The sequence below is a fragment of the Ranitomeya imitator genome, chromosome 7, assembly GCF_032444005.1.
Source record: "Ranitomeya imitator isolate aRanImi1 chromosome 7, aRanImi1.pri, whole genome shotgun sequence".
Lineage (NCBI taxonomy): Eukaryota > Metazoa > Chordata > Amphibia > Anura > Dendrobatidae > Ranitomeya > Ranitomeya imitator.
Window position 1 is genome coordinate 25,832,839 of NC_091288.1, and position 72,089 is coordinate 25,904,927.

At 42.8% G+C, this 72,089-nt stretch overlaps 1 protein-coding gene across 3 annotated transcripts; it reads left to right on the forward strand.

Annotated features, from left to right (window-relative positions):
- Positions 1-3,852: 3,852 nt before the first annotated feature.
- LYPD6B (LY6/PLAUR domain containing 6B) lies at positions 3,853-57,283 on the forward strand. 3 transcript variants are annotated; one of them, XM_069732896.1, is made up of 6 exons: positions 19,787-19,805; positions 20,683-20,932; positions 46,291-46,435; positions 46,782-46,880; positions 51,078-51,208; positions 51,786-57,283. In XM_069732896.1, exons 2-6 carry the CDS (start codon positions 20,921-20,923, stop codon positions 51,951-51,953), a joined length of 555 nt encoding a protein of 184 aa, XP_069588997.1. In that variant the 5' UTR covers positions 19,787-19,805; positions 20,683-20,920; the 3' UTR covers positions 51,954-57,283. The 3 variants fall into 3 exon arrangements, with proteins under 3 accessions (XP_069588998.1, XP_069588997.1, XP_069588995.1); XM_069732897.1 differs by lacking the exons at positions 19,787-19,805; positions 20,683-20,932 and adding an exon at positions 3,853-3,932; XM_069732894.1 differs by lacking the exon at positions 19,787-19,805 and having other exon boundaries at positions 20,553-20,932.
- The last annotated feature ends 14,806 nt before the right edge of the window (positions 57,284-72,089 follow it).

Sequence of the window (72,089 nt, forward strand, 5' to 3'; positions counted from 1 at the left end):
TGTGTATCTCAGCTCTGTATTCCTGTGTATCTCAGCTCTGTTGTCCTGTGTATCTCAGCTGTGTATTCCTGTGTATCTCAGCTCTGTATTCCTGTGTATCTCAGCTCTGTTGTCCTGTGTAGTCCTGTGTATCTCAGCTGTGTAGTCCTGTGTATCTCAGCTCTGTTGTCCTGTGTATCTCAGCTGTGTAGTCCTGTGCATCTCAGCTCTGTTGTCCTGTGTATCTCAGCTGTGTATTCCTGTGTATCTCAGCTCTGTATTCCTGTGTATCTCAGCTCTGTTGTCCTGTGTATCTCAGCTCTGTATCTCAGCTGTGTATTCCTGTGTGTCTCAGCTCTGTAGTCCTGTGTATCTAAGCTGTGTATTCCTGTGTATCTCAGCTCTGTTGTCCTGTGTATCTCAGCTCTGTTGTCCTGTGTAGTCCTGTGTATCTCAGCTGTGTATCTCAGCTGTGTATTCCTGTGTATCTCAGCTCTGTTGTCCTGTGTATCTCAGCTCTGTAGTCCTGTGCATCTCAGCTCTGTTGTCCTGTGTATCTCAGCTGTGTAGTCCTGTGTATCTCAGCTCTGTATTTCTGTGTATCTCAGCTCTGTTGTCCTGTGTAGTCCTGTGTATCTCAGCTGTGTATCTCAGCTGTGTATTCCTGTGTATCTCAGCTGTGTAGTCCTGTGTATCTCAGCTGTGTAGTCCTGTGTATCTCAGCTGTGTATTCCTGTGTATCTCAGCTCTGTTGTCCTGTGTAATCCTGTGTATCTCAGCTCTGTTGTCCTGTGTATCTCAGCTGTGTATCTCAGCTGTGTATTCCTGTGTATCTCAGCTCTGTTGTCCTGTGTATCTCAGCTCTGTAGTCCTGTGCATCTCAGCTCTGTTGTCCTGTGTATCTCAGCTCTGTATTCCTGTGTATCTCAGCTCTGTTGTCCTGTGTATCTCAGCTCTGTATCTCAGCTGTGTATTCCTGTGTGTCTCAGCTCTGTAGTCCTGTGCATCTCAGCTCTGTTGTCCTGTGTATCTCAGCTGTGTAGTCCTGTGTATCTCAGCTCTGTATTCCTGTGTATCTCAGCTCTGTTGTCCTGTGTATCTCAGCTGTGTATTCCTGTGTGTCTCAGCTCTGTAGTCCTGTGTATCTCAGCTCTGTAGTCCTGTGTATCTCAGCTCTGTAGTCCTGTGCATCTCAGCTGTGTATTCCTGTGTATCTCAGCTCTGTTGTCCTGTGTAGTCCTGTGTATCTCAGCTGTGTATCTCAGCTCTGTTGTCCTGTGTATCTCAGCTCTGTATTCCTGTGTATCTCAGCTCTGTTGTCCTGTGTATCTCAGCTGTGTATTCCTGTGTATCTCAGCTCTGTATTCCTGTGTATCTCAGCTCTGTTGTCCTGTGTATCTCAGCTCTGTATTCCTGTGTATCTCAGCTCTGTTGTCCTGTGTATCTCAGCTGTGTATTCCTGTGTATCTCAGCTCTGTTGTCCTGTGTATCTCAGCTGTGTATTCCTGTGTATCTCAGCTCTGTATTCCTGTGTATCTCAGCTCTGTTGTCCTGTGTATCTCAGCTGTGTAGTCCTGTGTATCTCAGCTCTGTATTCCTGTGTATCTCAGCTCTGTTGTCCTGTGTATCTCAGCTGTGTATTCCTGTGTGTCTCAGCTCTGTAGTCCTGTGTATCTCAGCTCTGTTGTCCTGTGTATCTCAGCTCTGTAGTCCTGTGCATCTCAGCTCTGTTGTCCTGTGTATCTCAGCTCTGTTGTCCTGTGTAGTCCTGTGTATCTCAGCTGTGTATCTCAGCTCTGTTGTCCTGTGTATCTCAGCTCTGTATTCCTGTGTATCTCAGCTCTGTTGTCCTGTGTATCTCAGCTGTGTATTCCTGTGTATCTCAGCTCTGTTGTCCTGTGTATCTCAGCTGTGTATTCCTGTGTATCTCAGCTCTGTTGTCCTGTGTAGTCCTGTGTATCTCAGCTGTGTATCTCAGCTCTGTTGTCCTGTGTATCTCAGCTGTGTATTCCTGTGTATCTCAGCTGTGTATTCCTGTGTATCTCAGCTGTGTATTCCTGTGTATCTCAGCTCTGTATTCCTGTGTATCTCAGCTCTGTATTCCTGTGTATCTCAGCTCTGTTGTCCTGTGTATCTCAGCTCTGTTGTCCTGTGTATCTCAGCTGTGTATTCCTGTGTATCTCAGCTCTGTTGTCCTGTGTATCTCAGCTGTGTATTCCTGTGTGTCTCAGCTCTGTAGTCCTGTGTATCTCAGCTCTGTAGTCCTGTGTATCTCAGCTCTGTAGTCCTGTGTATCTCAGCTGTGTATTCCTGTGTATCTCAGCTGTGTAGTCCTGTGTATCTCAGCTCTGTATTTCTGTGTATCTCAGCTGTGTATTCCTGTGTATCTCAGCTCTGTTGTCCTGTGTATCTCAGCTCTGTATCTCAGCTGTGTATTCCTGTGTGTCTCAGCTCTGTAGTCCTGTGTATCTCAGCTCTGTAGTCCTGTGCATCTCAGCTCTGTTGTCCTGTGTATCTCAGCTCTGTTGTCCTGTGTAGTCCTGTGTATCTCAGCTGTGTATCTCAGCTGTGTATTCCTGTGTATCTCAGCTCTGTATTCCTGTGTATCTCAGCTCTGTTGTCCTGTGTATCTCAGCTCTGTATTCCTGTGTATCTCAGCTGTGTATTCCTGTGTATCTCAGCTCTGTAGTCCTGTGTATCTCAGCTCTGTAGTCCTGTGCATCTCAGCTCTGTTGTCCTGTGTATCTCAGCTCTGTTGTCCTGTGTAGTCCTGTGTATCTCAGCTCTGTATTCCTGTGTATCTCAGCTCTGTAGTCCTGTGCATCTCAGCTCTGTTGTCCTGTGTATCTCAGCTGTGTAGTCCTGTGTATCTCAGCTCTGTTGTCCTGTGTATCTCAGCTATGTATTCCTGTGTATCTCAGCTCTGTATTCCTGTGTATCTCAGCTCTGTATCTCAGCTGTGTATTCCTGTGTGTCTCAGCTCTGTATTCCTGTGTATCTCAGCTCTGTATCTCAGCTGTGTATTCCTGTGTATCTCAGCTCTGTTGTCCTGTGTATCTCAGCTCTGTTGTCCTGTGTATCTCAGCTGTGTATTCCTGTGTATCTCAGCTCTGTATTCCTGTGTATCTCAGCTGTGTATCTCAGCTCTGTTGTCCTGTGTATCTCAGCTCTGTTGTCCTGTGTATCTCAGCTCTGTATTCCTGTGTAGTCCTGTGTATCTCAGCTCTGTTGTCCTGTGTATCTCAGCTGTGTATTCCTGTGTATCTCAGCTCTGTTGTCCTGTGTATCTCAGCTCTGTAGTCCTGTGTATCTCAGCTCTGTAGTCCTGTGCATCTCAGCTCTGTTGTCCTGTGTATCTCAGCTCTGTTGTCCTGTGTAGTCCTGTGTATCTCAGCTGTGTATCTCAGCTCTGTATTCCTGTGTATCTCAGCTGTGTATCTCAGCTCTGTATTCCTGTGTATCTCAGCTCTGTTGTCCTGTGTATCTCAGCTGTGTATTCCTGTGTATCTCAGCTCTGTTGTCCTGTGTATCTCAGCTCTGTATTCCTGTGTATCTCAGCTCTGTTGTCCTGTGTATCTCAGCTGTGTATTCCTGTGTATCTCAGCTCTGTAGTCCTGTGTATCTCAGCTCTGTATCTCAGCTGTGTATTCCTGTGTATCTCAGCTCTGTTGTCCTGTGTATCTCAGCTCTGTATTCCTGTGTATCTCAGCTCTGTTGTCCTGTGTATCTCAGCTGTGTATTCCTGTGTATCTTAGCTCTGTATTCCTGTGTATCTCATGTATCTCAGCTCTGACCTCTATCACCAGCAGTGCCTCCGCTCTGGCCACGCCCATGTGTGGGTGTGTCCCCCGGACTCCTCCCCCCGCTGGCAGAGGCGACGCTCCCGGGGACCGCTCGTTACTCGGAGGAGCAGGAGGTGGTCGGTGCCGGAGCCGCGGACCCTCATTACCGGGGTGAGTGCTCCCGGGCCCCGTCCTCTGGGGTCTGCAGCCCCCGGTCCTGGCGCAGGTGGTTGAGCCGCTGTCATCGCTCTGGGGTCATTCCTGCTCCCTGGTTGTCAGGTGCATTATACTGGGAGGCCGGAGACCCGGGGAGCCCGCACCCTGCACCCGCATTACCGGCACCCGGTACATGGGCGGGGGGTCAGGACTGCCCTCCGGGCCCCTCACACCCATAGCCGGGGGCCCCGCTTCATGAGGCTGGAGACTGTGCCTGTCAGTATGGTGCAGATCACCCTGTGCAAGGGGGGACCCCAAAAATCAGTGTTTATATTAGGGAGGAGGGGGGGACACTTTATAACTTTCCCTCTTTTGCTCTCTGTTGTCAGCCCGGGGAGACTGGAGCTGCTGACTCTGATTGGAGCCTGAGTCTCAGAAGTGAGGGGTTAAAGGGCACAGAACAGAAATATTCTTATTTAGATGTAATGTCATCTATTGTTACTCCAGATCCATCAGTGCGGATCAGGAATAACTGAGCTCCAGCAGAACTACAACTCCCAGCATGCCCTGACAGCGGCTGGAGATTGTTGGATCCCACAGCGCAAATCAACTGGAAGCCGGATCTGATCAGATATCGGTTATGTTATATGTTATATATCGGTTCTTCTTGTGCCGAAGTCAGAGGCTGATCCACTGTTTGTTAGAACTCATTGGAATGACGAATACAAAAAAATAAATAAAACTCTGAAAAATTAATCAACTTAAAACAAACAAAAAAGACGGTGAAATCACCCTTAAGTTTAGGTTAGGTTTTTTTTTCTATTTTTTTCCAGTTTGTTGCAAAAAAAATCTTTTCATAACAACATTTTTTTTGCTGTTTTCTTTCACCATAGAGAAGACTATAAGAAAAAAAATATAAAAATGGCTTATTAAAAATAATAAAAAAGAGAATGATGCATATGAGAGTTGTCAAGTAACCCAAAATTGCCACACATTGATACGGATTCTAAAATGCATGTTTTTGTGCTGCTTTAGTTTTCATTTTTAAAGACGTTTGGGTTTTTAGTATGTCCCCGTTTAATTGTAAAGTGCTGCGGAATATGTTGGCGCTATATAAATAAAAATTATTATTATGATGTCGTCAAGAAAACGTTGATGTTCTCTAAGGCCATCCGGCATCAGTGTCATCCAGGTGTCTATTTTTGCCGCCAGTGTCATCTGGGTGTCCGTTTTTTTTTTTGCCGCTAGTGTCATTCCGGTGTCTGTTTTTTGCCGCCAGTGTGTCATCTGGGTGTCCATATTTACCGCCAGTGTCTTATCCCAGTGTCCGTTTTCTTGCCAACAGTGTGTCATCCCGATGTCCGTTTTTGCTGCCAGTGTGTCATCCAGGTGTTCTTATTTGCCGCCAGTGTGTCATCCTGGTGTCCGTTTTTTCTGCCAGTGTGTCATCCTGGTGTCCGTATTTGCTGCCAGTGTGTCATCCTGGTGTCCGTTTTTTCTGCCACTGTGTCATCCTGGTGTCCGTTTTTTCTGCCAGTGTGTCATCCGGGTGTCCGTATTTGCCGCCAGTGTGTCATCCGGGTGTTCGTTTTTTCTGCCAGTGTGTCATCCTGGTGTCCGTATTTGCTGCCAGTGTGTCATCCTGGTGTCCGTATTTGCTGCCAGTGTGTCATCCAGGTGTCCGTATTTGCTGCCAGTGTGTCATCCGGGTATCTGTATTTGCCGCCAGTGTGTCATCCGGGTGTCCATTTTTTCTGCCAGTGTGTCATCCTGGTGTCCGTATTTGCTGCCAGTGTGTCATCCGGGTGTCCGTATTTGCCGCCAGTGTGTCATCCGGGTGTCGGGTGTCCGTATTTGCTGCCAGTGTGTCATCCGGGTGTCCGTATTTGCTGCCAGTGTGTCATCCGGGTGTCCGTATTTGCCGCCAGTGTGTCATCCGGGTGTCCGTATTTGCCGCCAGTGTGTCATCCGGGTGTCCGTATTTGCTGCCAGTGTGTCATCCGGGTGTCCGTATTTGCTGCCAGTGTGTCATCCGGGTGTCCGTATTTGCTGCCAGTGTGTCATCCGGGTGTCCGTATTTGCCGCCAGTGTGTCATCCGGGTGTCGGGTGTCCGTATTTGCTGCCAGTGTGTCATCCGGGTGTCCGTATTTGCTGCCAGTGTGTCATCCTGGTGTCCGTATTTGCTGCCAGTGTGTCATCCGGGTGTCCGTATTTGCTGCCAGTGCGTCATCTGGGTGTCCGTATTTGCCGCCAGTGTGTCATCCGGGTGTCCGTATTTGCTGCCAGTGTGTCATCCGGGTGTCCGTATTTGCTGCCAGTGTGTCATCCGGGTGTCCGTATTTGCTGCCAGTGTGTCATCCGGGTGTCCGTATTTGCTGCCAGTGTGTCATCCGGGTGTCCGTATTTGCTGCCAGTGTGTCATCCGGGTGTCCGTATTTGCTGCCAGTGTGTCATCCGGGTGTCCGTATTTGCTGCCAGTGTGTCATCCGGGTGTCCGTATTTGCCGCCAGTGTGTCATCCGTGTGTCCGTATTTGCCGCCAGTGTGTCATCCGGGTGTCCGTATTTGCTGCCAGTGTGTCATCCGGGTGTCCGTATTTGCTGCCAGTGTGTCATCCGGGTGTCCGTATTTGCCGCCAGTGTGTCATCCGGGTGTCGGGTGTCCGAATTTGCTGCCAGTGTGTCATCTGGGTGTCCGTATTTGCTGCCAGTGTGTCATCCGGGTGTCCGTATTTGCCGCCAGTGTGTCATCCGTGTGTCCGTATTTGCCGCCAGTGTGTCATCCGGGTGTCCGTATTTGCTGCCAGTGTGTCATCCGGGTGTCCGTATTTGCTGCCAGTGTGTCATCCGGGTGTCCGTATTTGCTGCCAGTGTGTCATCCGGGTGTCCGTATTTGCCGCCAGTGTGTCATCCGGGTGTCCGTATTTGCCGCCAGTGTGTCATCCGGGTGTCGGGTGTCCGTATTTGCTGCCAGTGTGTCATCCGGGTGTCCGTATTTGCTGCCAGTGTGTCATCCGGGTGTCGGGTGTCCGTATTTGCTGCCAGTGTGTCATCCGGGTGTCCGTATTTGCTGCCAGTGTGTCATCCGGGTGTCCGTATTTGCCCAGTTTGTCATCCGGGTGTCCGTATTTGCTGCCAGTGTGTCATCCGGGTGTCCGTATTTGCTGCCAGTGTGTCATCCGGGTGTCCGTATTTGCTGCCAGTGTGTCATCTGGGTGTCCGTATTTGCTGCCAGTGTGTCATCCGGGTGTCCGTATTTGCCGCCAGTGTGTCATCCGGGTGTCCGTATTTGCTGCCAGTGTGTCATCCGGGTGTCCGTATTTGCCGCCAGTGTGTCATCCGGGTGTCCGTATTTGCTGCCAGTGTGTCATCTGGGTGTCCGTATTTGCCGCCAGTGTGTCATCCGTGTGTCCGTATTTGCCGCCAGTGTGTCATCCGGGTGTCCGTATTTGCTGCCAGTGTGTCATCCGGGTGTCCGTATTTGCTGCCAGTGTGTCATCCGGGTGTCCGTATTTGCTGCCAGTGTGTCATCCGGGTGTCCGTATTTGCCGCCAGTGTGTCATCCGGGTGTCCGTATTTGCCGCCAGTGTGTCATCCGGGTGTCCGTATTTGCCTCCAGTGTGTCATCCGGGTGTCCGTATTTGCCGCCAGTGTGTCATCCGGGTGTCCGTATTTGCCGCCAGTGTGTCATCCGGGTGTCCGTATTTGCCTCCAGTGTGTCATCATAGAGGGAGCTTCACACGCCACTGCAAAGTTATGTGCTGCATCAGTGCTTGCCAGTGGATTGCTTCAAGTACAGATGAAGCATGTGATATTTATGTGGGACTTTTGGAAAAATGTGGCAGATCACAGGTGGGAACCATGCAACATACAAAGTTTTTTTTTTTTTTTTTATCCAAGTCTAGGAGTGGAGACAAAACAATAGAAACCTCCCTATACACTTCTATTTCCTTTACTATCCAGGCTTTTCACTGATTTCAAACCAATTGACTGGGAATAGAGGCGCACTTGAGTCCATCATCTATTTCATAGGGATTGTGTTGGTACATTTAATCGCCTCTAGGTGGCAGCGACATGTTTCCTAGAAATCTTCCCTGCATGGGTTAACTGTGGCTTTCCTGGGAATCCTACAGTAGGGTTTCCTTGAGCAAGTGGCATAAACTACTGTGAACTGTTTTGGTTTTATTGGATTTATTGCCTGCATCTGGCAGATATGGTTGCAATGGGGGATGGGGTGGATTTACAGTAAATTGCCACTTGCTTTCGGTAGAGTAGAAGACAAAAAAAACCTCTTTCCGCCTTCAGAATTTCGGGATCAAACGCTATATCACTTACGAGTTGGTAAATTTGGTATATCATTTGCAGAGGCAGTCAAGGATTTTGACACCTTTTTATGTCTATGCACCAAGTTTTATCAGAAATCCTTTCCCTTCTGTCTTCTCTTGGTTCAAAATCCTTGTGATACCCCCTTTTTTTTCTCACTTCTATGGGCGATTTTTAGTCCATGAATCACATAACCTTAGACATTTAAGAGAAACGCGTTATGTTCACACTTGCTAGTGGCTTCATAAGGTGTTATCTGAGCATGCTCGTGTCTTAATAGAGTATTTTTTGCGTTCTGGAAAAAAAAATGCTTGAGTCGTAGTGGCTGCATGTCTCGCCGCTGTTCGACAGCGGCAACACGTGCAGGGATTGTCTGCTTGTTAGGCAATCCTTGCATGTGCAAGACATGCAGCTGCGGCGACTTGAGCATTTTTTGGGGAGCATGCCGAAAATACTCTATTAAGACACGAGCGCGTTCAATAACATCTTATCCGAGCACGCTCGCTCATCACTAATCAGGATGTGAAAAAAACATTTAAACAGGGCAGTTGCTGCCAAGAACAATTCTATTTTATGCGCACAGAACGATCCCATTAACAATTGTTCTGTGCACATGAAAATGCGGTTAACCTGTGCAAACAGGATGTTAAAATGGTCACCTTTCGGCTTACATGTAGGTGATCTACAGTTGTTTAATAGCTGCGGTTGGCCATTGTACAGTAAATGCACCCTCTGGGTATGTGCACACATTGTCTTTTTCAGGTGGACTCTGCCCCCAATACCTGCCTGAAAAAGCTCTAACAAAATGCTAAAAAGCACGAGCGTGTGAGTCTGCATGTGAAAACGATTTGCTGTGCATATATTCTGGCTTTCTAGTAACATTGTTCAGGCATTTTCAGCTTGATAGAAGCTTCATACTGTACAATAAATCAGTCCATGAGAACGATCAAAAGACACCTGGGTGCGTTTTTTGAGCACTTTTTTAAGTGTTTTTATTAAGAAAAAAAAAAACATAGCTCTTTCTTCAGTGTGAAGGTAAAAGAAAAAGTCAGGAAAACATCAGTAGAAATGATGCTCCATGAGAAACTCCTAGCCCAACAGAAACCTTCAAAAGGTGTACTAACCCAAATCTACCAAATAATCATTATCAACTCAACCCCAATCAAACGAGCCTTCATTTCTAGTTGGGGGAAAAAGACCTAGGTATTGATCTACAAGACTGGGAAGTAGACCAAATCTATAAAAACTCACATGGCCCATCAAGCTGCATCTGAGTACAGGAAAATTCATACAAAATTGTCACCAGATGGTACGGCACCCCAATCCTATCCCACCTTTGGTATCCTAACCCCACAGTCACCTGCTGGAGATGTTCTAAGGATATAGGGACTTTTTTACATATGTGGTGGTCATGCGATAGCATACAAGCCTTCTGGAAGGTAATTTTGACATACATAACTTAGATTTGCAAAGTATTAGGCCCTCCATCTCTGTCACTTATCTTCCTGAATTGGCCAGGGGATAACGCCAAATATAGAAATAAATCTTTACTTGCATTTTTGCTTGCAGCAGCCGAACTTCTTATCCCCTCCCACTGGCTATCCAGGGGCTGTCCAAGCCTTTCAGATTGGGTACATAAGGCCTCTTTCACCACTTCAGTCTTTTGGGGTCAGTCTGAAACCGCCATTTTCCTCAAATAGCGGATCCGCCATTTTTTTTTTTTTTTTGCGGATCCGCTATTTTCCCATAGACATACATTAGCGACGGATTGTGGCGGATGGTCGTCCGTTCCATCTGCCATGTGACGGATCCGTCGAGATTTGGCGGACGTCATCTAGACATTGATGGACATTATAACGTTTTTTGTCTGCGCCGAAATGGCGGTTCGCGACGGATCCGTCACGTCCGCCATTCCATAGAATGGCCGCCTATGGGCGACGGATCCGTCGCGACCGTCATTTGGCGGATCCGTCGCCCCAATCCGCTTTTTCAATTGCGCATGCTCCAAAAAGTAGATGCTTTTCCCAGACAACCCCCAAGTAACAGATCCATCAAAAAAACGGATCCGTTAGAACCGTTTTCTCATGTCGGAGCAGACTGATGCCAAACAACTGAAGTGTGAAAGAAGCCTAAGGTAGACCAACTCTACTACATAGAGGAAATCACTGCATATACCTATTTCTCACAAAATAAATTCTTCAAAACCTGGGCCCCCTGGAGAGCTAAGAGTGAGTGATGAGTACCTGACAATCACAAATGACCAATGAAATTCTTAAGATTTCAAATATTTAAAGACCTAACTACAAACATCCTGATTGGACTCTTGATATTATCCGTATTTTCTTCACAAATCGGCGGACATCACCCCAACTTGAGGTGAAAATTCCCTACCACGTTATTTCCCTACCCTTCTCTTATCCTTTCCCCACTTTACCCTTCATGGAACGCAACAGGCGTCACATCCTTGATGCTCTATCATCTTGCCAAATGTAATCATTTGCTTATCCTAATCTGTTTCGGATGAGCTGCATTCCAAATATTTTAAGAATATTCATGTTAAATGTTAGTTTTTACTGGTTTTGCCTCAAAAAATGAGTCACCGATTACATTAAGAATTCACTTGTTTCTGAAAAGAACTGTATTTATGTCATGTTTCTTATACCAAGCCTAATAAAAAGATGTTTAAAACTAAAGAAATGATGCTCCAAAAACACTGGGAAAACGTTGAAAAAAAATCCCGCAAACACCAGCAGTCAAAAACATTGAAAAAGTTCTCAAGAAACAACTAAAAAAAAAAATTTGCGCTTGAAAAACGGACATTTTTGGCCATTTGAAAACGACATTGTGTGCACATGCCCTTACGTAGAGGCTTCACACACTTTTTTTTCTTTTTCTTGCTGATTAGCTTCAAAAACCTTTTCCAAAAAAGAAAAAAAAAAAACATTGGCGGCAAAGGCACCGCAAAAACATCACCAGACACAACAAAAAGATACTTCAGGAAAACCGCTGTCGCTGTGTCTTTTGCAGGATAAACCCAGCGGGTACATCAGAGGTCGTCTCATGTGCACATGCCCTAAAGGAGGGTTATCCAGGGGATCTTGAAGAGATTTTCGGAATCTGCTTCAAGATTGATGTAACCCTCTCCCCCCCCAAAAAAAAACTTGTTTAAATAACCTTTTAGGTAGAAATTTACAAAGACGGCACAAGGGTTAATTGTAATTTTTCGGAATGCACACAACTCTCTAGTATGATGAAACCTCTTTGTGCCTGACCCTCCCTATTACTAAACAGTCTCGGGCGGCTCTGTGACCTTACATTGTGCTGTGGGGAGGATTGTGTTTGTTTTTTCTCTATGTATTACTGTGTGTTTTCTTTTGTTTTTTTTTTTATGCTGTTTAGTACATATTTAACTTCTCTGTTCACACTGGCGCCACAGAACGTCTACAACAACGGTTCTCACATTCGTCATGTGTTGTTAGGCCAAACTCAATAGAAATGACCATTTCTCCGGCCTTCAGACTAGGCCTCATGTGTGAGTAGTCATGGCTTTCATAGCAACCAATCAGATCTCTTCTTTCATCTCATAACCTGCTGTACAAAAATAAAAGCTGATGTACGATTGGTTGTTATGGGCAACGCCTCACCTTTCTATGGCTGCTCTTGTTTTGTGTTTTTTTTATATACGGTACATATGGAAAGGCTTTTGGGGCAAATGGCAAATTTCTAAAGCTTTTTTGGTGAATGGGAGTATTCTGAAAACCGTTTAATGGAGGGTAACATAGTAAAGGCGCCCTAAAGGTTGAGGAACTCTTTACTATATGTCACTTTCTGGTCTGATTTCACAGAAAGAAAAAACAAATTGGACAGTGTGTACAGAGGTATAAAAACATGGAAACAACAAATTACAGGTCGGATGAAATGGTGGGATAAAAAAAATTCCAATCTGCTTTTTTTTTTTTATTATTATTTATTTATTTTCATTTTATTTTATTGTTTTTAACATTTATTCTGCTGTGAAAATGGCTTGGTAATTTTCCAGGTCAGTACAACTATGGCGGCACCAATCCTTTAAGCTTTTGTTTTTTCTTTTTAAAAATATCTGTATCCCATGGGTTTCAGGCTATGTGCCCACGTTGCTGATTCGTGTGCGGATTTTTCCGCGCAGTTTTTGAAAAATCCGCAGGTAAAACGCAGTGCGTATTTACTGCGGGTTTACTGCTGAATTCCGGCGGTTTTACACCCGCGGATTCCTATTATGGAGCAGGTGTAAAACGCTGCGGAATCAGCACAAAGAATTGACATGCTGCGGAAAATACAAAGCGGTGTTTCCACGCTGTATTTTCCGCAGCATGTACACTGCGGATTTGGTTTTCGATTCGCAGGCAAATCTGCAACGTGTGCACATACCCTCAAACTCAGAACTTTTTTTCTCCCATTTGTGTGTATTATGTATTACCACCATTTTTTTCATTGATCGAGCGGTGTAAGGTGTTTTTTGTTTGTTTTTTTTTGTCTGCGAGCTGTAATTTTATCGATATAAATTTGACATACGTGTGAAGTTTTGATCGCCGTTTATTGCATTTTTTTAAAAAAAGTACAGATACTGAAAAAATAAAATTCTCATATTTTTAATATTCTATTTAGCACTTAACGTACGATTGAAATAATTTTATATTTGGATAGATTAGACTTTTACAGACCCAACAATGACAAATGTTTTTTTTATTTATTTTTACAGTGGAAAGGAAGATTATTTAAACTATTATTTTTTACTTTATTTTTTAGACTCCCCCCTTCTTCGGGGACCTTGAACCTGCGATTGATTGCTTGTACCATATACTGCAATGCTACAGTATTGCTGCATATAGCAAAATGAAGGTTCTCCTATGAATTTTCTAGGAAAGACCAACCAGTAAAGTGACGGGGACCTTCAGATGGACGCTTGCCTTCTATGGCAACCCATTGACTCTCTGCAATTGCCGATGTGCTTTGGTAGTCAGTCCTTTAAAATGCCCGTCAGTGATTGACGGCCCATTTATATGGTTAAACAGTGATTGGTGCTTGCTCCGGTTGCTGCTGGTAGTAGCAGGTGGCACCTGTGTTACACAGCTTGCACCTGATCACTCTCCTTACACCCACCACTGTCTAAGGACTTCATTACGTCTAGAGTTGAGCACATTTTTCAAAGTTCAGTTCCGATTACGATCGTCGGCGATTATTGTTTTTGCACTATTCGCTGAATGTCATTGAAGGCAATGGGAGTAGAAATTACCAAATCTGTTCGGAACTGATCATCAAACATAAATTTGTCACGAATAGGGTACCAAAATGGCAAATTCATATTCGGCCACCGAATACGAACATATTCGCTCAACTCTAATTACGTCCTTCTTAGGGAAGGGGTCAAGCGAATAATTGAATTACGGTATCTATAATAGATCAATGCTGGAGCATCTTTTTATTTTTTTAATTTTTTTTTTTTTTTTTAAGAAAAGGATTTAGCATTGTGCTGTTCCTCTGTTACTCCTCTTGGAAATAAATGACAACTGGGTGTGTCCCGTTTGTTAGCCATTTTAAATATCCCAGCACCTTAAGGTCGTCTTGCGTGTATACAGCAATCAGGAGCACCCAACCAAAATGATTTGTGTTGGTTGTAACCTCAGCCATGATAATGATGACAGACACGCTTTTGTGCTCCGTAGTGACCGTCGCTGACCCACACCGACCTTCCTGTCACTGCGGTCTTCATCAACAAACTTATAATGACAAGTGACTAATAAATAACACATTGTATAAATATGCCGACAGGCCTCATCAGGGGTTAATATGCCAATACACACCGCACCATTGTCCTACACCCAAAAAAAAGTGTTGAAAAAATTCTGTTCGAAATTTTACAAAAATAATGCATCAGATGTGACAGATTTAGGCTTCAGACACTTTTTTAATCCAAATTTAAGAATCAAAAAGTGGGTTTAAAGGCCAGGAAGAAACTTTCATCATACAAGTAATATAAAATCCAATATGTCTTTCACACGTTCAGCAACTAGACATAGATACTAATAAGGCTCTCGGACAAGGTGCGCAGTCTTTTTCTCCCACTCGCATATCGCTGCCGCTGGTTTTGGGAAGTGACGACTAAGCAGTTGCCCGAGGCTCCCTAATGACTCTGGAACAACTCGAATTTATCATTGGCCTCTTCTCCACTCTAGGCCACCAGGGAGTTTTACAGTTGGTTTAACCCACAGGGAAAAAAAAAAGTGACATGTCGCTTCCTTGAGGCGGGTTCCTCTTGGAATCTGCTCCAAGTTTGACAGTTAAGTCAAAAGACTACAAACACCATGAGGGGGGGAAAAGGCTTAAAAACCTCTTCAAGGGTATGTTCAGATGGAGTTTCTGTTGGTTTTGAAGTCGATGCAATAAAAAATATCAGCATCAGAGTATTCAAAAAGGAAACATACTGCAACATCCCTTTTAAAAATGCTTTGGGTGTGTGCACACATTGCGGATTTGTCAGGTTGTTTTCTGCGCAGATTTTTCACAACCTGAAGGGTTTCCTGATGAAAGCGAAGTGAATGAGAATCCTGATGTCTCATGCACACGTTGCTTATTTTTGTCTTTCAAATCTAAGGCTGCCGTCACACTAGCAGTATTTGGTCAGTATTTTACATCAGTATTTGTAAGCCAAAACCAGGAGTGGAACAATTAGAGGAAAAGTATAATAAAAACATATGCACCACTTCTGTATTTATTACCCACACCTGGTTTTGGTTTACAGATACTGATGTAAAATACTGACCAAATACTGATAGTGTGACGGCAGCCTAAGTCTGTGGAATGTCAATTCTTTCAGCGTTTTTGCTGCGCATTTCCCTCATACTAAGTGGGGGAAAATATGCGCAAAAACGCATTTATTTTACACAGCAGTTATCGTGCCAAGAGATGCAGAAATGGTTCACCAAAACATGTGCACATATCCTTAGGGTGTATACACACTTAGGGTACGTTCCCGCGGTCAGGAACGGGCAGCGCTTTGAATGCAGCACATGTCCGCTCCGTCCAAAGTGCTTCCGTCTTTTGAGCTCAGGTGATTCCGCATGTGTTCATTGAACCGTGCGGAATCACCACACCCAATACATTGGACAGGAAATTTATCTTGCGGAGACTGAGCCTCTCCGCAAGATAAATTGACATGCTGCGGTCTTGAAAGACACGCCGCATGTCCGTCTCCGCAAGGAAGACAGAGGCGTCTGTGCACTCATAGTGGAGATGGGATTTCATGAAATCCCCTCCACAATGCTGTAACATCTGGCCGCTGCGAGTTGGACGCTGCGGCTGTGCGCAGTGTCCAACCCACAGCGTTTCCTGACCGTGGGAACATACCCTTAGGCTGCCGTCACACGTTCAGTATTTGGTCAGTATTTTACCTCCGTATTTGTAAGCCAAAACCAGGAGTGGAACAAATAGAGGCAAAGTATAATAGAAACATATGCACCACTTCTGCATTTATCACCCACTCCTGGTTTTGGCTTACAAATACTGATGTAAAATACTGACCAAATACTGAACGTGTGACGGAAGCCTTAGGGTATGTGTCCACATGCCGTAAACGCTGTGTGTTTGACGCTGCATAGAGACGCAGCGTCAAACACGCAGCGTCAAACACGCAGCGTCCAGATGTTACAGCATAGTGGAGGGGATTTAATGAAATCCCGTCTCCACTATGCGTGGTAACACGCACGCGGCGGCCCTGCGACTCCGGACATGCGGCACGTCTTTTCAGATCGCAGCATGTCCGTATATCTTGCGGCGCCGCTGCGCCACCGCAAGATATAACACAGGGCCCTATGCGTAGGGTGCGATGATCCCGGATGTGTGCTATGAACACATCTGGCATCATCGCGTCCCAGAGGGGGGCGGAGCTTAGCGCACCGCCGGCCATCCTGATCGTGGACACATACCCTTAAGGTGTATACAGACTACGGAGCTGATTGATCACTGTTTTTACTCCATTTTTGTATAGGTTTGAGTATTTAGCTTTTCATTCGCCTCATTTTTAAAGTCACTTACGGTATGTTTCTACTGTTGTGGTTTGGTTTTTTTTTGGCTTTTTTTCTTTAGTTCACCACTATAGGCCGGGTTTAGAGTTTCCAGATATTTTTGCCTAAGTCATAGTTTGTGAAATTCTGAGTTTTCTGTCTAACTCCATCCCACCCCCTCTTGTATGCTATAATTTCTTTTCACAATTATACAAAATGTGTGCAACTTTTGCACTAAAGTCATCAAAATAATTAAAGACAAAATCAAAGATGATTTTTGTGGGTTTTGTCCAAAATTCATAAACCGAATGAGTCATTTTGAAGAAGTAGCCGCAAAAAAAGAAAAACAGCAGATGTCAAAGAAGAAAGGTGACTTAAAAAAAAAACCAAAAAACGTGCATGATGAATTGAGGTCTGAGTCATTTTGCTAATTTTTTTTTGTGTGGCAGAAACGTGGAGTTTTTGAGGATGATTTTGCAGAGTATCGTGAGATTTTTTTTACTTCAGTATTTGTAAGCCAGAAACAGAAATGCATGAAAAATTCAGAATTGGTGACCTGTTTCTATTATACTTCTCCTCTGATTTGTTCCACTCTTGGTTTTGGCTTACAAATACTGAGGTAAAAAATTGACCAAATCCTCAATGTGTGCACATGTGCATTATGTTGATTTTATGAGGGGCTTTTTCTGGTGCTTCTATTCTAGGCAGAATCCGCGAGAAAAGATGTCATGTGCACATAGCCCAAAGAGAAGAAGAAAAAACTTGATTCAAAATGAGAATTTTCTAGGATTTTTCCACCTTTATACTTTGTGTGAACCAAGTCTTACATTCCGATAAAAACTGATGAGATAAAATTTTATATTGTATTTTTATGATGCCTTAGATAACCCCGCTACTAGTTGACAGGTTTACTTCCACCACTCCGCCATGTTAGACGGCCGGATTATGCTCTAATTGGTTGCTTGTGTCAGACTTGGCCAATTATCGTATTTACGGCGGAGCATTTTCCCGCTTACTGTACTCATGAAGGCCATTTAGTGACGGGAGGATTTACCATTACAGACACGAACAATCTAGACACGCCTGATGTCAAAAGCTAGTGTGAGATTAGGCAGCCATTACAATCGGCGCACATTCACTGTCACACTTGTGATTACGCTCATTGTGGATGCATTATGTATGCTCATTTCTGCCCTGATGTCGGGAGTGACTGGAATAAGAAGAAGCCGCTTTTTGTACATTTTTCTATGAGCTTTGCGGGGCCTGTAATTAGCCTTTCTGTAAAAAAAAACAAAACAAACAAACTATTAAACCGAGCCTCATAGATCCACTTTTCCCATGCATTTATTGAGGTCTCCGCGGTTCATAGGGATAATGTTGACATTATCATAGCTGAGAAATGACCCCGGCGGCGCTACGTGATCTATGTTAATTCATGATAGTTTAGGTCACTTTTTTATTTTTGCTTGGTCAGAGCCAACATTAATATGTAGGGTGCTACACATAATTTAATCTAGTGTAGCAAAAATTAAAAAAATTGAAATCGGTACAACCTCTCACTCTGATAAATTTTCGGCATACAGAGCCGCCACCTGAGATTCTTATTATTCCAAAACTCTTGCAAATAATCCGTAGATGGTGTACTCTTGCCACTATTGCTCCCATGATTCTGCGTCAGTCTGAGTTTTTTCAGAGTTGGAGAGGGAAAAAAAGTTTGTTTTTTACCTTCTCTATTATGTAAGTCTCTAAAAATCAGACCACACTCATCCGAATGCGGTCCGATTTTTTTTTTTTTTTGCACTGACCCATAGATTTGAATGTGAGTGCCATCCAAATTTCGGAGGCACGGCCCCATAGAATAACATGGATACAAGTACTATCTGTGAAAACCACAGCTTGCGCTTGTCTGATTTAAATATACCTTATTATAAATTGAATAGTGTATTTTCGGCAACTATACTAGCAGCAATATTTTATGATACCTATTATACTACTAGATTGTGGCCCGATTCTAACGCATCGGGTATTCTAGAATATGCATGTCCCCGTAGTATATGGACAATGATGATTCCAGAATTCGCGGCAGACTGTGCCCGTCGCTGATTGTTCGAGGCAACCTATGACATCATCGTCGCCATGGCAACCATTATGACATCTATGTCGATACTGTGCCCGTCGCTGAATCAGAAACGTGAGATGTCTACGTCCTTTATGACATCATCGTCGCTGTGCCCGTTGCTGATTGGTCGAGGCCTGGCGGCCTCGACCAATCAGAGACGCGGGATTTCTACGTCGATGCCGTGCCGGTCTCTGATTGGTCGAGGCCTGGCGGCCTCGACCAATCAGAGAGCCGGGATTTCCAGGACAGACAGACAGACAGACAGACGGAAAAACCCTTAGGCAATTATATATATAGATATGTCCAGGTGGAGGCTCCTTATTAGGAACCTTTGATGTCTTATTTTGTTTTTAAATGTTTTTAAAGTGTGGTGTGCTGTTTTGTGTTTTTTTGGCTGACAAAATAAAGAATTTAAAAAGTGATTTATATACTATTTGCTGGGTGGTCCCCATTATATATAGTGTGACGTCTTTTTCTTGTTCCTGTTGAAGCTATTACAGGTCACACTTTGGGTTGATCCCTTTACTATTGCTATTTTGCTTGATGGTGCCCTCCATTCTTTCATTATACAATTTATAAATGCTTTGATGGTATATTCAGTGTCATTTGTAGAACTGCAGAAATTGACATATTATATATTAAATCTTGCAACATGTGGTTCATACCACTCCGTAAATGAGCGTCCCGTGCTGGACAGCGGGGCAAAGGCTCAAAACCGGGACAGTCCCGCACAATGAGGGACGGTTGGGAGCTATGAAATGGAGTCTAAAAGTTCACCGGATTCTCATCTGTGACGCGTCATGTCATTTCCCTTTTACTTCTATATCTATGGAACCTGACATTAGATTCATGCCGCCTGAACCACGGGCAGCACAAATCAGGCATTTGCCGCACAATTGCATCCAGGTTTCTTTTATGTGGAAATGCTGAGGCGTATGAAAAACAAACTCCGATGCCCTTGATATTCTGGAGTTTTGTCCTTTCAAGACCAAGGCCCACTGTAATGTGAGACGTTCGCAGGCTGAGCTTACACACTGCTCATTTTCTGCATGCTTCCTTGTATATGGTGTGGAAGCCGTGTGGAAATTGACCTTCGTTGCGTTTTGTTTTTTTTTAAATCACAGCATGTCATTTTCTGTTGCGGAAAAGCATCATTTTGGTGCAGATTTTACCTAATTATTCCAGTGGGGCCCCTTAATTTGCAGGTTAAACCATACCTCCCAACCATCCCGGATCCAGCGGGACTGTCCTGATTTTGACAGTCAGCCCCGCGATCCCGAGCGGGACATTAAACTGCTGGCCTTGCATTTTTTTGTTACATGTCTTTTTTTGTGCTTTCCCGCAGCAAAAAATGCCCGAATAAATGCAGATTTTGCATACAGAAACGCTGCAGATTTCAGTATTGAATGTAAGATCTTCACCAAATATCCAACCTAGCCAGTGGGCGCTTGTTTGTTTTTATTCTAAAGTTTATACTTACCGTAAATATTTTTTTTTTTTGTAATGCAAAACCAGTATAATTATTTAAACAGGTCATAACATTTCTGATTGATTTTTTTTGTTTTGTCTATTAATTACGTTTTAACCAATAAAATGTTTCATTCCCTTACAATCTTTTGCTCTCCTGTCCATTACACTAGGAAATATGTGTGGGTTGCCCCACATGCAAATGATGCTGTAACACTAGGGGTCCTTGAAGTAGATTGGAGGCAGGAACAGGTTAAATAAAAAGAAATTGGATTGAAAAAATAAAAACATTTTTCAGCCATTTTTATAGGAGCAGGATTTCTTGGTTGTTTCCAGAGGACTGTTGTAATCGTGCTGGCCCAATTTCGTGCTTCGAGAATCTGATTCATAACTTTAGTGATGACCAGTCCTGCACAAATGTTCTAGTCATTATGCAGCCGTCATGTCGCACCCTGCCCCCGCCACGATCTCCCCCAGCTGCCGAATGTACAGTGACCGATGATTAATGTATCTTAATGAGGCCCACTTGTCACAAAGCATCTGGTCTCTGAATCTGGAATCAAAAAATGACAATGTTGCCTGATTACTGGTGATCTACGCCTTGTGCGGAAGCTATTGTTTTCTGTTATCAAGCATGGGTTTAATGATGACTGATTAGTAACATTTTTTGGTCGGTGGGTGGGGGGGGACAGATTGACTTTGAATTAATTCTAGTTTTCCTCTTTTTCTATTATGGAAAAGAAAGGTAATAGTGCAGATATTTACAAAGAATTATTTCTTTATTATGTTCGCTTACATAGTGTCGTCATATTCTGCAGCTCTTTGCAGATATCATCATCGCTGTCCCCATTGGGGCTCATAATCTACATTCTCTCTTCGTATGTCTTTGGAGTGTGGGAAGAAACCCACGGAGAAGATACAAACTCCTTGCAGATGTTGTCCTTGGCGGGATCTGAACCCAAGACCCCCAGAGCTGCAAAGCAACAGTGCTAACCACTGAGCCACCATACAGTGCTACCCACTGAGCCACCATACAGTGCTACCCACTGAGCCACCATGCTGATTGGGGTAAGTTCAGAAAGAGGGGTTTTGTTGTGTCTAATATATGACTTGGATAATGACAAAAATGGGGTTAATTATGCTCTCGAGGCTATCCATACACCGCCACTGCTAAATATCCAATATTGGACCATTTTAAGCTGTTCCTTCTGGGACGGTCCATAAGTGACCCCAGAACGCTCCAAACTATCTACTAATGGGTTGGATTATCAGAAGCACCACCTCGTTTCTGGATTGGATGGCGGGATTGTCCTTGCAATATTGTGGCAGATAGCCTCGTATAGACGTTCTACTGTGCATGTCATGTGCACAGGGTTGGCTCAGTGATCCTAAACACTAATGACACCGGTACCAGGTTTTCCGGTACTGGTATTATACGGACATGTGAAGGTGGCCTCACTGTGTGTTTGAAAGCTACTAATTGAGTATCGCTATTCTCAATACTGGGGGTTGAATTTCTCATCAGTTATCCGTGGTTTACATTGGCTTTGTCCTTTTCATGCCAGGCTTGTTGGGGCAGGCGTAAGGCTATGTTCACACAGATGTTTTTTTTTTTAGATGTTGTTGATACATGAGTTATTCAGGCAGAAACCTTTTTTTTTTTTTTGCAGAGGGGTTTTTTTCCCAAAAAAATATTCTTATTTTGCAGCCTTTTGATTTGACAATGTCTAGTTTGGAGCAACTTCTATAAAAAGACATTTTACAAACAAAACAAACATTTATTTTCTGTTTTTTTTTTTTTTTGTTTTTGTTTTTTTTAAGTCAATTCTTTAACATTTTCAAGGAGAAAATGGAAAAATATAAATTCTAAACCAAATCTCATAAACGCAGAAAAAATGGATGTGCCATAGAAATGATTGGGGATAATTTTGCCAGCTGTTTTGAAGCCATTTCTGAGAAGGATTTTATGGCGGATACTCAAAGAAAAAAAGAAAAAAAAAATCTTAAAAAAAAAAAAGTGAGAACAGTATTCGATTTCACCGATGTATGGGTTTGTTCACAGTGAGGTTTTGGTGTGGAAACTTTCCAAAATCCTCCTGAAAAACCGGACCCTTGGCAGCCTTTAGCAGGTCTTTCCTTGCTTACTGCCTTAGTTTTGTAGGGGTATGTGCACATGACGTCTTTTTTTCAGGCAAAGCCAGTGGTGAAAATGATTGCCAACGTTTTCCTGAAGCGTCTTCGTTTGGGAAAATTCAGGGGCTGCGCTGTCATTCAGACGCCGTGTGCACATAATCGGTGAATTTCTTCCACTATGAGATGATGGAGCAGAGGAGATCGATCATTCTAGAGGTTCCTATTCTCGAGGGTCTGACCCATTTCATCTTGAAGGAAGCGATTCATTGGGATGTGTACAGACTTGCCGGTCGGTGAGACATTGTGTGGATGAGGTCTCGGGCTTTCAGCTTTTTCCCGCTTTTCTGAAAGAAATGAAAATCGCCCTATATAATGGGAAAGTGCTCCGCAGTTACGTGCCTCCTTCAATACCTTTTTGTTGGGGTCCTTTTGTGGTCTGATTTCTGGTAATAAAATCCCCTCTCTTTTGTCCTGCCGGAGATGATGGACACGCCTTGTTATTCTAGACGTTTTCGACCTTTCTTTAGAGGGTAAGAGTCAATTACTGGGGGTCTAGAAATTCTTACATTGTACCCCGGGAATGTACAAAATTCATAGATTTTCCTCCCATTTCTTATAAAGAAGTCAAAAAGCTTCTGTCCTTGGAGGCAAATACATGAAAATCCTGGTAGCTGCTTATTATAGGCCAAGGGGGCATTTAGCTTGGGGCAAGCATCCATTGTTATGGCTGGCAATCAGGCAACACAGCGTGCAGTAATCAGCGCACACACAGAGATCTGGCAATACCCCAAAACAATAGGACGAGCTCTGAGACGTGGAATCTCTGTAGACTGCAATACCTGATCTATCCTCACAACAACTATAAGCAGCAGTGGATTGCGCCTATCACTACCTATGCAACTCGGCACTGCCTGAGGAGCTGACTAGCCTGAAGATAGAAATACAAGCCTGACTTACCTCAGAGAAATACCCCAAAGGAATAGGCAGCCCCCACATATAATGACTGTTAGCAAGATGAAAAGACAAACGTAGGAATGAAATAGATTCAGCAAAGTGAGGCCCGATATTCTAGACAGAGCGAGGATAGCAAAGAGAACTATGCAGTCTACAAAAAACCCTAAACGAAAACCACGCAAAGGGGCAAAAAGACCCACCGTGCCGAACTAACAGCACGGCGGTGCACTCCTTTGCTTCTCAGAGCTTCCAGCAAAAGTTAATAGCAAGCTGGACAGAAAAAACAGAAAACAAACTAGAAGCACTTATCTAGCAGAGCAGCAGGCCCAAGGAAAGATGCAGTAGCTCAGATCCAACACTGGAACATTGACAAGGAGCAAGGAAGACAGACTCAGGTGGAGCTAAATAGCAAGGCAGCCAACGAGCTCACCAAAACACCTGAGGGAGGAAGCCCAGAGACTGCAATACCACTTGTGACCACAGAAGTGAACTCAGCCACAGAATTCACAACAATCCATATGCCAGCCTTACACAGGCTGCACATGGCCGTACAATTTTTAGACAGCTGTCTGCCAAACATACTTCCCCAAAACACATGCGTACTTATTTTGGCTGAGTGTGCATGTGTTATGTTTGAGAAGTGGTGAGTAGAGATGAGCGAACCCGAACTTAAAAGTTTCTCGTTCCTTCCAGACAGTTAGTGTCCTGTGCTAAACACCGAACACGGATTTCTCCCGGAAGTCCAGTACGATGTTCGGAGTTCCAAGCGAAGTCTGTTGGGGGGGGGGAATTTTCCAGCTCAAGAATTCAGATTCCCATTGGTTTCAATAGGGTTCTGGTTCAAGTTCGGGTACAGTTCTGGTACCCAAACCGAATTTTGGAACAAAGTTCAGGCACCAGAACCTGAACTTCTATGGATCTGCTCATCCCTAGTGGTGAGTAAAGACTCCCATACTCATTAGATAAGTCTGCTAAACTTTCTAGTTTTCGATGCGATCATCCGACCATCTAATAGGTATGGGGGTCGCGTGACTCCTCCCCATACAGATACTGTGGATGGAGAGAAGGATCTCTCACATTGGCGGGATGATGGTGAAAACACAAGATCTCTCTGCCCAGCAGACTGTACTTGTATATAGGGGATCCGGTAGAGATACACATGCACACTCCACTCGGTTGAGCATGCATATGTTTCCGAATGGGGAGTGAGGAGTTAAGCTGATCATTCATGTTAGCTAACTATCTCTTTCAACCTCCCATCTATGGGAACTCTCAACTCAACCAAGAGCTCCAGTGCTCTCTAAGTAAGCCGCAGTCAGAATTATCTTGCCTGAAAGCAAAAATGGTGAGTTGTCATCCGATCCTTCTCTTCCCCTGACAACTTTTGGAAAGAGTCAGCGCTTCCATGCGCATTATATGGTAATTTTGGGCGACTTTCCCCATTTTTAAACGTGTATGTATAGGAGGGTCCTAAAGCTGCTACTCTTCTCCTCTGGTGGTGGCTTATCATTCCTGAGAATAGAAGGATAAGGCATATTAACATAAAACAGCCCAATCCTTCTTTCCCTCTTCCATTGGTAGGTGCGGTCTGACGATATAAATCTGATATGTGTGGCCCTTTTTTCTTTTTTTTGCCTTTTTATACCCGATTCAGCCATATGAGTGGAGGCTGGAAGATGTCTGTGTAGCTATACAGGCTTAGTCAGGTGCCATATATGCAGAACTATTCCCTGGAAACAATGCTGTTACACTGTATACTGTACATATAGTATATGCTCTCGGTGTGCTGGTTTTGTAGTTTTTTTTCTTAATTGACTTTTTAAATTTATTTAATTTATTTTTTTGTTGTTTTTTTTTAACGTGTTATTGGCTTTATCCTCCTACATGAACTTTATTACTTGGATAAGGATCTGCATGTCTTTCCCTGCTCATCGGCTCTCAAGAACTCAACCTTTTTTTTCTTTTTGGAATTTTCCAAAGAGTAACAATAGAGTGCAATTAGGGTATGCGATACTCCTCGGATTTTAATTCTGATGATTCCAACATGTTATTAAGGTATAAAATATCCGTAAGAAAAAAGTCTCATTAGGTGTTCTGTTGTCCGTGTAATGAGGGCGGGAGGGGGATAAAACAAAGATCTGCAGTGTTTCTCCAAGACAATATATTCCCCGTCAAACAACTCTCACTAGAACAAAGTCCGTCTGGCGTAATTATGGTGGAATATTCTGCAGGTATACGCAGGGGGCTGTGAAAAATGTGGTCACTTAATAATTTTATATATTCATGACTATATTGTATGTTATGACAGTTATAAAGGAAATGTCATCCTTTTAGAAAAAAATATTAGAATTTGTATTCATTTACCTATAGGCGTTATCCAGAGCTTCAAAGTTAGATGTCTTGTCCTCAAGATCCTCGAAACCACCGACTTTCGTGGGTCTGGTCAACCATCCGATGTGTGTGGGGTACAAGAAGATAATTTGCACTATCCGGAACCAACGGACAGGTCGGTACCCCGTGTCTGCCGGACCAGAGTCCTGAGAACATCCTACTACTCCTAATTAGTAGGTCCTTGCGCACGTCATGATGTGCTTTCCACCATGACATAGTGGAATAGTGGAAGCTTACTAATCAGAGGCGGTGCTCAGAATGACAGTAATAGGAAGTTCGACTTGGTCGGTGGTCCTGGGTCTTGCAAAACATTTTGCTCAAGTCTACCTCTACCCCCCCATTATACAGTATGTCGAGCAGTAATGTTTTTCAAGGCTTTTTTACCGACTGAAAACCATGTGTGCACGAGCCCTGAGGGTGAGAATATTGGGAAGGGAATCTGCTGGCTTTATGTGAGTGTTACGTGTTCATAGCCACTACGCACGGCCTCCGGATTAGTTTTCTTACAAAAGCTGGAATTCTAGCGCAGGTATTAATCAGCGTAGAAATATAATACACGAGGGCTTGGTTAAGTGTGACTGCTTCATTCAGCATGAAATTCTGGCACAGATCCGTACACCACAAATAATACAAGGGGTCAAAAATTCACTCGGCGCTGCATCTGTAAATATAGGCGATTTGTGCCGAACGGCAAGTGTGTTCCTAAGCCCGTAATCCGTCTCCTATTGTGCGAGGGATCGGTCACCTCTCGGGGAACATTCCTTATAGAATGAATTATTCATCGTGTATGCAAATGCACCATTTAATCCCTCTCAGGTGCGCTCTCCGTGAACGAGGGCCTGTTCCTGCGCTGTGCCGTTCTCTTCACAAAGTCTAATGTTTGCATCTAACGGCTGTTGGGTCTGAATTTCTAGAAGGTATTGCAGGGGTTTATTTAAACTTTTTTTTTTTTTTTTTTGGGAAAACTGGTGAATTCCTGTACTTCAAGGCCAGGATTTTTTAAAAAACAAAAAATGGCGGATATCTTCAAAACACATCACACTTGTCATTCGGTTATGTCCACATCTTGGAAATCGGCCCCATTTACTATTTTTGGAGCCATGTTTTTTTTACAATGCCTGAAAGAGGTTTTTTTCATTCTCAAGGAGAAATGTATTAAATGTTATATTGTGGACTCCAATGTTGTCTGAGCATTATTACTGGAATGCCTTGCCTAAGGAAGCCCATCTCGTCACTTTTGGCCTAACCCCTCCACCAGTGGACAAATGGACTTTTTTTTTTTTTTTTTTTATAGCCAGTTTGTGGCCACAGGTTACAGAAAAATCATTCCCCAAATCTGACCAAACGTGGAACGAGACGCTTCTTTCCAGGCATGATCCTGTCCAACTAAAAAGTTCATTTTATAAAACTTCTTATATGTCTTAGTAACAGACCTTGATCAACGGAGGGTCAAGGCACCGAGACCTCATCAATTTATAAAAGGAAGGGTCAGAAGCGCTTGGGTGGAGAAAGGTTCAAGTTGATGGACCTAGGTCTTTTTTTTCAACCTATGTAAGTGCTGCTCAACGCAAACTTTCTTTTGAGCCTGTCTAAAGTTTTGGAAAGTAAAATAACGGAGTCCTTCTGCCTATTTTATTTTTTAAGCGATGGATGAGGCTCTTGCCACCTAGACACGCACCAAGCAAAGGCTCAAGTTATTTTTTCTCTGAAAACCTCTTCTCTTTTAAATGACTTGACTATCTTGCAGGAACCAGCCTTTAAACTGGTTTCAGAAGGACAGTATTATGTACCCATATTACAGATGCAAGTCTCGGCCTGATAATGGGTCTAAGTAGCCAGATTGACAGTTTCATAAGAAGCTATTTGTTTGGGTCCTTAAACTAACTATTGCACAAATCTAAACCTGCAATAGCCCCATTTGAAACCGGCTTAAAATTGGTTTTGGATGGGCGTAATGTAGCTGCATATTTGGACAAATCCTAGCCCGAATGGTTCCATTCTTCTTGATGTGTTGACTTCTTCTAGAATGACTAGATTTCTGTGACCGCATTTGGAAGTATCCTAATGAACCCAAGATCCTTGAGTATGACATATTTTCCGTGGCCCATTTTTGATGGCCATAACCTGGGCACAACATTGGGCAAATATTCAGTGACGTAATTAGAGTGCGATGGGCCCCGGTGCAAGACTTCCGAGAACGCATATCCAGTACCACATGGGCTCGGTCATGACCTCTGCGACCACGTTCGTTACGCCCCTACATGTATTATTACAATTAACCAACATTTTGACTTTTCGCTCCTCGGTGGCTCCATGGAATCAAATCCACTTTCCGGCAATCGTGTCAGATGGCATCCAGTCTCAATGACTTATTAGGAAAACTCATTCGGGATGGTTGGGAAACCCAGAAAAATAGATATAGTTCTTCCTACCCAAAAACTTGACGTTGAAATGCACTGGTGTTTTGTGTTTTTCCTCTGAGACTCTTCAACTGTAAATGGATAGAAAGTGGCTCTATCTGAGCTGTCGATTGTGCTTAGTTAGCATGGATGTCAATAGAAACAAGCTCTGCTGCGTTGGACGAGTGCCACCGCCGTCAGCTAACCTTACTGTTGCACAAGGAATGCTGCCGGGGTCGACACCCGACACTTTTTCTTCCAGGCATATTAGCAAGAGACTGAAAGCATCTCGCTTACTGTCAGGTGCGCACAATGACGGTCTTGTTGGAAGAAAGGTAGGAAATGGTCACTTTATGGTTGGTGGCTTAACTAATTTTCCAGTGGAGGGCATGAGATGTAATCAGGCTTCACATTAGGGTGACCCCATTTCTATCTCCTCTTGTAATGATGTTACAGGAGCCCCGGAGAGATGTATGTGCTCTGTTAGAGACTGAGCAGGTTAAGTGGGGACAGATCTCCCGTAGGACGTTTGTAGTTGGAGAATACTTGTCAGGGCAGATCTTGGGTATTGATGGTGTTTGCAAAAAACTCTTTTAGTATCACCAATGGTGGTGGAGACTTGATAACTTACACTTTAATGTAAGAACTGTTTTTTTTCCTAGCTAAAAATACAATAACTATTATTAAAGGTAACTTGTATGAACAATTTTAATAATGAAATTAGTGTTGTGGTTGTAAAGATTGTAAAACAACGATCAAAATGATACCTGTGTTGTAGCAATCCGGTGCACCAGCGCTGAGAAATCAAGCTCTGACGCCACATGCAAATTAGAGCGGAAGTGCTTTGGTTGGAGGCGTGTCGATGCACTTTGAGTACATTGACACGCCCCTAATGCACTGATAGACTTATTTGCATGTGGCTTCAAAGCTTGGTTACACAGCTCTGGCATATCGGATTGCTACAAGACCGGTATCATGTTTATTGTTGTGCTAGGATGTATACAACCATGGCACTAGTTTCATTAGTAAAATCTAGACGGATCCCTTTAAAAGGTGTTTCCTTAAGCCTTAATAGATCGTAAAATGTTAAAAATGAAACTTGCGTGGTGAAATGTGCAGGTGAAATGTTCTTTTACATTCAAGTTAATAACCATCTCGGTAATACACGGACACGCTGGGTCTGCCAAAACTAGAACACTAAGGCCGGTGTCACACTACCGGAGAATACGGGCAAGTGCTATGCGAGAAAACATCGTATAGCACTCGGACCAATGTTAAGCAGCTCACATCACCGTTTATTTTCTCGGGCGTATTCAGCGTGCTTGTAAAATCGCAGCATGCTGCAATTGTACGCTTATATTGTCCGAGACTTACCAATGCAAGCCTATGGGTGCGAGAGAAAAATTGGACCGCACTCTGACCATGCAAGTGCTGTCCGATTTCTACGCACCGGTGTCCTTTGAAAAGCCGGCGATTCATGTGTTGCATACAGTAAAATCACACTGATAAGTTAGAATAGAATAGATATATACACATAGAATACATATGATATGCACATGTCAGGAGGAACTTTGCTCCACTCCTCTTTGCAGATCATCTCTAAATCATTAAGATTTTGAGGCTGTCTTTTGGCAACTCGGTGCTTCACCTCCCTCCATAAGTTTTCTATTGGATTAAGGTCTGTAGACTGGCTAGGCCACTCCATGACCTTAATGTACTTCTTTCTGAGCCACTCCTTTGTTGCCTTGGCTGTATGTTTTAGGTCATTATCTTGCTGGAAGACCCAGCCACGACCCATTTTTAATGTCCTGGTGGAGGGAAGGAGGTTGTCACTCAGGATTTTATGGTACATGGCTTCATCCATTCTCCCATAGATGCGGTAAAGTAGTCTTGTGTCCTTAGCAGAGAAGCGCCCCCAAAACATAATGTTTCCACCTCCATGCTTGACAGTGGGGACGGTGTTCTTTGGGTCATAGGCAGCATTTCTCTTCCTCCAAACACGGTGAGTTGAGTTAATGCAAAAGAGCTCAATTTTTGTCTCATCTGACCCTAGCACCTTCTCCCAATCACTCACAGAATCATCCAGGTGTTCATTGGCAAACTTCAGACGGGCCTGCACATGTCTTCTTGAGCAGGGGACCTTGTGGGCAGTGCAGGATTTTAAACCTTTGCGGCGTAATGTGTTACCAATGGTTTTCTTGGTGACTGTGGTCCCAGCTATCTCAAGATAATTAACAAGTTCCCCTCCGTGTAGTTTTAGGCTGATCTCTCACCTTCCTCATGATCAAGGATACCCCACGAGGTGAGATTTTGCACGGTGCCGCAGATCGATGTCGATTGACAGTCATTTTGTATTTCTTCCATTTTCTTACTATTGCACCAACAGTTGTCTCCTTCTCACCCAGCGTCTTACTTATGGTTTTGTAGCCCATTCCAGCTTTGTGCAGGTCTGTGATCTTGTCCCTGACATCCTTATAAAGCTGTTTGGTCTTGCCCATGTTGTACAGGTTAGAGTCTGACTGATTAATTGAGTCTTTGGACAGGAGTGTTTTATAAAGGTGACTATGTAAGACAGCTGTCTGTAATGCAGGTAACGAGTTGATTAGGAGCGTCTAACTGGTCTGTAGGAGCCAGAACTCTTAATGGTTGGTAGGTTATCAAATACTTATTTCTCACTGCAAAATAGCAATCGCACTGCATTCAGATGTAAATAGGATGCTAAGTGTGAAAAATCGGACTGTACTCACATTACACTCGTGCGACTCTCCGCAGGGAGCCTCGGACCGATTTTTCATACGTTTAGTGTCACTCCGGCCTAATTCTTTAGTTTTAGTCATTATAGATGTGGCCCTTTGTATTTTAAAGGGACTCTGTCACCTGAATTTGGCGGGACAGGTTTGCGGTCATATGGGTGGGGTTTTCGGGTGTTTGATTCACCCTTTCCTTACCCGCTGGCTGCATGCTGGCCGCAATATTGGGTTGAAGTTCATGCTGTGTCCTCCGAAGTACATGCCTGCGCAAGGCAAGATTACCAGCGAGTAAGGAAAGGGTGAATCAAACAAAACCGAAAACCCCACCCATATGACCGCAAACCTGTCCCGCCAAATTCAGGTGACAGGTTCCCTTTAATAAATTGGGTGGAATTTACTATTGTAGTTGTACCACTTTATCTACTTTTTTTTAAGCTTTTGCTATGTTTTAAAGCATTTTGCACCTCCATTTAGTAATTTATTTTTTTTTGTTCCCATGTTGTGACATTGTGTGTTTTGAGCACGTTTATGACTTTTTAAAAGGTTCCGGATTTTGCCACAATTTCTTTCCAGGAAAAAAGGTGTCGTAAAATGATTGACTTCACTTTTCCTCAGTTACAGATAAATATCCAAATCTGATTCATGGAGCCCCCTGGCAAACAGCAGGCGCCGCCAGGATCATTGAACCCAAACGGCTGCCTCTTGCTCTCCTGTCTATTGTTCTGGCCCGAGTGTGATCTTCCACATGGGACCATTTGTCAGGCTTTGTAAGACATTTTTAGATTTATGACCTCTGACTGCACGTCCGCTTGTGGCCAGGATGAGTAAACCGGACATTCGAGAAGGAATCCGGACACTGGACTTGTGCAGCTTCAGGCCACATTCTCTGCAGTCAGCAGCAATCATTCCTGATAGATGGAGGTAGCGACACTTGTAACACACTTAATAAATATTTTGCACAACTTCTCATGATATAAAGAGGTCAGGGTTCTGTGCGCCCCTTAAATTGTTTATTACCTGCATGTAACCTTTTTTTTTTTTTTCTAGAATTCGGTGGCAATGTATAGGGGTGAAATCCGCAAGGTATCTGCAGCAATATCCACCTGCAACATGGGCGGATTTTGCTGCTGAATCGCCATAAATTTGCCGGAAGGTCATTTGTGGGGGGGCTCTGGTGTATGTCCATATATGCCAGAAAGCCCCCCCACCACCACCACCGCAACTGATTTTCCGGCAAATAGAAATGTCCTGCACCTTCCCACCTTCGGCTCTGACCCCATTTTGACTCTGCTCTGCCTTGACCAGTTCTGACAACTTTGAACCTGTTCTGCTTTTTTTTTTGACTAATGCCATGATTGAAGCTCGCTGCCGGCTATACATGGCCCCTCTGAAGGCAGCCGATCAGGTGTGCAAGAGGTCAACTGCAAAGAGTGGTGTGTAGATGAGTGCAATGTGCCGCAGAGTATGTGTGTCTGTGTATGGTTCATGTATATAATGTAACAACTTATTCAGTAATATGTAAATATTTAGATTATAGATATATAATTACAGTATATATAAATGTTTATTTTTATTATATATACCGTAAATTGTATAAATATTTAGTGAGTTAGTTTTTTATTGAAGGGTTTATCCAGTTTGTTATTGAATTCTTAGGGGGCCCTTTGTTCAGGATCTTCATTCCGCTCTTCCGCTCGGATATATAATATATAATAATATATATATATTATGCTCAAAAATATAAAGGGAACACTAAAATACCACATCCAAGATATCTCTGAATGAAATATTCCAGTTGCAAATTTTTATTCATTGCATAGTGGAATGTGTTCTGAACAATAAGGTTGTTGCCCTCCTACGGCCCTCTCCACGTCTCCTGGTGTACTGGCCTATCTCCTGGTAGCGCCTCCAGTCTCTGGACACTACACTGACAGACACATGAAAACCTTCTTGCCACAGCTCGCATTGATGTGCCATCCTGGATGAGCTGCACTACCTGAACCACTTGTGTGAGTTGTAGAGTCCGTCTCATGCAACCACGAGTGTGAAAGCACAACCAACATTCAAAAGTGACCAAAACATCAGCCAGAAAGCATTGGTACTGAGATGTGGTCTGTGGTCCCCACCTGCAGAACCACTCCTTTATTGAGGGTGTCTTGATAATTGCCAATAATTTCCATCTGTTGTCTATTAGATTTGCACAACAGCATGTGAAATTGATTGTCAATCAGTGTTGCTTCCTAAGTGGACAGTTTGATTTCACAGAAGTTTGATTTACTTGGAGTTAGATTCTGTTGTTTAAGTGTTCCCTTTATTTGAGCACTATGTATATATATATATATATATATATATATATATATATATATATATATATATATATATATATATATATATATATATATATATATATATATATATATATATATAATATCTCTATTTAGACATTACATAGTGTCCATTCCAAGTAATTGCTTATGTAATGCAGGTCAGGTCCTCCAGAGCAAATTATATTATATTTTGGGGGGCACTTTGGAACACATCTGCTGCTGGATACCCCCAATATGTTGAGTTTCTCTGCAGCGCCACCACTGGTGAACTGAAGCATTGCACAGTCGCTATATACTGAAGTACATGACTGTGGCCATAATTATGGGAACCGGACATAGTCATGGACGCACAATAGAGGTCATCTGTGCTGATCAGGAGTCTGTTTGCTGCACTCGTATTCCGGGGCAGGGGGCATTGGGGATTTTTAGTGAATATTAGGGAATTTCTTCTGCTTTCTTTCTCACTGTATTTACAAAGTTTACCCGGAGTTCTCAATCAATAGAGGAAACGGCTGAGCTTTTATTCTGAGGCTTTTGTATCTTCCTGTTCCTGTTATAAAGCTTTATTGCTTCCTATAGAACTGAATGGGGTGACACACACTCGCTAATTGTGTCCCCTGGAGCTATTGTGCTCCGCACCCTGCCCTGCAGATGGAGCAGAGCTCACCTTGGCATGTGCCACTAGTGTCATTTCAAGATGTAGTTTAACATAGGATTACATGGAAACCTGCCGCATGACTTCAACGGGAAGAACAAACCATCTAGTGTTCATTCGACCCATGTTAGGGAAGGACTGGGCATGTTGAATATCAACATGTCCAATTCTTTATATTCAAGGTCGATAAATTACCGCTAGAGATGTGTGGCAGCGGCTAAAGCTGGTCATAGAGATAACTGGCCTGTAGGGTTGAGCAAAAAAGATTTGTAGGAACCTGGTCCAGCATCATTGGTAGTCAGTGAACACTGGACCAGAACCCGGCGAACCTCCTACCTGCCAGCATCTTTTCTGACTAGTAGGCCAACAACGCCATATGTGCAGACTGACGCTGCTCTGCTGCACCAAGTGTGAATATACTGTATATGGGGAGTCATGGGTGGAAGAGCTGTCAGCTGAGCGCTATTGAGCCTGTATGGCCACCTCTTGGCTCATGGCTGGTTCTTTAACAGTAGTTGGCTTCTTTAAACTGTTATTCCCCCCTCCTTCCACCCCCCAAAAAAGTTATCCCCCACACATTGCCTGATTTACTTTTGGTGAACTTATGACAAAAAATTGGTGAAGTCAGAATATCATTATATTCTATGAATTAACAAGTCAGGCAGTACGGTGGCTCAGTGGTTAGCACTGTATGGTGGCTCAGTGGTTAGCACTGGGGTCCTGGGTTAAATCTAACCTAGGACAACATCTATAAAAAAAACAACACAAAATTGATCTTGACTTACGTTGGTACACATGCAGCACATAAACACATGTTCACATTGGTCATAAAACATATAAAACCTACAAGAGAAAAAAATGAGCAAAAACCCTGCTGTAACGAAGTAAGTAAAAAGCAAAAAGTGCATTTAAATGACGGAGTTTTTAGTAACGGTGTTTTTTACCAAAAATAGCATAATTGCCATCCCACCACGACAAGGTAACTCTGATCGGGACGGTCCTACACTGTCTAATATTAAAAACCTTACCATGTGTCACCAGTGTTGGACCGTCCCGATCAGAGTTACCGTACATTGTCGTGGTGGGATGGCTTTTATGCTATTTTTGATCAAAAACAGCATTGCTAAAAACTCTGTTATTTAAATGCACTTTTTGCTTTATATTTACTTAGTTACAGCAGGGTTTTTGCACATTTGTTTCTCATGTAGGTTTTACTAGGACAATATCTGCAAGGAGTTTGTATCTGCTCCATGTTTGCGTGGGTTTCCTCCGGGTTCTCCGGTTTCCTCCCACACTCCAAAGACATACTGATAGGGATTCTAGATTGTGAGCCCCAATGGGGACAGTGATGATGTGTGTAAAGCGCTGTGGAATATGATGGCGCTATATAAGGAAAGCATAATAAATAAGTCAACAAAACTGTGATCCTGCCAGATCTGAGAACAAGGTACCACTTTACCGTTCAGTTGCTGTATATACCTCCCTCCCTCACAGTTGGTATCTCCCAAAGAAAGACACTCAACAGGTCTTAGGGTATGTGCACACGTATTCTGGGTCCACTGCGGATGTTTCTGCAGTGGATTTCAGCAGATTTGATAAATCTGCAGTGGAAAACCGCTGTGGATTTATCGCGGCTTTACCGCGGTTTTACAACTGCGGATTTCTATTGGAGCAGTTGTAAAACCGCTGCGGAATCCGCAGAAAGAAGTGACATGCTGCGGAATGTAAACGTCTGCGTTTCCGTGCGTTTTTTTTCCGCAGCATGTGCACAGCGTTTTTTGTTTCCCATAGGTTTACATTGAACTGTAAACGCATGGGAAACTGCTGCGGATTTGCAGCAAAATCCGCATCGTGTGCATTTTGATGACGTGTGCCTGTGCTGGTGCCAGGACTCTGCGAGGTGCGTCCGGAGGAGGTGCACGAATCCTTCACCGTCTCCCCACATAGACAATTAACGCTTCGCTCGGGAGACTTTTCTTGGCTTCAGATCTCCTGGTGGAACCTCATGTAGAGATTGTCCTCTGGACTGGAACTTCCCACATCATTAGAAATAAACGGCGGAAATTCAAATGCGGAGGGGAAATGACAGCTCGTCCATCTTTGAGGACAATGTATTCTTTCTTTTTTTTTCTTTAAATACATGTATTCGGGGCTAAAAATCATTTTTGCAATTGGGTTTCATTAAAAATTTTGCACCGTGTAACTTTTACGGGTTCTTTATTTCCCTATACCTTCAACTTTCAGGTGGTCTTTGGTCATAAATCAGCTGAGAGGAGATGAGAAATAGACAGAAAAGTTATATACTCCTTGTGAGACCATCATAGCTGGCTGACTGACCGATTCCCAGTTAACTCGTTCTGCAGTCAGCAACACAAGGGATATAGGAGGCAAGCAAATTTTTAATGAAACCCAATTGCAAAAATGATTTTTAGCCTCATACATTAAAGAAAGAGATAAAAGGTCCCCAAAAGTGGACACCCCTTTTAAAAAAATCTTATTAAATAGGGTTGCCACGGATTTAAAACATGGTGCAAAGTTAAGTATAACGTCTCATATTCTTATACCCTGGGTGGAGCTTGTGCACATTGTCGCCTCCTTTGGGTAATGCATTTTGATTTAATATGGTGGGAGTGACAACTACCCCCATTAGTCAGGTGTGAGATGAGAGGAGTGGTTGTGTGCTCTTAGGATAAGTCCAAATGGTGCTGTGACTGCACACCCAAAGCTCTTCCCAACCACGGCGGGCCTATGGCTGCAACATAGTTACACCAATTATCCATCACCGAGGCTGTCACATGTTGCTGTGTTCAACTCTACATAAATGTATGGTGTTGGAGCATAATTTTAAGTCCAGGAGGCAATGTACAATTTTCCCCAGATTTTTTTTTGTTTTGATGGAAAAAGAGTCCATCACTCCTCTGTGGGTCATTTGCATTAAAGCTGTTCCCTCCAGCATGTCCACATGGATTATTCCTTCTCTGAACCCTGCTTATACAGGTACTATACAGATGATCAGGTTTTAAATACATCAGATAGTGATTTTATACGTTAGATAGGACTGCTCTATATGTGTATACCTTGACGATTGGTGGAGCAGCTTAAGTATTCATTTTTTTGCAAAAAAAAACGTATCAACTAAATACCCTGTTTTTTTTCCATCTTTTGACTGTCACTTGCCTATTACTGTGATTTCTTTTACAACAGAGTATTTTTGACCTCACTGTGTTCTTTTGCAGCAGCTGCCTGACACTGGTCACTAAAGTGGATTTCACTGCCTACTATTATCACACTAGTCGTTTTTTTTTTTTTTTGTTTTTTTTTATGTTTTTGGTTGTCAGATTTGCCCAGTGTTTTATTAGTTATTACTCAATTCACACCGTTAACTAAGCAGAATATCTTCAGTCCTCAGGATGGATTATTATCGTGTGCACAGAGCCTAACGCTCACGTCTGTATTACTGAGGGAAGTATTTGTATTTGCCAATGACTTATATTTGAAAAAAGTCTCAGAATTTAATTTTCCACCATTTTCTATATTCTTCTTATATCCGGTCGTGTCCATTTTAAGTCTCTGTAACAACTGAACCAGTCATTAATGGACTTTTTTGCACAGTATACCTAAATTAGAGTTGTTTAAAGGAATGGTACACCTCTAGTAATTGTAAAAGAAAAAAAAAAAAAAAATATATATATATATATATATATATATATATATATATATATATATATATATATATATATATATATATATATATATATATATATATATATATATATAATATAAAAATGTTATATATATAAGATCCTGGTCATGGCTTGGAGCCGAACCCCTGTTCCGGCACCGCTGGATCAGACATAGTCGCCGCCTGTAATTGCCAAATTGGTCCCTAATCCTTATGAATCCATTATAGGTGGAGTAAAACTTAAAAAGCGATCACATCGAGATAACAAACACATGACTTTGCTTGATTATTAATAGCCAACAAAGCAATAGCAGAAATGTTTATTTTTTTCTAATCTCGAGTATTTTTTCAGGGGTAATCCAATAATCCCTTGTAGTTTTTGGGACGCCAGCGCTGCGGCTCCCGCCCAGTGTTCAGCCTTCTGTATATTACAGCATGACTCAGGTAGGCTTTAGAAACATTGTAATTCTTCAAAAGCTCGGGTTATTATAGTATGATGATCCCAGGGTCACCTGTTACTGCAGACTACTTGCCCTTACCTAGGCTCTCTTAAAGGGGTTTTCTGAAGATCAGTCCTCAGGTGCGCACTACTCCCCTGCCTCTCAGGGCAGCGCACTACTGCAGATTGGCAGTCCAGCCCCGGCGCTTCCACAGAGGCAATTTTACCTCTTCAGCATCGGAGGAGTGCAGGGATACTAAAGTCGGCCGGATCTGGTGGCGTTTACAAGCTCTATTGCATAAAGCTTGTAAGCGCTGTGATTCTTACCTTGGGGACCAGCCACCTCTGATCTGCAGAAGTGGCCGTTATCCTGGGCTATAAAATGTAAAAATCTCTACGCTATTGAGAATTAAGAGGATTTTTAAAATCGGAGGTAAATTTGCAAAGTTGCTTGTTGTTACAAGAACTTTTGGAATGTTAAATATTTCTTACAGTAAGAAATGTACAGTGTAGACCGAAGGGGTCATAACTTATTAGGATATGGTCGCATGTAATGGATCAGCAAATATGGGGAAATTTGCAGGAAAAACTGTGCAGCAAATCCTCAGCAAAATGAGCGGATTTTTATGCAGAAAATGGATCAATGTCTAAAACCAAAAAAGACAACGCGGCAACACCTCCCTGATGGTAGAGAGACCGGCAGGGGAACGAAGGAGGGTTTACCACGGAAGCGCCAACGATGGCAAGTATTGGGACTGCTTTATTGTAAACCTGTAATCGGCTCCTACATCTGCAGGAATAGGATTTGCTTGCAGATTTTTTTTTTTCCCCCCATTGACTTCACTGGAGAAAATCTGCTACAAATCCACAGCAGGAAAACAACAGTGCGGATAAAAATATCATTCAGATCCTGTGCGGACATGTGGTTGAGATTTCTTCATATTTCATCCACTTTTCTACTACGGTTTTATTCTGATTTCCCATCCTAAAAATCTGAATGGAAAATCTGCAACATTTCCATCCTGTGCGGACGCCCCCCTATAGTTTTTATTTTCCCTCTAACTTTGAGGATCTGTTCGATCTTGTGACCCTTCTATAGCATCTCTGCTCTCTACTGTTCCTCTGTTATTCCTCCTGGAAATATGTTAATAAAGTGACAACTGGGCGTTACCATTTCCCTTTTTGATGGCGTGTGAATTGATTATCCATTGCCCGACCCCGTGCAGTCCGCCAGGACTAATAATGTTCCGTGTACAGTAATCTAATTATATGATACCAACACCATTACCGTGCACCTCGATTAAATCTGCGGAGGGAAACATTACTTTGCTTATTTAACAAGCCCGCTAATAGTCGGTAACGACTTACACTGATGATTTTGCTTTATCTGTTTGGCTTGGCAGCACCCTGCCCAATTGCTGTTGGCACTCCTCCGGGTGCACGTTTAACACTTTAATTGCTGGGGTGCATGGAAGTTTTATAACTTATATACTATGTAGAGAGATGAACAAAACGATTTGCAGAACCCTGGTCCGGAGGCCACGTCTGTACCCCCCCATAGCAGGCGGACCTTCTAAAAATTATTGGATAGATCCCCTGTCGATTGTTGATAGCACAGAATCGTGCACGCGCGATGCTGCCCATTGTTTGTCTATGGAGCCTCCAGAGGTCGTCCCATGGAGCGGTGGCGAATGCGCGGGCACCACTCCACTCTAATGGGACCTTTCCGAGACCAGATCTCGTGATAAGTTGGGGACCGTCAGTCGGACCTCCCCAGCGCTTAACAAGTTAATTCTCTAATGTTGGGGACAGTCCATAATGAATGGGCAGCAAATGAGAAACGAGCAGGAAAATTTGTCAAATTTTGCCATCTTGTATTATCGGTTGCAAATAACCTGACATCATTGGACTTAAATCACAAGTGATTTTTCTCAGAAGGAAACTTTTGGAGCAGATTTATAAATTCACATCTACACCTTAGATAAATGCAGGCCGGACACAAGTAATGTATTGGGGTCACTGACTGGGTGGAGGATATTGGACGTGGGGGTCTTCTGCATGCCCTATTCTTGGCTTCTGCTGGAGATAAGTTATACCAGAAGTATCCGGCAGCCGCTTGTGACTCTTTTTTTGCATTCTCAGGATTCAGATACAGATGGTGGTCATATTACGTACATTGTTTTTTTTCTACAATTTTGCGCACCTGCTGACGCTGATTGGAGACACTCTCAAAAGAATGAATGAACTGCTGGGTCTGTGTGAAAAAATGCCCGTGCACCAGCACTTCTGCTTCCATTGGTCCTTGTGCTATTTGTTTGGCACACGGCCCATGTGAGCGAGTGATTTGAAGCCTCCTTTAAGCGCGCCGCTTGCACTTTTTGCCCATAGGGTAAGCCGCCCTTAAGGTTTGAGTTATGAGATAATGTGTATCTGCGATCAGCATTTTAAGTGCATGCTCTATGACAACCATTTGACTTGCACTTAAGTGGAATTAGCACATGCATTATGCGGCCCTGCGACCTGTGCACAGTATAATAGAGTGCAGGGAGCTGATTAATTGCGGGGTGATAATGCGTTTCCTGTTCTAAGGCGTATTTGCACAGCTGAGATCTCTGGCTGATACATTTCACTGTGGATGGCGGAGAACAGGGTGCGGTTCTGGAGTACCAGCGGTGGATGAGGACACTGCCTCACGTCTACCCAACAACCATTTTAATAAACCCTCTTAGGGTATGTGTCCACGTTCAGGATTGCATCAGGATTTGGTCAGGATTTTACTCCGGTAAAATCTGCACTTGAGGTCACTGGCCGGTCACCTGCGCTGTCCTTGCGTTTTTTCTGCAATGTAAGGACATGCTACATTCTTAAAAGACGCGCCGCATGTCCGTTTCCGCGGGTCTGCCGCATGCGTCTTTTAATGCATAGTGGAGACGGGATTTCATGAAATCCCCTCCACTATGCTGTAACATCTGGACACTGCGTGTTTGACGCTGCGGCTCTATGCAGCGTCAAACACGCAGCGTTTCCTGAACGTGGAAACATACCCTTAGGGATTTGTAATGTGGAGCCCCATGTTCAGGGTCCTCATGGCCCGGCTGGTCACGAGGATTGTCTCCATCTCTGAAACACCTGCCCTGTCCTGCATTATGTATATGGGCGCAGTGAAATACTTTATTCCTGCTGTGGGGCAGTGTGGGGAAATTGAACACTTAGTTTTCCCCACAAATTATAACTGATCACTGACGTTACTCTTGGATCAACTAATCCCTTATAACAAACCAAGATTGTAAAAGTTGAGAGCTCTGTTATTTGTCTGGGACTTTTACACTGATGGCCTGTCCTTAGCATAGGTTATCAATATCTGATCGGTGGGGGTTAGAACAGCTGTTCTTGGTGGCATCCATGTCCGGAAGTCCTCTGTTGTGGCCCTGCACAGCACAGCTCCATCAATGGCATAGTGGCCACGCACTGCATATCACCGTCCAGAAGTCCTCTGTTGTGGCCCTGCACAGCACAGCTCCATCAATGGCATAGTGGCCACGGTCAGGTACTGCATATCCGTGTCCGGAAGTACTCTGTTGTGGCCCTGCACAGCACAGCTTCATCAATGGCATAGTGGCCACGGTCAGGTACTGCATATCCCCATCCAGAAGTACTCTGTTGTGGCCCTGCACAGCACAGCTCCATCAATGGCATAGTGGCCACGGTCAGGTACTGCATATCCCCGTCCAGAAGTACTCTGTTGTGGCGCTGCACAGCACAGCTCCATCAACAGCATAGTGGCCACGGTCACATACTGCATATCCCCGTCCAGAAGTACTCTGTTGTGGCCCTGCACAGCTCAGCTCCATCAATGGCATAGTGGCCACGGTCAGGTACTGCATATCCCCGTCCAGAAGTTCTCTGTTGTGGCCCTGCACAGCACAGCTTCATCAATGGCATAGTGGCCACAGTCAGGTACTGCATATCCGTGTCCTGAAGTCCTCTGTTGTGGCCCTGCACAGCTCAGCTCCATCAACGGCATAGTGGCCACGGTCAGGTACTGCATATCTGTGTCCGGAAGTCCTCTGTTGTGGTGCTGCACAGCACAGCTCCATCAACGGCATAGTGGCCACGGTCAGGTACTGCATATCCGTGTCCAGAAGTCCTCTCTTTTGGTGCTGCACAGCTCCATCAACGGCATAGTGGCCACGGTCAGGTACTGCATATCCTTGTCCAGAAGTCCTCTGTTGTGGTGCTGCACAGCACAGCTCCATCAATGGCATAGTGACCACGGTCAGGTACTGCACATCCCCATCCAGAAATCCTCTGTTGTGGTGCTGCACAGCTCAGCTCCATCAATGGCATAGTGACCACGGTCAGGTACTGCATATCCGTGTCCGGAAGTACTCTGTTGTGGCCCTGCACAGCACAGCTCCATCAATGGCATAGTGGCCACAGTCAGGTGCTGCATGTCTACGTCCGGAAGTACTCTGTTGTGGCGCTGCAAGCGCTGGCACCATTTTACTGCAGCCAAATTTTTTTTTGTCTTTACCAAAATTGCGCCGGCAGCGCTTGCGCAGTAGCATCTATAGGAACGCGATGGATGCTACTGCTTGTCCTACACTTGGCGTAAGATGCCCGTTCTGATAACTGATGATAACCTTTGCTGGCTGGTTGACAATTTTTCTACAATTTGTGTATTTACAATTTCTTCTAAGAAAATGAAGAAAGGAACAAAACTACAAGATCTGTGGGAGCGCGGACGATCATTAGTGTTTGGGCATCTGCCCATCTATAGTTGGGTTTCGATTGCCAGCTCCTGGTCAGTGGGTTTTGCTGTAGACCATTGTTTTGCCCGTCCAGCAGTCATTTTGACGACGTGTGCCTGCGCTGGTGCCAGGACTCTGCGAGGTGCGTCCGGAGGAGGTACACGAATCCTTCACAGTCTCCCCACATAGACAATTAACGCTTCGCTCGGGAGATTTTTCTTGGCTTCAGATCTCCTGTAAGGTGGAACCTCATGTAGAGATTGTGCTCTGGACTGGAACTTCCCACATCATTAGAAATAAACGGCGGAAACTCAAATTCGGAGGGGAAATGACAGCTCGTCCATCTTTGAGGACAACTTATTCTTTTTTTTTTTTTCTTTAAATACATGTATTCGGGGCTAAAAATCATTTTTGCAATTGGGTTTCATTAAAAATTTTGCACCGTGTAACTTTTACGGGTTCCTTATTTCCCTATACCTTCAACTTTCAGGTGGTCTTTGGTCATAAATCAGCTGAGAGGAGATGAGAAATAGACAGAAAAGTTATATACTCCTTGTGAGACCATCATAGCTGGCTGACTGACCGATTCCCAGTTAACTCGTTCTGCAGTCAGCAACACAAGGGATATAGGAGGCAAGCAAATTTTTAATGAAACCCAATTGCAAAAATGATTTTTAGCCTCATACATTAAAGAAAGCGATAAAAGGTCCCCAAAAGTGGACACCCCTTTTAAAAAAATCTTATTAAATAGGGTTGCCACGGATTTAAAACATGGTGCAAAGTTAAGTATAACGTCTCATATTCTTATACCCTGGGTGGAGCTTGTGCACATTGTCGCCTCCTTTGGGTAATGCATTTTGATTTAATATGGTGGGAGTGACAACTACCCCCATTAGTCAGGTGTGAGATGAGAGGAGTGGTTGTGTGCTCTTAGGATAAGTCCAAATGGTGCTGTGACTGCACACCCAAAGCTCTTCCCAACCACGGCGGGCCTATGGCTGCAACATAGTTACACCAATTAGCCATCACCGAGGCTGTCACATGTTGCTGTGTTCAACTCTACATAAATGTATGGTGTTGGAGCATAATTTTAAGTCCAGGAGGCAATGTACAATTTTCCCCAGATTTTTTTTGTTTTGATGGAAAAAGAGTCCATCACTCCTCTGTGGGTCATTTGCATTAAAGCTGTTCCATCCAGCATGTCCACATGGATTATTCCTTCTCTGAACCCTGCTTATACAGGTACTATACAGATGATCAGGTTTTAAATACATCAGATAGGGATTATATACGTTAGATAGGACTGCTCTATATGTGTATACCTTGACGATTGGTGGAGCAGCTTAAGTATTCATTTTTTTGCAAAAAAAACGTATCAACTAAATACCCTGTTTTTTTTCCATCTTTTGACTGTCACTTGCCTATTACTGTGATTTCTTTTACAACAGAGTATTTTTGACCTCACTGTGTTCTTTTGCAGCAGCTGCCTGACACTGGTCACTAAAGTGGATTTCACTGCCTACTATTATCACACTAGTCTTTTTTTTTTTTTTTTTTATGTTTTTGGTTGTCAGATTTGCCCAGTGTTTTATTAGTTATTACTCAATTCACACCGTTAACTAAGCAGAATAAGCAGAATATCTTCAGTCCTCAGGATGGATTATTAGGAGACCGGCTGTATTTAGGGTTCCCAAATCAATAGGGGTGCTGACTTCCGTTTTACAAAAAAATGTTATTTATATTTTTTTTTTACTTTTTCTTTAAACACAGTAGCCACTGGATTCCTCTGAAAGTACCTGCTGATTAACCTGGCACCAGATCAAGGTGTCATGGCATGACTTCCTGAAATACTCCCGCTGACCAAACAGGAACACCCAGATTATTTGTTTGAGATCTGGTGTCTGGGTTCAGTAAGCAGAAAATCTAACAATATGCGGATAGCTCAGCCAAAACAATGGCGGGCTATGCTCGACTGGCCGCTCCGAGGCGGAATGTGGAGCCATGGGACATTCTTCATGATGCCAGTCAGTGTTACATTGCAGCATTCCACGAGATGCTATTAACTGGGGAAACTCTAGAAATATCAAACCAGTTGGTGCATTTGTTAGCACCGTAAATAACTACTGTGCCAAATGTCGATCATGGTGACAGACGCTGCACGGGAGCGCGACTCCGAAAGGACACATTGTAGTCTGCCAAGGACAAGGCGCATCTTGTGTTAAGAGGATCGTGTGTGAGTCCTGGGTCCTGGGTCATGCTTCGTGTTTTTGCTTTTTTTTTTGCTGGCTGCCGCCAAATGTGCATTCTTGGCCTACATTCATACTAATATATATATTTATTTTATTTATTTATTTTACAAAACTTTATCCCTTTCAGGTAAAAAGAAAAAGTAAAGAACCAGGATTTTATACACTTTATTTTTTTTTTCTATGACTTTGAAATGTTCAGGTTGAAAGTTATTTTCCTTTTTTTTTTTTTTGAACTTCCATAGTTTTTGCATTAGTCTTTTCCTCCCCTCCTTCCAAGTGTCATAACTTTTTATTTGGTGGGATGAGTTGTACATTTTCAATGATACCATTCACTTTACCATGTAATGTACTGAAAAATTAGAATAAAAATTCCAAGGGGGGTGAAATTGGGAAAATAAAAAAGTGATTCCATCATTAGTGTATTTATTTGTTTTTAAGATCATTTCATTGTGCAGTAAAAAAAAAACATGATTATTCTTTATTTATTTAAAACAAATTTGGCACAATTAGTTTGTGTCGCCATTTTCTGAGACCTGTAACTTTTTTTTTTTTTTTTTTAATCTTTCTGTTGCTGGAGCTTAGTGAGGATTTGAGTTTTGCGAGGTGAACTGTTGTTTTTTATCATTGTCAGATACATCCCATTGACAAGAGTGGCGCTGTTCTTGGAAAAAGCAGCCATGTTTTTGTAACCTCACGCAACCCGTTAAGCTAGAGGATGAGTCTTCTGTAAGAGTGACAGTTCCCGCTACTGCTGGGGAATCTTGACCACGTGCCAAGGACACATTGGCCGAGGACCGTGGTTATGGAGCGTTGCATAATAGAATAAAGCGGTTTAGTGATATAATCTCCGTTTACGTGATGATATTACTATTTACCTTCACTTTGCTCGGTTCCTGTTTGCTGTGTACTCTGCGGTCACGTCTTGTTTGGGGTGTGTTGTCCTGACTGTCACCTATAATCTTTTCCTATAGAAGTCGTGTCCCATCTTTAACCCAATTACTCAACCGTAATCTTCAATTAAAGGCAATCTGTCAGCAGAATTTTACCTCCCCAAAAATTTTTTATGAACATGTTCCTCTGTCAAAGACAAGTCCAGCAATACCTTAACACTGCCAGTCCGTTCCTCCATTACTAAGAAATCAGCGTTTGAACTGAGCCTGCAGAGCTGTGGTATATCTGAAGCCTCTGTCACTACAGCTCTATTCCCCACTAAATGTCACCTGATTGACTGACAGCCTCTAGGCTGTGTGACTTCAGGCAAAGGAGCCATTAGTCAAGCTAGAGGGCTCCTCTATGGCCCAGGTACAACTGCAACCCCAGCGCCCACTGCAGTTGCACCCCAGCGCCCACTGCGGTTGCACCCCAGCGCCCACTGCGGTTGCACCCCAGCGCCCACTGCGGTTGCACCCCGGCGCCCACTGCGGTTGCACCCCGGCTCCCACTGCGGTTGCACTCCAGCGCCCACTGCGGTTGCACGCCAGCGCCCACTGCGTTTGCACGCCAGCGCCCACTGCGTTTGCACGCCAGCGCCCACTGCGTTTGCACGCCAGCGCCCACTGCGTTTGCACGCCAGCGCCCACTACGGTTGCACGCCAGCGCCCACTACGGTTGCACCCCGGCGCCCAATATCGTTACACCACAGCACACTTCCATGTTTGTTGCAGAGAAGGTCACGTACATATTTTTTTGCTTCCAGATAAAAACATCTAGAAATTGGACAAGTTGTGCCATGATGATGACCCCACATCTACTCCTTCTGTGCACCATCAACTTCATCACATTTAAAGACTGTGCTTGTGCCAAAAATGTAAATTTCCATAATGTGAGACCTCCCTTAGACCGTAAGTACCATACTATTTTACCATGAATTATGTGTTTGACAATTACTTGAATATATGTGTTTTATTCCTCATGCAAATTCCGTACAGCCACCACTAGGGGGAGCTTGGTGTCTTTCTGCATACTGTGAACTCAATAATAACCAGTATGCAGTGAGCTCTTAAGCTCCCCCTAGTGGTGACTGCAGATAGCAATTTTATGATATAACACCATGCTTTTTATCAGAAGAATAGAACTTCGGCCCTTTTAAATACATATTCTGAAGGTGATTATTACCTTGTCTAAAGACAGACCTGTCAGTAGTCTCTACTGATTAATCATGTTTTTGAAATGTTATTTACTTGGCAGCCACACCATTCCCCAACAGCTTCAAGTGTTTTACTTGTGAGAAATCGGCTGATAACTATAACTGCAACCGCTGGGCTGAAGATAAGTGGTGTCCACTGAGTAAGTGACAAGTTTCTATATTCCCTTACTAAATTTCTTACTACCGTAGTCACCATAACCAGTGTATGTGTGGACTTTTTATTTAGGTACAGCGCCACTCATGGCTGCGTGTGGGATTGCAGCCAAGTGGCAGTTGTAAAAACTGAGGATCAATGCTCCATAGTGAAGAAATCGAGAACTGACATACAGTATAAGTCCTTAGCTCCGGCATTAATAGGATCTCATATGTGCTGCATTATCATAAGGATAGAGACATTTTTAAGGGTTATTCCCAAATCAAAAGTTATTGTCTACCGATGGGATGGATAGGGGATAGTTTGCTGATCAGTGGAGATCTGACTGCTGGGACCCCCCAGTGATCCTGAGATCAGAGCTCTGCAGCCCCATCTTGAACAAAGCGGAGGTGTGCATGCTCAATGTCTGCTCCATTGTCAAAGGGACTGCTGAACATGGAGAAAATACAGCACTCTTCTTTCTCTGCCAGTCCTATAGACAATGAATGGAGAGGAAGTTGAGTGTGTGTTTGGAGAGGAGGTTGAGCGTGTGCATGAATGGAGAGGAGGTTGAGCGTGTGCATGAATGGAGAGGAGGTTGAGCGTGTGCATGAATGGAGAGGAGGTTGAGCGTGTGCATGAATGGAGAGGAGGTTGAGCGTGTGCATGAATGGAGAGGAGGTTGAGCGTGTGCATGAATGGAGAGGAGGTTGAGCGTGTGCATGAATGGAGAGGAGGTTGAGCGTGTGCATGAATGGAGAGGAGGTTGAGCGTGTGCATGAATGGAGAGGAGGTTGAGCGTGTGCATGAATGGAGAGGAGGTTGAGCGTGTGCATGAATGGAGAGGAGGTTGAGCGTGTGCATGAATGGAGAGGAGGTTGAGCGTGTGCATGAATGGAGAGGAGGTTGAGCGTGTGCATGAATGGAGAGGAGGTTGAGCGTGTGCATGAATGGAGAGGAGGTTGAGCGTGTGCATGAATGGAGAGGAGGTTGAGCGTGTGCATGAATGGAGAGGAGGTTGAGCGTGTGCATGAATGGAGAGGAGGTTGAGCGTGTGCATGAATGGAGAGGAGGTTGAGCGTGTGCATGAATGGAGGAGGTTGAGCGTGTGCATGAATGGAGAGGAGGTTGAGCGTGTGCATGAATGGAGAGGAGGTTGAGCGTGTGCATGAATGGAGAGGAGGTTGAGCGTGTGCATGAATGGAGAGGAGGTCGAGCGTGTGCATGAATGGAGAGGAGGTCGAGCGTGTGCATGCACGGAGAGGAGGTCGAGCGTGTGCATGCACGGAGAGGAGGTCGAGCGTGTGCATGCACGGAGAGGAGGTCGAGCGTGTGCATGCACGGAGAGGAGGCCGAGCGTGTGCATGCACGGAGAGGAGGTCGAACGTGTGCATGCACGGAGAGGAGGTCGAACGTGTGCATGCACGGAGAGGAGGTCGAACGTGTGCATGCATGGAGAGTAGGTCGAGCGTGTGCATGCATGGAGAGGAGGTCGAGCGTGTGCATGCATGGAGAGGAGGTCGAGCGTGTGCATGCATGGAGAGGAGGTCAAGCATGTGCACCTCTGCTCCATTCAAGATGGGGCTCCCTGATCTCAGTATCAGTAGAAGTCCCAGTAATTGGATCCCCAGTGATCAGCACTCATATTATGTAAACATAAATGCATGTAATTGCGTCTTTCATTTTTGCATTTGGGCTTCCGTTACACATTTTTCACTGTTTTGGCTTCTGTGAAATCTGTGTTGCATCATCTGTTGCTGGCTCCAAAACGAGTCAACTGAGAATCCGTCAGTGAGTTTGTTCTTACGGAATGATGGAGAATTTGTAACACTTTTTTTTAATCTGTCGACTACAGAAATCAAAGGCCTGCAAAAAAAAAAAAACCGTGCGATATTTTTAATAAAACTTACCGTAATTGCAAAATTGATTTTTTTTTTTTTAATCCATAAAAAAGAAATAAATTGTCCCTATAGGTTGCCAAACCATTTTAATCAGTTTTCCACAACAGTTATAAAGAGGAATGGGATCTATCTACTATATAAAGCTGAATGTGTGTGTGTGTGTGTGTGTATGTGTGTATGTCCGGGATTGGCATCTGCACCGTCGCAGCTACAGCAACAAAATTTTGCACAGTCACACGTCTGGACCCTGAGAGCGTCATAGGCTATATTGTGAGGCGAAATTTTAACCCCGCGCGTTCCAATTCACCAAACAATTTTGCCCCTATCTACATAATGGGGAAAAAAGTGAAAGGAAAAGTGTTGGAAGCGTTGCAGCTACAGCAACAAAATTTTGCACAGTCACACGTCTGGACCCTGAGAGCGTCATAGGCTACGTTGTGAGGTGAAATTTTAACTCCGCGCTTTCCAATTCACCAAACTATTTTTCCCCTATCTACATAATGGGGAAAAGTGAAAGGAAAAGTGTTGGAGGCAAATTGACAGCTGCCAGATGTGAACAAGGGGGACTTAAAGAATGAGAGCGATGGCGCCAAAGATTATATACCGTACAGCTGCTAAGGTGGGGCCCCGACATGGGATACTCACCACACACGGGGATATGAACACACACACAAAATGCGCCACACACTACCACGTGCTTGAACACATATACCACCCTCAGCACACATTTCACCACACATACACCAACCTCGCCACATAAAAGTCGCTGCTCAAAACTCGCCACGTGCAAAACTCGCCACATGCAAAAACTAGGCTCACGCAAAACTCGCCACAAGTGCAAAACTCACCTCATGGAAAACTCGCCACACGCAAAACTTGCACACGCGGAAAAATTGCCACATGCACAAAATTTGCAACACATGCAAAAGTTGCCTCACACAAAACTTGCACATACTCAAAAGGCACCAGACATAAAACTCACCACGCGCAAAACTCGCCATGCGCAAAACTTGCTGCACACAACTTGCTACACTAACCTGTCACATGCAACTCGACACACAAAAAGTTGCTACACGCATGTTGCCACACAAAACTCATCTCACAAAAGTCGCTACATGCATGTCGCCACACGCAACTCAACACACACAACTTGACAAACGAAACTCGCCCTAAAACATACACAAGTCTGGTATTATCCTTCAAAAATAAAAATCTGATTAATAAGCAGACAAACTACAAGAGCAACAAATGTACCATATAGGAAATACAGCAGCTGTCAGTCACATGACCTGTCTATTATGTGTATGTGTGAGCTAATATATACTGCCAGGGGGAGGGCTTCCTGTTGGCTGGGGATTTATCAGGCTGCCAATTTATCTTACATATACTGAGGTAAAAATACTGAGCAAATAACGTGTTAACGAGGTCTAATACAGGAGATCACACAGGTATATACTATATACAGGAGGAGATGACATACAGGTATATACTATATATAGAAGGAGATGACATACAGGTATATACTATATATAGGAGATGACATACACGTATATACTATATATAGGAGGAGATGACATACAGGTATATACTATATACAGGGGAGATGACACACAGCAGGTATATACTATATACAGGGGAGATGACATACAGGTATATACTATATACAGGAGATGACATACAGGTGTATACTATATATAAGGGAGATGACAAACATGTATATACTGAGGTGAAAATGAGAGGTGTGATGGGAAAATAAGAGAAGTGACGTGCTATAACTGACCACAGATATTTACTATGCCCAGGCAACGCCGGGCTCTTCAGCTAGTAAATAATAAAGAAAGAAGTGTTACATGTTAAACCTAACGGTCTCTGCTGGGATTGGAGTCACTCGGTCTCTGGCTGCAGGGTCAGCTGATCGATAAATCGGGTGATCTTGGCAGAGACCGCTGGAGCGAAGTGCGTAGTGGAGTAGTAAATAACTCGCCTTTCTTTATTACTATCCCTTCCTTTGAAGCCCTTTTTGCTACTACAAGTTTTTTTTTTATGTAACTGCAGCAATTACTGACTTGGGCATTTTATTATAGTCATGTGCCAGATTCAGACTTTTATGAATTATCAAATGCCATATTATACTGTGGTGGGCAAAAAAAAGGTTTTAAAACTTTTTTTTTTTTAAACTGTACAGATTTGAAACGGGAAGATCATTTTACAACCTTGCGATGCTCTACTTTACGTGACGCTGCGGCATCGCTGGGATTACTTGGTGATGGGAGTAGTAAGAGTTCGTTACGTTTGTGTTACAGATACGCATTACTGTAAAACCGTTCACCACTTCAGCAGTCATGGAAAAAGTAAATCTGTGACTAAGAAGTGTGCGACGAGAGAAGAATGTCAAAACGTAGGATGTCGGCATCATCGAGACTCTGGGCATATGGTAAGAATGGCCCATACCCAACAATAATGCTGCGCTTGCCATACACATTATAGGGGTCGCCCCATCAACAAATTGTATCATTTATCATATGAGTAGATGATAAATGCACCATTGCTGGAGGTCCGACTGCTGAGATTCCCACTGATCAATAAGAGCAGGGTCCAAAAAAATCTGTATGAATGGAACTGAAGTGAGCATGTGCAACCACTGCTCCATTCACACATGCTCACTATCTCTCCATTAACATCAGGGATTGGACCTTTTGGGATCCCGGACCTCCAGTGTGAGAGTAAATTTTAGACCATACAACTTGCTCTTGTGTCACTGTTTTAGAGCGGTGATTTGGCTGTAAAAAAAAAAAAAAGACCCCAGTAGAGGCATTGTCGCGCTGTGCATCTCAATCTTTATGTTGCCGTGTGGCGCTAATCTTAGTGCTGCACCTATGATGACGCATCCTTCTATTCCTCCAGTACTTTACATCACGCTATGACTATCTCCATTTTTTTTTCCTACCTTTCCAAAATATTACTAAATACATGACTTCCAGTACCGCTACTTAGATATTTCCTTCTTTCAGGAGTGCATTTCCTGTTGTGATGGGATGATCTGCAACGTGGACGTACCGACAAATCAAACAAATGCCGTATTGAACCTCATGAGATCACATCGGAAGTCCGATGCCCACAGGGTGACCGCTTTCTTGCCTGCTGCGGTTGCCTCCATACTAGTCCTAGTGATCCTCTAGCACAAAAGTGAGAAATTAGTCGTTGACTGTTCTGATGATGACATTATGCCGAAAAAATGGATGAAGTCGTCCTATTGGCGGAACGTGGGAGGTGACACTGTGGTTAATTAACCTCTATCTGACTGTCTAAATGCACCATCTTAGGATACAGATATTTTCCATGTTTTGATGGGAATGTTTATACCCCTGGAATTGTGACCCAGGAATTATGGACAATCCATTTTGGTATTGTGACCTCTATGCACTCCACTTATCAGGCATCACAACAAATCCCAGCTGCAAAACTTCAAGTATGGGAGGACACAACTGGAGCTTACGTTACAGACCATGAGTGAGCGTTCGCCCCCAGACAGAAATAGAGGGTGGAAACAAAATATTAAATTTTTTATGAATTTTCTAAGATATCATGTACCATAATTCTGGACTGGATTGAAAGTAAGGACAATGCGCACATACGGTGATAACGTATGCGTCAGGGAACAGTTGTAATGAGACTCTGCTCACCTATCCAGGTTGTGATCCCTCTTGAGCATATAGATTACATGTGCAGCTCCGTGTGTAGAAGGACCAAGGTTCTTCAGCAATGAGATTGGAACAAAAAATAGATGTCCACGGCTATAGTGCTGCTCTGCTCGGTACAGATGACTCTTCACACAGGATTACGGTGGAGGAATGAATTGAAGTTTATTGGGTCAACTCATTTCTGAAATGTACCCTCTCTTTTTTTCAAGACAGAGCTACAGTTTTTCTTGTGTACTTACTTCAAGGCATTGATCTTGTGTGATTTTCTGTATAGCATGGAAAGCTCGTTTTGTGAGTTAAGTCGGATATTTTTTTTGGAGAAACAATATTTTTGTACTTGGACTTGCTGGTAAAAATCAGCTATTGCCAAAACAATTCCGCCTGATCTGATTGTATTGGCTAAATGGTATATTATTTAGCCATTTCTTACAATGTCCACTTTCAGAGTGAATTCCTCTACAAACAAACCAACCTCTCCAGAGGGGTGTCTCCAGATAAAAAAAAAAAAAAAAGCTGTCAGTAAATCTCTTAAAAATAAGAATGTTATTGGCAAATTTTGACTCCTAAAAATGTGCATGTTCAAATGCACCCATAAACATAATTACATAGCTAGGGGCTACACACGTGCCCATAGCGGTGCCTTTGATCTATTGCTATGTCACATTTTGAAACAAGAAGTTATTTTTCAAGAGAAATTCTAAGCTTTCAGATATAAACTTTTTGTATGCAATATTAATTCTGTTCTCATTAAGTACCTCTTAAAGCACTGCAAACCAATATGATGTTGTATATTTGTATATAATACTGTGACATCCAAGGTAATACAAATAAATTAATTTTCCCAATGTATATACTTAAATATTTTGATTTGATGTGCTGAGTCTCTAAGGTAGCTGGGAAGGGATGTGACCTGAAGCTACAATATGTTATCGAGATAAATTGCTTGTTATGAAATGTATTCTTGAGATAATTGGTCTTTCAGGGGGATTATTGGGTGTTCATTTGGATCCTCTAGAGTTGATAAAAAAAAAAGGGAATGGTGGGGTTACTGATGTTGAAAAACTTTTTTCCATCTTTAATTAGGATTCCCTAAGAAAAAAACTGTATTGATCATATTGGAGTATTTAGATTGAATGGAAGGAAAGGGGTCTGTGGTTAAAGTGCTGTGGATTGGATCCTATGTTGACGGCTTCGTTTATGTAGTCAGAGAAATCCAGAATAACGACTCATATTCTGATAACTATATATTTAATGTTGTAGAGGGAATAGCTAGCTTCTCCCCATTAGTGAGATTGTCTGAATGGCGTGTGTGGAGTGATGAGGTTTTATTCTAAATGCGGTAGTTTTGTCTTGAAGCGAGTTGACTCCACAAACTACTATTCGCTCAACCACCGCAATCTTGTGTGAAGAGTCATCTGTATCAAGCAGTGCAGCACTATAGCCGTAGACATCTATATTTTGTTCCATTTACCATAATTTGTGTTTAAAACAAATGTTTATATTTTATTGTATTTATTTTCATACCATTGACCATTTTCCATAACATACTGGTTCGTTATTTTTTTTTACAAAGATCAAAAAATTGAGTAAGTGTCAATTGGTAGCAATCATTGTGAAATCATTATTTGCATTATTGTTGGCAACACATCCCTGTTTATATGGGGAAATGGAAAGATAATTATTATGCTGACAAAGCATACAAGCGGCTGACGAATAAGCATTTACTTGTTTATTGACTAGAGATGGTCTGAATCTTTTCTTGGGACCTGGTCTATTAGACATGTCAGTAATATGTGGCTGCTGGACAGAGCCCAGTAAATTGCCTCCTATTTGCCAGCATCCTTGGCTCTTGTTTTGAATAGTTGTCCTGGCACAAGGTCACATGCGCATCACATCGCAAGGATGATGTCACCCCAGGCCGGCCAGAAAAGAGGAGTCGCAAAGCAATCAAGTAATAGGTTCTTTGCTGGGCTATCATCCAGCAGCATGGGATCAGGTTTTGTGAATCAATTCACCTCTATTATTAACCAATTAATGGACATATTTTCATGGGCACTGAGACTGATCATTCCCATGAATATTCATTATAAAGTCTTTTAGGAAAATATGCATTGATACCATGATATATGTTGCTACTGACTGTGTCATCTTAAATGTTCATCTACCATTATAAGATTACAATGTATTGTCTCTTTAAAATCTGCTATAAGTATATAAACCCTTATTGTTATCTAAGTAGTGAATTTCAAAACTATCCTCCCTGCCTAAAAGGGCTAACCACTACATGGACCCCATACCCATGTTTTCTTGAGATATTTATATTGTAAATGCTACAGTTAATTTATATGTTCTATGCATTTCATTTCTATGAATCTTTATGAGCCAATAGGAGTATAGTACATTTGCACGTATTGCTGCACCAGAACGATAGCGGCTGTGAGGCCACACTGCCTAAATAAGGAAAGTCTCCTCACTGTGTAATTAGCCCAAGCTGCAGCCAGTCAGTTGTCGGCTGTTTCCACAGTAGCTGGATACCAGGAAAGCACTCCACCAAACCCTGTTGCTGAATGTGTCTCCTGATTCTGGGTTACAGAACATTACATCCCTTGCTTCTTAAGTAATTAGCCCAGGGTATACAACTGCTCCCATACGGTGCTACAAAGCAGAAGCATTGGTCATGATAAGGTCTACAATGCTTTGGTTCTATAACTGTTTGGATTTGTGCTGAGGCATAATTACTTCCTTTTTATGGGGCTTTTATCATAAGTTCAGGGGTACCACGATGGGGTTGTCCCTATCCCCATTAAATACAAATTTGTACCTGCTCTGTAGAGAGGATACGATTGTGTTTTCCGTTGTCAAATTTGCCATTATACATTAATCTCTGTTTGACATTTATGAACAATGTGTAGATTAATTTGGAATTAAAGCATCTCTCAATCTAATGAATTTGAAACAATCTGGAATGTCTGTTAAGGAGGGTTTTCAGAAATTGACCTTCCTGCATCTGTAGATTGAGAATGGATGACTGATAATTGATCTCCAACATATTATGCTGTTGTTGTGGAGAAGGCCCCAGAGTGTAGTATAGTTGCTCCTGATAGTGGGCAGAATTACCTAATTTTAATAGTGATAGTAGGCTAGATTTTTTTTTTAAATGTCTAAAACCTCCAAAGGGTGGTGACCCAACTTGTTGAAAGCCACACCATGTTTTATCCCTACCCTCCCTAAATTTGACTGGTTTTCTCAGTTCAAAAGTTAGCAACCCCGGATCTGACAATGATCTCTTCTAGAGCCCAGTTAGTGTGGAAACCGGGACCGGTGCCAGGCAGGTAGCTGATTGGCTATGAGTTCAGTTGTATTTTTCAGTGGTGAGGCTACTTCCCTATGTATGTGCCTAACGACTGCTGTCAGTAATATGTGTATTCTTGCCAACACTCTTGATTTTCCCAAAACTGGTCCTACAACCAGAACACGAGAAGGTGGACCTAAAGGTGGCCATTTTGGTATTGTTTCCAAGATTGGGGGTTTCATTTTTTTCTCCAAATTTTGCAATATAAAATGTTGGTAAATGTGTGCAAATATGCGATCCTTTTTCTTGTACTAACCTTTTTACATCAGCTTCTGATCATGCAGAATGTTTAAACACGTAGAGCCTGAAAGTTATGAAGTGGCGTTCAGAGTAGAAATGCCTCGGGGAGACAAAGGGCATGAGGTCTCGTGATACTTTCTATTCCACCTGTGCCTATAAGGGTAAAAATACCTCTACAGGGACAGACCTTCTTTTGTCAAATTGAAAAATTGAAAACCCCTGTAGGGAAAAAAATTCCGAGACAGACGAAAATGTAGTCCTGTCTAGTGGTGCACTCTATCGGAGCAAGGAGGATAGTTTGTAAATTCCCGAGGGTGGTCCATGGCACCAATATTTTAATTAGATCCTGTACCCAGAAAAAAATCTTAGACTTATTTGTCCTTTGGAATTAATCACCGCTGACACAATAGCCAACACCTTTTGAAACTCTTCAGGCTTTTCATAGGCATAAAAAAAGTTTGTTTCCCCCCCCCCCCCCCCAAAAAAAAAAAATCCCAAGGACAATGGGTATAATTTTCCAAAAATAAGAGGCTGTTCTATGCTCAGAGTATTAAGACTGGAGGACAATTTGCTTTTTTAGCTGCGTTCTCCTGTAAACAGCGCCACATCTTCACGTGGTTGTGCTTGGTATTGCAGCTTAATACAACCTAAGCGAAGGAGGCTAAGCTGCAGCACCAGCACTAGCATTAATAATATGTTCTCTGTACAGCATGGGAGGTCAGAAGATTGCAGCTCTGAAGGCTGCAGAGTTATGAATGCAGCTCTGGAGTATTACAAGCTGTAATAAAGGTACAGTACAAAATGGGTAACAATTATAGCACAGGTTCCTTTTATACTTGCACTGTAAAATAGTGTTTAAGGATAGTTATACCCTATAATCCGTTCACCGTTTGTGATTTGTCTTCCGTATCTTAGAAAAAGAAACAATCCCATAAATTTCATTTTTTTTTCAGAGATATGTACAAACAATTATTTATTTCTCAAAAGTGGCCTTATTGATCATGATAACCAATCAGAATTCAGGTTGGTTTCACTAAACCGCACTGGAAAGTGAAGTGTGGACTCCGATTATGGCTTTCGTTTTTATGGGAAGCAGAAATTCTGAGTTTTGTTCCATTAATTTCTGCGCTGCAATTGTTCTAGATGATTTTCGTATTTGATGTTTTTGTTACATTTTTGTATAATATTTATATGAATAAAACAGGCACTTACATGATGTGATGTGTGTTATCTGTAGTCCCTTTTCTCCAACTTCCTGGCTCCATGTATAAAACACAACTACGGCACAAAATGTAACAAAATTACATTGTTTTTTAGGGCCGCCAAAAATGGCTAACAAGAGTCTATTTAGTACTCCAAATGACTAAACGTGGCAATTATAAAGTTACTTAAGACATAACGGGACACTTGTCAACTTTATTTATGAAATTATCAGACTTGTGCTGTCGCCGGAGATTTTGGGTTGTACCCACCCCCTCTTGAACTTGTTCTCTGACCATTGATGTCAATTATCCACACCCTACCATGTCTCTAACCCCATTTCCCCAACAAACCGGAGTACAAAAACCCTTCAGAATAACTAATTTTTGAAGATTAAAGTGGATCCTATTTATTATTCTTTGTCTATATAGCGCCATCATATTCTGCAGCGCTGTCCCTAAGGGGCTCGCAATCTAAATTCTCTATCAGAATATCTTTCGAATGTGGGAAGAAATCGGAGAACACGGGGAGAGCATACTGACTCCTTGCAGATCTTGTCTTTGGTGGAATTTGAACCCAGGTCCCCAGCGATGCAAAGCAACAATGCTACCCACTGAGCCACCATACAGTGCTAACCACTGAGCCACCATACAGTGCTAACCACTGAGCCACCATACAGTGCTACCCACAGAGCCACCACACAGTGCTAACCACTGAGCCACCATACAGTGCTAATAACTGAGCCACCATACAGTGCTAACCACTGAGCCACCATACAGTGCTAACCACTGAGCCACCATACAGTGCTAACCACTGAGCCACCATACAGTGCTAACCACTGAGCCACCATACAGTGCTAATAACTGAGCCACCATACAGTGCTAACCACTGAGCCATCATACAGTGCTAACCACTGAGCCACCATACAGTGCTAACCACAGAGCCACCATACAGTGCTAACCACTGAGCCACCATACAGTGCTAATAACTGAGCCACCATACAGTGCTAACCACTGAGCCACCATACAGTGCTAACCACTGAGCCACCATACAGTGCTAACCACAGAGCCACCATACAGTGCTAACCACTGAGCCACCATACAGTGCTAATAACTGAGCCACCATACAGTGCTAACCACTGAGCCACCATACAGTGCTAATAACTGAGCCACCATACAGTGCTAACCACTGAGCCACCATACAGTGCTAACCACAGAGCCACCATACAGTGCTAACCACTGAGTCACCATACAGTGCTAACCACTGAGCCACCATACAGTGCTAACCACTGAGCCACCATACAGTGCTAACCACAGAGCCACCATACAGTGCTAACCACTGAGCCACCATACAGTGCTAATAACTGAGCCACCATACAGTGCTAACCACTGAGCCACCATACAGTGCTAACCACAGAGCCACCATACAGTGCTAACCACTGAGCCACCATACAGTGCTAATAACTGAGCCACCATACAGTGCTAACCACTGAGCCACCATACAGTGCTAATAACTGAGCCACCATACAGTGCTAACCACTGAGCCACCATACAGTGCTAATAACTGAGCCACCATACAGTGCTAACCACTGAGCCACCATACAGTGCTAACCACTGAGCCACCATACAGTGCTAACCACTGAGCCACCATACAGTGCTAATAACTGAGCCACCATACAGTGCTAATAACTGAGCCACCATGCTGCCCTGGTCCTAGTAAATTTGCCAACTCTTCCTATTGTAGGTTTTCCTCCTCTGCAGAAACCTCCAAGACGTTGCAGTAGATTTTGCTGGTATGAATGATTAATTTTATGTTTTCAGTGCTTTTTACCCAAAATACGTTTTTGTTTTTTTTTTTTTGTTTTTTTTTTTAAACACTCAGACCATAGACAGATACTATAGATAATCAATCACCTTGCCCCTGCTTGTCAGTGCGGATCTCAGGAAGCAGCCATGATTATCTTGTTGGACAAGCTGTGTTACATGGTAACTGTATAATTATCATTATAAAGAGTACAATTTTCTTCCTAATGAACGGAGTTAGATCACCCTGGGGTATGTCCTATAATGGGCTGTAGAGGGTGTCTGTACAGTATATGCAATTTAAGAGGACAGAATTATCTATCAGGTAAATATCCTCCCATGATCGCTGTTGATTGACAGGTCATTGGCCCTGTACCATGCAAATAACTAGTCAATCAAGGAGGGTAGTGCTAGGTACGGAATCCAGTGTCAGGCTCCTCTCATCACTACAAACAGGATAATAATGACAGATATCACCTCTTTCTGGAGCAGATGATGTCACAGCTCACCTCATGTACAATGACTGATAACACCTCTATATACAGTAGGTAACACAAGATCCACCATCCACAATAGGTGATGTCACAGCTCACCTCCTCCTCCTGTACAATGACTGATAACACCTCTATATACAGCAGATAACACAGGATTCAATATTTACCGTTCTTTTTAAGGAGCTGTTCATATCCCAATCTCCACATCTGCAAAAGGAGTATGGTTGAAAACCCGCAAAAAAAGGTATTCTAAGGGGCTGAACTTTTAACTAATAACCTACACTGCCATATGCCCCCTTGTGTATCACAACTACACCCCTGCCTTGATCTCACTACCCGTGAGATTATTATGACGGGTATATGAATCATGATGATGTAAATCCATCATTTGTCACTAAGGTATTAATGGACACGAACTGCAATACCAGACATGACCCCAGCACAACGGTGGCGCTGTTTATAGAAGACTGTAATAATGTGGGGTTTTTTTTTCATTCGCTATGAATGTAGAGATCATCGTGGATCGTCCCCCCCCCCCCCCCGGTAGGGCAGTGGGGTACTCGGTACCGGGTCCTTCGGTTCTCAAGGGGGATGTCACGGTGGCTCACCCGGTCCGTGGCCCTTCGGGAGGTCCGTTGTAAAAGGGGGAAAGGTCTTGAAAGGGATATTGTTCGTGATGCAACCTGTGGTATTCGGTCAGGGTGACCGACACTGCTTAGGTGTCCGCTGGGGTGATGTTATGGCAGCTAGATGGTATACCTTCCCACAGGTGAAGTGTGTCCCCAGGGCTTCCCAGAGTGTAGATGGTGGATGGTGAGAGGCGCAGTGAAGAACGAGGACACATGGTTGCAGTCTCTTTACCTTTACTGAAGGCTTCAGCATCCACAGTCCAGAGCACAGATCACAGGGCAGGCAGAGTCCGACCGGCTTGGAGGCAAATCCAGAGTCCCCTTAGCCAGGTGGAAATCAGTAGCCTTCCTCTAGCGCCTGGGTGTTGTAGTGCCTTACTGCTGAGCGTCTCATAAGGTCCTCACAACTAGATGTTGTGTCTCTTTCTGTCCCCCAGATGGATAGGACAAACCCGTTTGACTGATGGCCTGAGGCTTTTTACAGGGACTCTAGCATGCCCCGGCCCCCACCAGTTGCCACCGTGCCTCCTAGGTATAGGGCGGATCAGTAACTTGCAATTAGCTGTCCTGCAGGTCTCTGGAGCAAGGCATAAAGGACTGTTGCTCCCTCGGTGTTCCGGCTACCGGATCCTGCCCCTCAGAAGGAGGCAGCCTATGCAGGGCAGAACTCCTTCTGGTTTCCTCTCCTTTTGCTATGACTTCTCACGCTTTACAATATAGTTCTCTGTTCGTGTCTCTTAGGGGCTGCCGCACGTGGGGCAGGTGCAGCTACGTGACCTTCTGTCTAGCCCTCTGACAGGATCCCACCCCTGCCAGGGACCAACTAACTGAGCGGAGCTCAGCTAGCAGCTGCCTGAGTGAAGCTCAGCCAGCTTCTGCCTACCTTCCTATCCAGACCACCAGTTTTACCTAATTGTGAAGAGTGCCCTAATAAATAGGAGCAGAGCTTCCCCTGGTGGACTGGAGTATGAAATGTGTTGTGTGTTGGTGTTACCTGGTAGTGAGATCTACTTTATTATCTCCAAACGTAACATCACTCCCCCCTAGAGGAGAATGATATTACTGCAACAACCAGGACCCTGGGGTTCTGCACTCGCATCCAGAAATCAATGATGGTGAGCAAACATTGCTGGGCTGGATTCAACGTGTGCAGCTACGGGGAAGTATTATGGTGGCGCACGGTGTGTTTACAGAGCCAGGAATGCCAGGACTTGTGTCTTGCTATTTCCATCCTCCCGTCATTTACCATGTGTGATGTCTGTCATGGAGGACAATGCAGACGGACATTTTTTTGTTTTTGCCCTGTCTGAATTTTTTTCCAGATGCAGGCGACAGACGGGCTTGGTTGTGTAAAAAAAAAAAAAAAAACGAAACCTTGGTTGAGTTTTTCCTGCCAACACTCTGGATTTTGCAGTAGATTTGTCTTCTGCAGCAGATAAAAATCTGCTGCTGATACAGAACGGGTGCAAATACAAAAAAAAAAGAAAAAGAAAACCCTCATTTAACTGTGTAGGTGGAAAAAATGGGAAGTCCTGCACATGCTCTGTTGGGTTGTACAGGGCCTGTAGGGGCCCCTTTGTGTTTATATTGTATAACTGGCCCCTGCTGTATTTTTTTTTTTACTTTTTGTATATGAGAGTTTGTCATAGATTACAATGGTATAATTTGCCGCCATATAATATAATATTTGATTAATATATCGATTTGGAGAGTAAAAGGCGAGAGGCTGATCTTTCTCTTGGATGTGGAGGCGGATGCGATGCCACATTTATAGGTAATTAGTGACCTGTTCTCCTGGGCGCAGTAATTCGGGTTATTATGAGGCTGGGTGACCCCACCTCTATGAATGGAGCATCAGCCGACACACGGACCTGTGTTATCCCTCCCGCGCCTTTGTAGTCCGTCGCCGCTTTGTGTTTCCTGTGATTTGAGACGTCTCGTAAGAGGGAGGCCACTGCAAAAACAAACCACTTTCCTCACAATGAGAACAATTTTCCCCTTGAAATTAGCGGAAATCTTTTAAACTCTCCACCCTGGTAATCTTCTACTTACTGGATTTACAGAGGATCCTGCAGGAAAGGCAAAGACTGAATTCACGTCTCCCCTCCGCGGGGTCAAGATGCTTCACTGCTTGTATTTATTTTGCGTAGCCTTCAGGTTGTCGTCCATAGCCCGGCCTGAAAACGAGCCGACGTCTGCAAAAATGGATGTTATTAAACCTTTTAAAGGGATTTTTCACATATCGTAACATTCCGGAATGTTGTATTACTTTCTAATAAAATGTATATGATGAATGACATCAGTAAATTAGAACTTCCGGAAGCTAAAGATCCATTTTACACCATTCAAAGCTGAGAGTTTGGGGAAATTGTTTCCTTTCTAAATAAGGCAAAATTTAAAGGGATTCTCTCAATCTTCAAATGGTAAGGTACGGTAGTTAGTGGGATAAGTCCCTATAAAAATCCTACCGGTAGTATAGCTTTATATGGCATAAAAAGAAGATTTATTACTAGTAGTGATGAGCAAACCTGCTGGGATAGAGTGTTATCCGACGGTGCTAACCAAGCGACATCAGCGTCCCCAAATAATATATTCGAGTCCCACAGCTGCATGGCTCTTGGCTGTTCGACAGCCGCAACACATGCAGGGATTGCCTGTTTGTTAGGATTGCATAAGAATATTCTCATTCCTAGAAAACAAGCAAAAATTCTAAAAAAAAATTGTGAAGAATTGGAAAACTAATGCCCTGGTTCCTCATTTTTTGCAGGAAAAGTTTGGAATTTTTGTATTTTTCTTTGTCGGCCAAATTCTTCTCACTTTTGCCGCAATTTTACACTATTTTTGCAACCCTCAACATATTTTGGGTTTGCCCAGCAATGTGGCCCAATTTATAATTTTGCAAGTTTTCCAAAATGTCTCAAGACTTTTGTGTAGTTGTTTGCCAGTTGAGGACACTATGGCACTATTCATTGTTTGTTTTATTTTGTTTAGTCTTTCTTTTTAGCTTGACGAATTAGGTGCTAATGCAAAGATGTTGTTTTTTTTTTATTTGCTTTATTTGCGCCTTTTTTACTAAGTCCCGCAACCTTTTCAAAAGATTTTAAAATATTGCACTTTAGTCTTCAACAGCATGCAAAAAAATTAGACCAATTTTGTACTCCACTACAGTGAATTTTGCAATATTTGTAAATGAATAAATCAAAAACAACTTATAATGAAACATACCTATAAAAAAAAAAAGAAAAACTGAAAAACTAGTACAAAAATGCTGCAAAAGCTACAACAAATTTAGTTCCAAAAGAAAAATGCTTGAAGACCAAACTTCTGTTCCCAAAAGTGGCACAAAAATGATGTCTTGGAGCCAATTTGTCTAATTTTTTTTTGTTCAGTTGAAGACTAACATACATTTTATTTTACCTATTGCAAGGATCGTTTCACATTTTCCTCTAAAAAGGCAAAAAAATGAAGAAAGAAATACATATTTTAATTTGCATAAATGTCATCTAACATTGAGTGCCATTTGGATAAATTTGGCGCAGTGTCTACCAGTGAAGACAGAAAGACCAAAGACTGAAAAATGACTTTTTCGATGAAACTCTGCGTGAAAGTTGGAAAAGTTTCTGTTATGCAATGATTAAAGGATTATTCTTAATCTTAAAAGTTGTTCTTTCCTGGAAGGATCAAGTATCACACATATCATACAGTATATGGACGGTATGTTACTCTATAGTACTATACTACACCAAATATGGATTACATGTAACGTTATAGTTCCATACTATATATGGACTAAAAAGTCCAGATCATGGATGTGCCCACACAAATGTAAAGAATGAAGCGCGCCCCTATTGTATAACAGTCCTGCATGCAGGTTCCATTACAATCCTGATGCTAATCGCTGTACAATTCCTGATAGGGACTGGACCTCCCAGCTGTAGGGACTGGACCTCCCAGCTGTAGGGACTGGACCTCCCAGCTGTAGGGACTCTGGGTGGTCGCGGCCAATGCCTCTGTGACTCCACTGTAGATCTGAGATCCGGCAGAGCAATCATGGCCGATATGTAGCGGTGTAGCTGCGTCCGATGGTAGGACATGTGCCCAAGTCCTCCTGCCTTAGTCTATGTACCGTGTATGCAAAGCAATGGAAGCTAGCTATATATTTTCTGAATATTGAATATTTATGGGGAGGGTTGGAGGCAACTTCCAATTATTAAAATGTCAGCATTCTCTGTGACATGCCGAAAGTCACTATGCAGCGAATATGGACCAGGAGAATTCCTATTTCATCCCTACTGGTAAATGGACAGATCCCAGGATCACCTTCTACGTTAGTGCCAGTAACCCCATCTATTATACGGCTAATAATCACCAACTTGTATAGTAACAAGCCACGCATCTATGGACTTTCATTTTCTGAAACTAAAGAATGAAAAATGAATATCTATTTAGTGGGACTATGTCAGCAGTTTTGTTTTTTTTGCTAAGTAATCTGAGGCTCTGATTCCAGTGATGTGTTACTTACTACGCTGTGTGTTGCCGTTTCAATTTATTCAGTGTTTTATTAGCAGAATATAATCACTACAGGACTAGGAGCCTGATGCTCTCTGGTCAGCTGCCCCGTGTAACTCTGTTTCCACCACTGATTGGCACGTTGCTGCCTATGCACAGTAAAAACCAAATACAGAAACATAATGATTAAATACCCTGCAGTAAATAAATAGCATAGTGCATGAAAATAATATTCTGTACTTAGCATGTTTTTTTATTTAAAAAAATGCAAAACCCATCCCACCACTCCACTGTGACCATAATTGGGACAGTCCTAACTCTAATTTAAAAACCTTACTGTTTGTCAAGTGATAGGCATGTGGACTAGAGCTGAGAAGGACTGGGCCCAACTAATGGACACACAGCCATGGGAGACCACATCAATATAATGCTTAGCTCAAAGTAACGGCAGGCCACATCTTTATATGCACATGATGCAAACAGAAAACCCAAAGGTATGAACTGGGATATAACTGGTGTGCATGCAGCGTGTAAGCGCACGTTCACACTAGCCACTGAACAGAAAAAAAAACAAAGACAAAAACATAATGATTAAATACTCTGTAATAAATAAAGAGCATAGTGCTTGAAAATAATATACAATACTTAGTTAACATGCTTTTTGATCAAAAAAATGCCAGCGCCATCCCACCTCTTCACGGTGACCGTAATTGGGACAGTCCTAACTCTAAAAGTCCCACCGATTGTCAGGTGACCTAGGCATTATATTGATGTGGTCTCCCATGTCTGTGTGTCCACTAGTTGGGCTCAGTCCCTCTCAGCTCTTATCTACATCCATGTCACTTGACAAACAGTAAGGTTTTTAATATTAGGGTTCAGACTGTCCCAGTTATGGTCACCGTGATGAGGTGGGATGGCTTTCACATTTTTTTTAAATCAAAAACATGTTAACTAAATACCGTATATTATTTTCATGCACTATGCTATTTATTTATTAACTGCAGGGTATTTAATTATTATGATTCTGTCTTTGGTTTCTTAGGGTCTAAAAGAAGCATTAAATAAAATTAAAATAAGCATTAACTGAATCCCCTGCTGATCTAGTACTGGCACTGTATTGCTAGAGCAGCAGATGATTGAGATAGTGTCCATCAGTCACCAGACCACTGCAGCCAATCACTATGTCAAACACCAGCAATTCCCAAGGTAAGTAGCGCTTATTTCTTTATTTTGCATCATTCCCTAAACTCAGAGAGGTTTTCTAAAATCATTGGAAAACCCCTTTAAGTTATTAGAAGGACCCACTTATTGAGGGACCCTCATCAATTCGTTACAGAGGAGCCAGTCTATAGTCAGAAAAGGAACTCTACACCCTCTTAATTGTTCCCAAAATTGGCATATACTGATGGATAAACGCTGGCTGCTGAAACCTGCTTGTTTTGGAGGCTTTTTCAAAGTGGACAATCCCTTTAAGCTTTCTTGACTGGAGCCAAATACACGTTTCAGTGTTAAATTGATTTATTTCCTCTTATCAGTATTATGGTACATTTCATATCTGCAGCTGTAATCTATCTTTATTCATTGCTCCACCTTTTTCATTCAGTACAAATAATTTCTTATTTAATATTTTATTTTTCGACAAGTTTTCCTCTCACCTGTGGAAGTTTCCTTTTTTTTTTACAAAATTGTAAGATTTTTTTTTTTTTTTAATTTTTCTTTCTTTACCGTAAATTAAACCTTTTCAGACTTAATATAGAAAACATCAGTTATGGAACACTGACAGCCCTCACGGAGATACATAATCTCCACCATTATCCGCTTGACTGGCAATCTGTCACACTTAATTACTGTGTGCACTATTTTTCTGCTCTTGGTCAAGGTTCTTAAACCTTCCCACGTTGTCTGCAATTCCCATATTGCCAACGTTCAGCCTGTCGAAGATGATAAAGTAACTGTGGCGGTAGGGAAGGATCAACTCCAGGCTCTTACGTGGTGACTTTGACACAAAGGAATCTTCTAATTCAGTAGGAATTTCCATGTAGATGGCAGACGATGACCTTGTCACAATCGTTTCTACTCCTTCATTGTGGTCTGTAATTCTTGGGCCATATAAAGAAAATGGGAATAGGGCCACGGAGAAGGTAGAGATTTTTGGAATGTTGGGACTTAAAGTGAAACCGTCATTTGGTTTTAAACTGGTGCCACCATGTTGTCATGTCTTGTTTTTATTTTTCAACAACCCATCTCTTTCACCCTTGCATATCTTATAAAAACCACATAGATTTTTTTTTTCCGCATTGTATGATAATAAATGCCCAACAGTTTGAAGGACTTCCTCGGACTAGAATTGGTGCCCCCTATATGTCTGCACAAGCCACTTCTTGTTGATCTAGATCAGTGTTTCCCAAACTCCAGTCCTCACGGACCCCACGGGTCATGTTTTCAGGATTTCCTTAGTATTGCTCAAGTAGTGGAAGTATCATCAAGGCATCAGGAATTGTCTCACCTGTGCAACACTATGGAAATCCTGAAAACATGACCCGTGGGGTCCATGAGGACTGGAGTTTGGGAAACACTGATCTAGATGATGTCCGTTATGTCATCCACATAGCTTCTGAAATCCTACCTGATGTGCTGCTAAGAAGGGATTTCAGGTTTACGGGCACTCCTGATGTGGTAGGTTCTATAATCCAATAGTCAGAGTGAGCAACACAAACCAAAGTTGATGGCATACTGAGCAGGACTTGATGGAAGGCACATGGATCAATGAGAATAAGAACAGCAGAATTTGCAGGACCGTAGACAGACAAATCGAGCAGGAAACACCAGAACAGAGACAGAAGTGGAGATATGCACAGGAACTGTAGAAGTATAATTAATACAGGACTAGCAGCAATGAAATGGTTAATGGCAGAGCTGTATGCTATCAGCTGAAAGATGGTCAGTGGTAGAGGTGGGCAATCCACAAACAAATGGTTAATTGCAGGCAGAAGTGATGACAAGGCAAACTGGATACTTAGCCAAAAAGCTTCCACATAGTTACAACAGCATTGTAGAGTGAACAGCACCAGTATAGCAGATAAGAGTTTACTATACTTACAGCAGACACATGGCTAACTGCAGGTCAGCAATGATGAACAGGCAAGTCCATAATTGATTACAGAAAAGCTTACACACTGTTATCGTCATTGATAATGACCAGTATAGCAAATAAGAGTTTGTAATGCTTACAGAAGATGAATGGTTAACTACAGGTCTGAGCCAGGAAGTAAATGCAGATAGATAGTAAGCAAGCAGAAGTCTGCAGAGGAGATCATTATCCAGTTATGTGAAGTGAATGATGAGTCAAACTCTTAAAGTACACATGATAACTGAAAGCTATGCTTACAGAATACTCAGAGAGAACATAGCTGTCTGAGTCATCGTTAAAATGTTTTGGTTGATGATGTCAAAGATGGTTGCCCTGTCTCTACAGTACCCTGGCACTGATTTGCATGAAGGAAACTGGCCCTAAGGGATGGACCCAAGTGTAGGTACTGGAGTCAGGACAGATGAGTAACACAGAGGTTGTGTAGATGACATAGTGAGCATCATCCATGTGAAAAAGAGACATGTGGTGTTAGCAGCCAGTAATGGGAGGAAGCGAGCATGGTCCGGAGACCCCCTTCGGCGCTCATTGTCATACTGTGTGGAACAATTTCAAAGCAACTTTTACAAGGTATACGTGGCTGTAGGGGGTGTTAGGAAGTAAAAAGAATGCATGACAACATGGCGGTGCTGGTTTATATAAAGAAACCTTGACTACATGTCCCTTTTACATTTTTTCAGGTACTAGAAAACTTATTTAAATAAAAAAGTCGGTGAGCTATAAGTTGTTCTTTGCCTTTTTCAGTTTTGGTCATTTTTTGGGTGATCTTATGTAGCAGATATGTTTTAGGCATTGTTGAGTCCTGCGATTGAGGAACTACACAGACTACATTTCTCACAGTGCCTTACTCTAAGGAATACCAACCAACGCATGTTCGTACAAGCAATCTCAGTAACTTCAGTGATGACGTATCATAGATTTACACGCCGGTTCTGCCCCAAGGGATCCTGAAAGTAGGATCCCTTGGCATCATGCAATCTGCATAATCTGCAGCATCATGTGACCTGGGGTCAGAACTCGGAATCGGCAAGCTTTTTGTAATTCTTGTATACGAGAAAGTTGTTTAGCTATTAAGTGGTTGCTAATGTGACTTAGAAAACTCGCCCATACACCTTACTGGAGAGTCAGTAGAACTTGCCGATAATGGCAGAATCGGTCAACGATTTAACGTGTCTTGACAGTAGAAGTCCAGTGAAAGAAGAATTGGGCATGATGAAATCCAACACTCCGTTTGTTACCACGGGAGAGAAGTCGCTAGCAGAGGGTTTGTGCATTGGCTTATTCGCCAGTCCCCATGGAAATGAACATGCATGGCTGAGCCAAGAAAGTATGTTTATGGAGCCGGGAAGAATAGCTATTCAGCCAATGGTGATGTAAAAAGTTCATGAACAGCTTCATTACATGAATATACAAGTGAGTGATGTTCTGTGACTCCTGGGGTGATATCTTTTTCCAGTGGGTTTGTAGTATACACCAGTACTTCCAGTATCAGACGCAGGGGTTTCCATCTTGAGTATGGGTCAGCCACACCAAGAGGAACCTACATTAATATATATTCTCTTGACCTATGGATTTTACATTAGCCACTATTTAGGCGCTCGCTCAAAACACATTTGTTCAGAGCGGCCTATCACGTTCACTAATCAAAGTTATGTTATGTTTGTGTGTAGCCCATTCACTATCCCCATCTATTCCCCAACCCCTGAAGATGGCTTGACCATGATTGTAAATACATCATTGTAAATACACACCTGTACTTTGTATCTCCCCCACCTCATTGTAGATTGTAAGCTCTCACGAGCAGGGTCGTCTTATTTTGCTTTAATTATTGTATTGTTAACGTTGTTACTTATGACTTTTGTGTTTGAAACTGTTAAACTGTAAAGCGCTGCGGAATATGTTGGCGCTATATAAATAAAGATTATTATTATATTATTACTATAGACTTACGCGTCCTGTTTTCTGCACCTCACTTGTCAGCTTTACTGCATAGCCAGGGGCGGGTTGAGCAGAGTCACTTCATTTAAAAACTGGGAAAGTTAATAACAGCTCTAGATGAGGCAGGATAGCAACGCTCTATACTATACACATAGATAAGTAACATAAATCACTAAATATATTATTCATATTTATATTAAAAAATTGCAGTTTTCTCATGTTGAGTTGCAGTATCACTTAGGTGTGCTCATGATTTCATCTTACTATTCTGAATGTGTGCTACTGCACAGCCAAATGCTTTAACTTAGACCAATTAGCCCACCTACCTATGCGTTAATTGGAACTGAAAGGTATTTTAATGGACTAGTATTCCCTTTTTCATTCACCATGCTTAGATCACTTGTTGCCTGAAACGCGTTGGTGGTATTGATTTTTGTATGGATTTTCTGTACCTTTTTAAACATTTTGAAAGTAAGCAATGTAGAAATTTTTATATACAGTTGTTGGGCCGGACTATTCTTTTATAGGAGCACCAAGAAAGTGGTGAGGTCCAAACCTTGAGTATCTATCAGTGGTGACCCGGCTAATTTCAGCTTCACAAACACTACACACATAGATATACCTGCTCCGTATACAGGTCTTCGGTAAATGATTCACACTCATGGCAGCTATCATGAAGCACGATCAGGAAGGAAATGCCTCTACTATGGACCCAGTGTAGCGGGACTTTGATTTCTCCAGAAATGTTCAACGCTTCCATTTGTTTTGCGATATCTTGGTTACTGTTTTGACAACTTGCGCTCCCATTAATTACACATAAGCTAATGGCGGACAGATTTACTCCTTATCTGTTGTCATGTTGACTGGTTATATCTGGGAATTTTTTTCAAGGATTATCTCATTCTGTTGTTTTCTCCAATGGTTGCTTTGTGTTTCGCAGAAGAGAGATTTGTGAAAGAGGGTTACTTATTGGCCAGACCTTGAGTTCAAGTGGCTCATTCATTAACGTCGCATTATTCACTGGCTAGAACATGAAGCGCACGACTGCCTTTTACGTAGACTATATAATAACCCTGGGTGCAGATTGTAGAATAGTATTTAGGAAACATTTTATGTTCACATGATGGAACAATATACAAACACAACAGTATGGTAACTTTATGGTGTAATTATCTTCATAGGTACAAAGTACGTTGGCAAACACCGAGTTTCCACCACCTAAGATGAACGTGTTCTAGAGGAGCCAGATTAGAAAAAAAATAAATTGGGACTCTCTCTTTGTACCAAATCTCACTACAAGACAATGGATTGAGGAGCAGCGTTATAATTTGCAGATAACCTCCCTTTGGTTGGACCCAACCTTGGAAAACAGAGATTGCCCATGCTAAAATGCAAAGTTTCACTCATTGACTAAGGGCTCCATTCAACGAACCCGCTGATTTCAGTAGGACTGGCCAACTATCTTAAGTATATTGGAGACTTTTGATGCTCCCTAATAGATAATATTAGAGGAAAGAAGTATTGGGCAAGATGAATTTCGAGACTGATACCTTTGTTCTCAAGGAAGACAATTGTAGCCCAAAGTCAGAGGAATCTTAATCTGCTTTAACCACTGAAAATATATGTATGACCGAAAAAACTTATAGGATTCTGTAGTTTTCCGGGCTTCGTACTAAATGTTCTTATGATTGTACAAAATATTGAGGGCATGATATGGCATTCACTCTAACCATTTGTTTATAAATGGTACAGATATTTCGAAGGGTAGTCATGTTGCCGATACAACGGGGTGGCTCAATACTAATTGAAATCTCTTGTAAGAGTCCGTTTTCATGGATTGACTAGTGACACGAAATAACCACCTGTCATTAAATATTTACTGATCAGTGGTCATTTAATAGCTCATTCACACAGGCAGACTGCGCTAAATGGTGCGCACACTGACCGATCGTTCGGGGTGAACCATTGTTCTTGGCATAGGACAACATGCTGCCGAGAACAATGATTTTTGAGCTTGCTTAAAAATAATTTTACCTGATAAACAAGTGTTTTCCATGATCATCGGGTGATTTTAGACTGCATGATTATCTCATGAAATGAGTGCTCCATGGCGTTCAACGCTCATTCACCATAATCTTTCAGTTTAAATGCACCTAAAGGCTCTAGTGTTGTCGTCTTGCACAGGCAGAAGAAATGTGTTAAAATTTACAGATATTTAAAATTTGCAGAAATAAGTTCACTAAATGCTCTATTAATAATTAAATATTTAGAATTGAGAGTCCTCAGTGGTTGATACCTTTCA

What these genes read in the sequence shown, in the direction of transcription:
- LYPD6B (XM_069732896.1), top strand. An exon ending in TGTGAGACCTCCCTTAGACC is followed by an intron (nt 46,436 to 46,781) that starts GTAAGTACCATA and finishes TTTACTTGGCAG; the next exon opens with CCACACCATTCCCCAACAGC. An exon ending in ATCGAGACTCTGGGCATATG is followed by an intron (nt 51,209 to 51,785) that starts GTAAGAATGGCC and finishes TCCTTCTTTCAG; the next exon opens with GAGTGCATTTCCTGTTGTGA.